The sequence below is a fragment of the Aegilops tauschii genome, chromosome 4 (assembly GCF_002575655.3).
Source record: "Aegilops tauschii subsp. strangulata cultivar AL8/78 chromosome 4, Aet v6.0, whole genome shotgun sequence".
Lineage (NCBI taxonomy): Eukaryota > Viridiplantae > Streptophyta > Magnoliopsida > Poales > Poaceae > Aegilops > Aegilops tauschii.
Window position 1 is genome coordinate 29,712,788 of NC_053038.3, and position 72,089 is coordinate 29,784,876.

The following is a 72,089-nucleotide window of genomic DNA, read 5'->3' on the forward strand; positions in this document are numbered from 1 at the left end:
AGACGGCCTAAAACGCAAGCTTGCGCAGCGCGCGCGGGGCGTTCTTGTTGCCAAACGGTGGCGCCAATGAATCGTCGGTGAGCTCATTCCCGCGCAACCTCGAAGGTTCCCGCGCAAGCTTCCCGCCTGACTCGGTGAAATCCCCCAAAATCCCAATGCTTACCGGCCTACTATAAAAACCCTCACGGCCGGCGAGTCCTGCGTCGCATTTCCCCTCCATCCCTGTAGCTTATCTCGTCTGCTTCTCCCACATTCGCCAATGGCACCGGTCCGTCGTCCTCGCTCAGCCACTCCGCCGTCATCAGAGGACAGCTCCAGCTGGGAGGCTACACCGCGGCGGCGGCGCAGTCCACGACGTAGTGTAGTGCACGTGGCGTCCCTGTTGGGTGTGCGCGGAACACCCACCACACGCTCCGCCGCCGGTGCCCGTCGGCCGCTGTTGCTGGCCGCCGTTGCCGCCACACCACCGTCGAAAGCCAGGGCCATCGCCCGCTCCGCCGCCGCGGCCCGAAGGCGGAAATGGCCGTCGTGGCCGCCACCCCACTGTCGGCCACTGTGACCATCACCCGCTCCGCCACCGCGGCCCGAAGGCGGGAGGTGGTGGTCATGGCCGCCACCCCGTCGTCGGCTGCCGTGGCGGCCAGCCTACCGTCGACCGCCAGGGACATCACCTGCTCTGCCACAGCCGCCCGAAGGCGGGAGGCGGAGGTGGATGCCCGCACGTGCGACAGCGACCTTGCGCGCTACACTGAGTTCCTGCGGGAGGAGGAGGAGCGCCTCGTCAAGCACGCAAAGAGCCTTACCGCCGCAGTGGCTGCGGCACACGACTCCTCAGTGGCGAGGAATCAGGCGATCTACGAGGAGAACCCCAGCTTCAAGAGGGGTCGTCTGGAGCAGCAGAGGGCGTTCGAGGCGAGCGTCCCTGAAGCTGCATTAGCGGCAGGCAACGCATTGCGGTTGCCCAGCCCGCCGGTAGGCTCCTCCTCCTCCGCCTCTTACTGAGCACGCTCGGCGGAGGAGAGGCAGCCGGAAGTAGTACAAAGCCCCTCCGCAGTAGTAGTAGTATTTAGGGGCTATTTTGTTCAGTTCATCTGACTATAGATGTGGTGGAACTGTACAACGTACTTAAAATTAGCTAGTATATATAGTTGAACTAGCTATTTCAGTACGTGGTTGGCAACAATTGGGGAAAAGTTTGGTCGGTTCAGCTGTCGAGTTGAACTGTTTGTATAAATTAAGAATGATTGCTTAATCTATGAATGTAATCTATGCTTACTTACTGAATTTTAGTTGCAAAAATTAGATACTGCTAGTGATTTTTAGCTTCATATTTTGACAAATCGCAGTGTTACAAGGATTGACAAATCTTACCAAATTGTTTGTACGTGGTTGCACATGGGTCATCCAAAACAACCGCTTGCATTGAAGGGATGCACAAATCCTGCGCTACTCTCACTTTGCATACGGGTGTTCTATCTAAAACGTTTGCGATCAAGAGCTGCAGAAATCCTGCTCGACACATTTTCTCTTGGCTTCCTGGTGAATCTGTCGGTTTGCATACGGGTGTTCTAACTAAAACGTTTGCGATGAGTGTTTTATATTTAAAAAGGAAACTAAACTGCGGCTTGGGCACCATTAATGGAGAGGATGTGAGCAAGGCGGGCGGCCATGGAAGTCAAAGGGCTCGCTTCCTAGTGAGCCTACGCAGCGTACAACTCGCATGCTTCTCGGTGAGCCTGCACACTTAAGGACAGCTTGCATGCCTCTCGGTCAGCCTGCGCACCGGACGACGCTCACACGCCTCCCGTTCAGTCAAGGTCAAGCAGCTGTCCGCACGGCACCTCCTACATCCATTAAAACAGAGACACATGGCATCACATGAATGGTTAACAGAATTTTGGATTTACTAGAATTTAAAAACCAGGCATCTCAATGTTTTGCCGGCAATCAACGGTGCCATGGTGTTTGAAATTCATTCCCATTTCTTGCATGGGACCTAAGCATGCACCCATGGGCACATATTTGATTTTTCAACCAATTTATATGCACTGGAGCATGTGCATGTAGTTCAAATTTGAATTATGCACATAAATGCATTGAAAACTCAGTTAATGCAAAAAAAAGTCCAAACGAACCCTGAAAAATCACAAAAATGCACACAACACTCCTGTTGTTCTATGTTGACACTAGAAAAAAAATTGAAAGCAATAAGAGGCAATGGATATCGTTTCGTCCCCAAAGGTGGGACATTTCCCTACCGAAAACCATCATGCTAGTTGTGAGAAGCTCCGGTTTGTGAGAAGCATATACCCAAACCTGCCCCAAATGGGACAAAATTTGTACCATGGCATGTTGATGTTGCTCCACGATAGCATGCCAAGTTTCATGAATTTCAGACGAGTTTTGGATTTAATAGAATTTAAAAACCAGGCATCTCAATGTTTTGCCGGCAATCAACGATGCCCCAGTGTTTGAAATTCATTCCCATTTCTTGCATGGGACCTAAGCATGCACCCAAGGACACAGATTCGATTTTTCAACCAATTTATATGCACTGGAGCATGTGCATGTAGTTCAAATTTGAATTATGCACATAAATGCATTGAAAACTAAGTTAATGCATAAAAATGTCCAAACGAACCCCGAAAAATCACAAAAATTCACACAACACTCCTGTTGTTCAATGTTGACACGAGAAGAAAAATTGAAAGCAATAAGAGGCAATGGATATCGTTTCGTCCCCAAAGGTGGGACGTTTCCGTACCGAAAACCATCATGCTTGTTGTGAGAAGCTCCGGTTTGTGAGAAGCATATACCCAAACCTGCCCCAAATGGGACAAAATTTGTACCACGGCATGTTGATGTCGCTCCATGATAGCATGCCAAGTTTCATGAATTTCAGACGAGTTTTGGATTTACTAGAATTTAAAAACCAGGCATCTCAATGTTTTGCCGGCAATCAACGGTGCCCCGATGTTTGAAATTCATTCCCATTTCTTGCATGGGACCTAAGCATGCACCCAAGGACACAGATTTGATTTTTCAACCAATTTATATGCATTGGAGCATGTGCATGTAGTTCAAATTTGACTTATGCACATAAAATGCATTGAAAACTCAGTTAATGCATAAAAATGTCCAAACGAACCCCGAAAAATCAAAAAAATTCACACAGCACTCCTGTTGTTCTATGTTGACACGATAAAAAAATATGAAAGCAATAAGAGGCAATGGATATCGTTTCGTCCCCAAAGGTGGGACGTTTCCTTACCGAAAACCATCATGCTTGTTGTGAGAAGCTCCGGTTTGTGAGAAGCATATACCCAAACCTGCCCCAAATGGGACAAATTTTTTACCACGTCATGTTGATGCCGCTCCATGATAGCATGCCAAGTTTCATGAATTTTAGACGAGTTTCGGATTTACTAGAATTTAAAAACCAGGCATATCAATGTTTTGCCGGCAATCAACGTGCCCCGGTGTTTGAAATTCATTCCCATTTGTTGCATGGGACCAAAGCATGCACCCAAGGACACACATTTGATTTTTCAACCAATTTATATGCACTGGAGCATGTGCATGTAGTTCAAATTTGAATTATGCACATAAATGCATTGAAAACTCAGTTAATGCATAAAAATGTCCAAAGGAACCCCGAAAAATCACAAAACTTAACACACCACTCCTGTTGTTCTATGATGACAAGAGAAAGAAATTTGAAAGCAATAAGAGGCAATGGATATCGTTTCGTCCCCAAAGGTGGGACGTTTCCATACCGAAAACCATCATGCTTGTTGTGAGAATCTCCGGTTTGTGAGAAGCATATACCAAAACCTGCCCCAGATGGGACAAAATTTGTACCACTGCATGTTGATGCCGCTCCATGATAGCATGCCAAGTTTCATGAATTTCAGACGAGTTTTGGATTTACTAGAATTTAAAAACATGGCATCTCAATGCTTTGCCGGCAATCAACGGTGCCCCGGTGTTTGAAATTCATTCCCATTTCTTGCATGGGACCTAAGCATGCACCCAACGACACATATTTGATTTTTCAACCAATTTATATGCACTGGAGCATGTGCATGTAGTTCAAATTTGAATTATGCACATAAAATGCATTGAAAACTCAGTTAATGCATAAAAATGTCCAAACGAACCCCGAAAAATCACAAAAATACACACACCACTCCTATTGTTCTATGTTGACACGAGAAAAAAAATTGAAAGCAATAAGAGGCAATGGATATCGTTTCGTCCCCAAAGGTAGGACGTTTCCGTACAGAAAACCATCATGCTTGTTGTGAGAAGCTCCGATTTGTGAGAAGCTCCGGTTTGTGAGAAGCATATACCCAAACCTGCCCCAGATGGGACAAAATTTGTACCACGACATGTTGATGCCGCTCCATGATAGCATGCCAAGTTGCATGAATTTCAGACGAGTTTTGGATTTACTAGAATTTAAAAACCAGGCATCTCAATGTTTTGCCGGCAATCAACGGTGCCCCGGTGTTTGAAATTCATTCCCATTTCTTGCATGGGACCTAAGCATGCACCCAAGGACACACATTTGATTTTTCAAACAATTTATATGCATTGGAGCATGTGCATGTAGTTCAAATTTGAATTATGCACATAAAATGCATTGAAAACTCAGTTAATGCATAAAAATGTCCAAACGAACCCCGAAAAATCACAAAAAATTCACACAACACTCCTGTTGTTCTATGTTGACACGAGAAATAAATATGAAAGCAATAAGCTGCAATGGATATCGTTTCATCCCCAAAGGTGGGAGTTTCCCTACCAAAAACCATCATGCTTGTTGTGAGAAGCTCCAGTTTGTGAGAAGCATATACCCAAACCTGCCCCAAATGGGCGAAAATTTGTACCACATCATGTCGATGCCGCTCCATGATAGCATGCCAAGTTTCATGAATTTCGGACGAGTTTTGGATTAACTAGAATTTAAAAACGAGGCATCTCAATGTTTTGCTGGCAATCAACGGTGCCCCGGTGTTTGAAATTCATTCCCATTTCTTGCATGGGATCTAAGCATGCACCCAAGCACACAGATTTGATTTTTCAACCAATTTATATGTACTGGAGCATGTGCATGCATTTCAAATTTGAATTATGCACATAAATGCATTGAAAACTCACTTAATGCAGAAAAATGTCCAAACGAACCCTGAAAAATCACAAAAATTCACACAACACTCCTGTTGTTCTATGTTGACACTAGAAAAAAAATTGAAAGCAATACGAGGCAATGGATACCGTTTTGTCCCCAAAGGTGGGACGTTTCCCTACCGAAAACCATCATGCTTGTTGTGAGAAGCTCCGGTTTATGAGAAGCATATACCCAAACCTACCCCAAATGGGACAAAATTTGTACCACGGCATGTTGATGCTGCTCCATGATAGCATGCCAAGTTTCATGAATTTCAGACGAGTTTTGGATTTACTAGAGTTTAAAAACCACACATCTCAATGTTCTGCTGGCAATCAACAGTGCCTCGGTGTTTGAAATTCATTCCCATTTCTTGCATGGGACCTAAGCATGCACCCAAGGACATAAATTTTATTTTTCAACCAATTTATATGCACTCGAGCATGTGCATGTAGTTCAAATTTGAATTATGCACATAAATGCATTGAAAACTCAGTTAATGCTTAAAAATGTCCAAACGGTCCCCGAAAAATCACACAACACTCCTGTTGTTCTATGTTGGAGCGAGAAAAAAACTTGAAAGCAATAAGAGGCAATGGATATCGTTTCGTCCCCAAAGGTGGGACGTTCCCTACCGAAAATCATCATGCTTGTTGTGAGAAGCTTCGGTTTGTGAGAAGCATATACCCAAACCTGCCCCAAATGGGACAAAATTCGTACCACGACATGTTGATGCCGCTCCATGATAGCATGCCAAGTTTCATGAATTTCGGACGACTTTGGATATACTAGAATTTAAAAACCAGGCATCTCAATGTTTTGCCGGCAATCAACGGTGCCCTGGTGTTTGAAATTCATTCCCATTTCTTGCATGGGATCTAAGCATGCACCCAAGCACACAGATTTGATTTTTCAACCAATTTATATGCACTCGAGCATGTGCATGCAGTTCAAATTTGAATTATGCACATAAATGCATTGAAAACTCACTTAATGCAGAAAAATGTCCAAACGAACCCTGAAAAATCAGAAAAATTCACACAACACTCTTGTTGTTCTATGTTGACACTAGAAAAAAATTGAAAGCAATACGAGGCAATGGATATCGTTTTGTCCCCAAAGGTGGGACGTTTCCCTACCGAAAACCATCATGCTTGTTGTGAGAAGCTCCGGTTTGTGAGAAGCATATACCCAAACCTACCCCAAATGGGACAAAATTTGTACCACGACATGTTGATGCTGCTCCATGATAGCATGCCAAGTTTCATGAATTTCAGACGAGTTTTGGATTTACTAGAATTTAAAAACCACACATCTCAATGTTTTGCTGGCAATCAACAGTGCCCCGGTGTTTGAAATTCATTACCATTCCTTGCATGGGACCTAAGCATGCGCCCAAGGACATAAATTTTATTTTTCAACCAATTTACATGCACTGGAGCATGTGCATGTAGTTCAAATTTGAATTATGCACATAAATGCATTGAAAACTCAGTTAATGCATAAAAATGTCCAAACGGTCCCCGAAAAATCACACAACACTCCTGTTGTTCTATGTTGGCACGAGAAAAAAACTTGAAAGCAATAAGAGGCAATGGATATCGTTTCGTCCCCAAAGGTGGGACGTTCCCTACCGAAAACCATCATGCTTGTTGTGAGAAGCTCCGGTTTGTGAGAAGCATATACCCAAACCTGCCCCAAATGGGACAAAAATTGTACCACGGCATGTTGATGCCGCTCCATGATAGCATGCCAAGTTTCATGAATTTCGGACGAGTTTTGGATTTACTAGAATTTAAAAACCAGGCATCTCAACGTTTTGCCGGCAATCAACGGTGCCCCAGTGTTTGACATTCATTCCCATTTCTTGCATGGGACCTAAGCATGCACCCAAGGACACATATATGATTTTTCAACCAATTTATATGCACGGGAGCATGTGCATGTAGTTCAAATTTGAATTATGCACATAAAATATATTGTAAACTCAGTTAATGCATAAAAATGTCCAAACGAACCCCGAAAAATCACAAAAATGCACACAACACTCCTGATGTTCTATGTTGACACGAGAAATAAATATGAAAGCAATAAGCTGCAATGGATATCGTTTCATCCCCAAAGGTGGGAGTTTCCCTACCAAAAACCATCATGCTTGTTGTGAGAAGCTCCAGTTTGTGAGAAGCATATACCCAAACCTGCCCCAAATGGGAGAAAATTTCTACCACATCATGTCGATGCCGCTCCATGATAGCATGCCAAGTTTCATGAATTTCGGACGAGTTTTGGATTTACTAGAATTTAAAAACTAGGCATCTCAATGTTTTGCCGGCAATCAACGGTGCCCCGGTGTTTGAAATTCATTCCCATTTCTTGCATGGGATCTAAGCATGCACCCAAGCACACCGATTTGATTTTTCAACCAATTTATATGCACTGGAGCATGTGCATGCATTTCAAATTTGAATTATGCACATAAATGCATTCAAAACTCACTTAATGCAGAAAAATGTCCAAACGAACCCTGAAAAATCACAAAAATTCACACAACACTCCTGTTGTTCTATGTTGACACTAGAAAAAAAATTGAAAGCAATACGAGGCAATGGATACTGTTTTGTCCCAGAAGGTGGGACGTTTCCCTACCGAAAACCATCGTGCTTGTAGTGAGAAGCTCCGGTTTGTGAGAAGCATATACCCAAACCTACCCCAAATGGGACAAAATTTGTACCACGGCATGTTGATGCTGCTCCATGATAGCATGCCAAGTTTCATGAATTTCAGACGAGTTTTGAATTTACTAGAATTTAAAAACCACACATCTCAATGTTTTGCTGGCAATCAACAGTGCCCCAGTGTTTGAAATTCATTCCCATTTCTTGCATGGGACCTAAGCATGCACCCAAGGACATAAATTTTATTTTTCAACCAATTTATATGCACTCGAGCATGTGCATGTAATTCAAATTTGAATTATGCACATAAATGCATTGAAAACTCAGTTAATGCATAAAAATGTCCAAACGGTCCCCGAAAAATCACACAACACTCCTGTTGTTCTATGTTGGAGCGAGAAAAAAACTTGAAAGCAATAAGAGGCAATGGATATCGTTTCGTCCCCAAAGGTGGGACGTTCCCTACCGAAAACCATCATGCTTGTTGTGAGAAGCTCCGGTTTGTGAGAAGCATATACCCAAACCTGCCCCAAATGGGACAAAATTTGTACCACGACATGTTGATGCCGCTCCATGATAGCATGCCAAATTTCATGAATTTCGGACGACTTTGGATATACTAGAATTTAAAAACCAGGCATCTCAATGTTTTGCCGGCAATCAACGGTGCCCCGGTGTTTGAAATTCATTCCCATTTCTTGCATGGGATCTAAGCATGCACCCAAGCACACAGATTTGATTTTTCAACCAATTTATATGCACTGGAGCATGTGCATGCAGTTCAAATTTGAATTATGCACATAAATGCATTGAAAACTCACTTAATGCAGAAAAATGTCCAAACGAACCCTGAAAAATCAGAAAAATTCACACAACACTCTTGTTGTTCTATGTTGACACTAGAAAAAAAATTGAAAGCAATACGAGGCAATGGATATCGTTTTGTCCCCAAAGGTGGGACGTTTCCCTACCGAAAACCATCATGCTTGTTGTGAGAAGCTCCGGTTTGTGAGAAGCATATACCCAAACCTACCCCAAATGGGACAAAATTTGTACCACGACATGTTGATGCTGCTCCATGATAGCATGCCAAGTTTCATGAATTTCAGACGAGTTTTGGATTTACTAGAATTTAAAAACCACACATCTCAATGTTTTGCTGGCAATCAACAGTGCCCCGGTGTTTGAAATTCATTCCCATTCCTTGCATGGGACCTAAGCATGCGCCCAAGGACATAAATTTTATTTTTCAACCAATTTACATGCACTGGAGCATGTGCATGTAGTTCAAATTTGAATTATGCACATAAATGCATTGAAAACTCAGTTAATGCATAAAAATGTCCAAACGGTCCCCGAAAAATCACACAACACTCCTGTTGTTCTATGTTGGAGCGAGAAAAAAACTTGAAAGCAATAAGAGGCAATGGATATCGTTTCGTCCCCAAAGGTGGGACGTTCCCTACCGAAAACCATCATGCTTGTTGTGAGAAGCTCCGGTTTGTGAGAAGCATATACCCAAACCTGCCCCAAATGGGACAAAATTTGTACCACGACATGTTGATGCCGCTCCATGATAGCATGCCAAATTTCATGAATTTCGGACGACTTTGGATATACTAGAATTTAAAAACCAGGCATCTCAATGTTTTGCCGGCAATCAACGGTGCCCCGGTGTTTGAAATTCATTCCCATTTCTTGCATGGGATCTAAGCATGCACCCAAGCACACAGATTTGATTTTTCAACCAATTTATATGCACTGGAGCATGTGCATGCATTTCAAATTTGAATTATGCACATAAATGCATTGAAAACTCACTTAATGCAGAAAAATGTCCAAACGAACCCTGAAAAATCACAAAAATTCACACAACACTCTTGTTGTTCTATGTTGACACTAGAAAAAAAATTGAAAGCAATACGAGGCAATGGATATCGTTTTGTCCCCAAAGGTGGGACGTTTCCCTACCGAAAACCATCATGCTTGTTGTGAGAAGCTCCGGTTTGTGAGAAGCATATACCCAAACCTACCCCAAATGGGACAAAATTTGTACCACGACATGTTGATGCTGCTCCATGATAGCATGCCAAGTTTCATGAATTTCAGACGAGTTTTGGATTTACTAGAATTTAAAAACCACACATCTCAATGTTTTGCTGGCAATCAACAGTGCCCCGGTGTTTGAAATTCATTCCCATTCCTTGCATGGGACCTAAGCATGCGCCCAAGGACATAAATTTTATTTTTCAACCAATTTACATGCACTGGAGCATGTGCATGTAGTTCAAATTTGAATTATGCACATAAATGCATTGAAAACTCAGTTAATGCATAAAAATGTCCAAACGGTCCCCGAAAAATCACACAACACTCCTGTTGTTCTATGTTGGCACGAGAAAAAAACTTGAAAGCAATAAGAGGCAATGGATATCGTTTCGTCCCCAAAGGTGGGACGTTCCCTACCGAAAACCATCATGCTTGTTGTGAGAAGCTCCGGTTTGTGAGAAGCATATACCCAAACCTGCCCCAAATGGGACAAAAATTGTACCACGGCATGTTGATGCCGCTCCATGATAGCATGCCAAGTTTCATGAATTTCGGACGAGTTTTGGATTTACTAGAATTTAAAAACCAGGCATCTCAATGTTTTGCCGGCAATCAACGTTGCCCCAGTGTTTGACATTCATTCCCATTTCTTGCATGGGACCTAAGCATGCACCCAAGGACACATATATGATTTTTCAACCAATTTATATGCACGGGAGCATGTGCATGTAGTTCAAATTTGAATTATGCACATAAAATGCATTGTAAACTCAGTTAATGCATAAAAATGTCCAAACGAACCCCGAAAAATCACAAAAATGCACACAACACTCCTGATGTTCTATGTTGACACGAGAAAAAAAATTGAAAGCAATAAGAGGCAGTGGATATCATTTCGTCCCCAAAGGTGGGACGTTCCCTACCGAAAACCATCATGCTTGTTGTGAGAAGCTCTGGTTTGTGAGAAGCATATACCCAAACCTGCCCCAAATGCGAAAAAATTATACCACGACATGTTGATGCCGCTCCATGGTAGCATGCCAAGTTTCATGAATTTCAGACGAGTTTTGGATTTACTAGAATTTAAAAACCAGGCATCTCAATGTTTTGCCGACAATCAATGGTGCCTCGGTGTTTGAAATTCATTCTCATTTCTTGCATGAGCGCGACCGCAATTTGTGACCGGGCGGCAAAGGCAGCCCAAACGGCCGCTGTTGCTTCTCAGGTGGCGGCAGCAACATCTGCCTCGGGGATAGCAACTGGCGAGTGCGGCACAGCAGCTGTCCGTTCCGCAGCAGCGGCCTTAGCCCTGATGGAGGCCGCCCACAACCATGTCGAGGCCACCCACGCCCAGCTCCTGGCTATCACCACACAAATCGAATGAAGCTTCTCCGACAATAGTCGGCAACCCACGGCCGAAGAGCTGGCAATCGCTGAGAGCGTTCGAGCAGCCGTCCGTTCCTCCGCCGCATACCTTGCGACGATGGAGCCCGTCCAAGCCCAGATCGCGTCCGCCCATGCCCAGCTCACGGCGGCCTTTTCCAAAGAGATGGCAGACGTGGATGGCGAGATGCTTGCTGAGTACGGTGCAATGCATGCCATGGAGCCCCTTCCCCAGGAGACCGTCGGGCGCGAGCTGGACATGGAGGCGGCGGCGAAGATCGACGAGCACCAGCCGTAGTAGTACTCTTTGTTTTGTTTAATTAGGAGCACCGGTCTTTAATTTGTTAGAGTAATGTTTAGGTCAGCTAGCTCTGTTTAATTGTTGAACTTACTTGATTAAGAAGTGTGGGTGTGCTGTAGCCTCCTTTGTGTACCCAAATTATGCAATGACGTAGATGACCACTGTAACCATGGAAATTCGAACCAAAACTTTTGACGTTCAAACTCATCACACACGGGTTAAGCTATCTGAATCGTTTGTGATGCCCACATATCGTACACAGTTCTGAATAAGGGACCGTGTCTGATGACACTTTGCGCGCTAGTTTTTTGGCTGAAGCGATTCCAATTTTTCGGCTTCCGTGGAAATATCTACCTCCCCGCCCCTCCCCCTTACCAAAAGCCACATTTCCCCTCTTTCCGCCTTCCTTTCCAAGTTGAAACCTTCACTCCTTGCTTGCAGCTCCGCCGCCTCCTCGTCGGCGACCCTCCTTCACGCTGCTCGGCCTCCTCTATCCAGGCAGGTAATCCACACCCGACCCCCATCCTCCTCCTCCTTCCACATCCCACATGCCCCGACCGCCGGCGCGATCGCGACACCTTCCACCCAAATCACCGACCCCTCCACCAAATAAGCGTCGGCCTAAGCCATGGTGCACGCAGTATAGCCAGGACCTCGAGGAGCATTTGGCAGCGGAGAAGCAAATCGCGGCCGCACGCTCGGATGAGGTCGCGATGGCTGCCATTCGTGGCGACCCCCAGATCTTGAAGGAGCACCTTGCCAATTGCTAGCTACGCCGGTTAAGCATGCTCGGTTTACCCGTTGCGTGTGCTGCTCCTGCATTTCCTTCACAAATTCTAGTGAATTGTGCTTTCTAATTTCACCATGCAATCTGTTGCTCTAGTGTATATGTTCTATATGTCGTGAAGTGTGGTGCTCACTTATTAATTGTTTTGTTAATTAGTTGTCGTCTGCAGTTAACTGTTTGGTTCAATTCTGCAAATGTGATGTTCAATTCTTCAGGCTGCAATTTTGTATTGTCTTCCATGTGAGAAATAAATCAAATTTATCTTTACAAGATTGTGGGTGCATTCTGTTATTGTACACCATGTGAGGAATAAATTGAATTTGGCTGTAGTAAATACATGAGAAAAAAATACAATTGCTACAATTGGTTGTAGTTAACTATTTGGTTAACTCTCTGATCTTCTATTAGGAGTATGTTATATTGTGCAATGTGGTGCTCAGTTAATGTTTGGTTCATTTGTTGTGGTGTTTAGTTAACTGCTTGGTTCAATTCTGCAATGCGATGTCCAATTGTCGTGGGTAGAATTTTGTATTGTTGCGCATGTGAGGAATAAATCGAATTTGGCTACACTTAATACATGAGAAACATATACAAGTGCTATATTTCCTAGTTCTTAATCATGCTTGGTTTGGGTAAATGGGTTTTCCGTGTGGCTTCAATTAATCTGATGAATCTACAATGTGCTTATTTTTCATCAACATATTTTACTAATAGCATGCGAACCCTTACTTAACCTGATGACTAACTACCTTATATGTGTTCCAGGGAAACAATGGGAAGCACTGAGGTTTACAATCGAGTTAGCACGTGTGATACGTCTCCAACGTATCTATAATTTATGAAGTATTCATGCTATTATATTATACATCTTGGATGTTTAATGGGCTTTAATATGCACTTCTATATATTTTTGGGACTAACCTATTAACCCAGAGCCCAGTGCCAGTTTCTGTTTTTTCCTTGTTTCAGTGTTTCGCAGAAAAGGAATATCAAATGGAGTCTAAACGGAATGAAAACTTCGGGAGCGTGATTTTTGGAACGAACGTGATCCAGGAGACTTGGAGTTGAAGTCAGCGAAGCTTCGAGGTGGCCACGAGGCAAGGAGGCGTGCCTGCCCCCCTGGGCGCGCCCCCACCCTCGTGGGCCCCTCGTGGCTCCCCTGACCGACTTCTTTCGCCTATATATATCCATATACCCTAAAACCTTCGGGGAGCAGAATAGATCGGGAGTTTCGCTGCCGCAAGCCTCTGTAGCCACCAAAAACCAATCGGGACCCTGTTCCGGCACCCTGCCGGAGGGGGGATCCCTCACCGGTGGCCATCTTCATCATCCCGGCGCTCTCCATGACGGGGAGGGAGTAGTTCACCCTCAGGGCTGAGGGTATGTACCAGTAGCTATGTGTTTGATCTCTCTCTCTCGTGTTCTTGAGGTGGTACGATCTTAATGTATCGCGAGCTTTGCTATTATAGTTGGATCTTATGATGTTTCTCCCCCTCTACTCTCTTGTAATGGATTGAGTTTTCCCTTTGAAGTTATCTTATCGGATTGAGTCTTTAAGGATTTGAGAACACTTGATGTATGTCTTGCATGTGGTTATCTGTGGTGACAATGGGATATTCACGTGATCCACTTGATGTATGTTTTGGTGATCAACTTGTGGGTTCCGTTTGTGAACTTATGCATAGGGGTTGGCACACGTTTTCGTCTTGACTGTCCGGTAGAAACTTTGGGGCACTCTTTGAAGTTCTTTGTGTTGGTTGAATAGATGAATCTGAGATTGTGTGATGCATATCGTATAATCATACCCACGGATACTTGAGATGACATTGGAGTATCTAGGTGACATTAGGGTTTTGGTTGATTTGTGTCTTAAGGTGTTATTCTAGTAGGAACCCTTGAATAGATTGATCCGAAAGAATAACTTTGAGGTGGTTTCGTACCCTACAATAATCTCTTCGTTTGTTCTCCGCTATTAGTGACTTTGGAGTGACTCTTTGTTGCATGTTGAGGGATAGTTATATGATCCAATTATGTTATTATTGTTGAGAGAACTTGCACTAGTGAAAGTATAAGCCCTAGGCCTTATTTCAACGCATTGCAATACCGTTTACGCTCACTTTTATTATTAGTTACCTTGCGGTTTTTATATTTTCGGATTGCAAAAACCTATATCTATCATCCATATTGCACTTGTATCACCATCTCTTCGCCGAACTATTGCACCTATACAATTTACGATTGTATTGGGTGTGTTGGGGACACACGAGACTCTTTGTTATTTGGTTGCAGGGTTGCTTGAGAGAGACCATTTTTCATCCTACGCCTCCCACGGATTGATAAACCTTAGGTCATCCACTTGAGGGAAATTTGCTACTGTCCTACAAACCTCTGCACTTGGAGGCCCAACAACGTCTACAAGAAGAAGGTTGCGCAGTAGACATCAACGTGCATGGTCCGTTGTCTAATAGCACATTATTGTGCAATTGCAAGAACCATTCTAATATTTTCGTTTCTAACAATTTGGTCTTGCACATGTAGGTCCTTCTGTCAGAGGTTTTGACCGACTGTTCGACCCTTTTTGCATATGGGGAAATGAGTTGTCCATGAATATCAATCAAATCAAGAAACTCAGAAAGATTGTTAGGATAAAGAAATTAGCGACAAAAAACAACAAGATCTTTGTCTGCACAATGAAGAAGACATCAGTTCACTACAAGATGGTACTAACTATTATACCTTGCCTTTTTTTATTCCTTTGCCCCATTTCCAATATAGAGAAGATATTTATGCACATCCTTGTTTTCAGGCCTTTCCAAAGTAGTTCACTGATGATTACCTCTCAAACCACCTCTATGGTCAGGAGGCGAGGAAGGTTTTCATACAACACCCACGGTTCAATATTGAAGTGTTCTTGAAGAGGACGAAGGACGGACGGTCAATCATCCATAGGCACTGGCCTAAAGTTGCAAAGACCTTCAACATGAATGAAGGCTCAATATTCGCCTTCCGCTTTAGCAGTTTTCCAGATGAGATCCATCTGTCTATATACCGTCTATGATGCTTATTTCGAAAGGTTCTACATGTTGCATGTGGAACTTGCTGTTGGTGCAGTTGTGTAATGGGGTAGCTGAGTGCTGAAGCTATATCATGTTGTACTCTGATGTATTTCAATTATAAAATTCTGCTTCCTTAATATGGAAATGAAATATATTGTGTGCTTAATATGAAATGTCAATTAGATTAATAAATGGATTATGAATAATCGGATAATTAGCCTGCTAATGGCGAATTAGCCTGCTAATTGTGTTTTGCTATTGCAAACGGTTGTTGAAAAAATACCGTGGGCGATGACCTGAGGCAACGCACACAGTTTCTAGGAATAAACCGTGTTGGATCAATGAACAATCACACACAACTTTCTCTTGAAAACTGTTTGCATTAGGCCACCTTGCGCAAACGTTTACCACATAAAAACTGTGTGTGATGGACAGCCTTTGCCACACAGTTTCTTCTACGGACCGTGTGTGAAACATTCAATAACGCAAATGATTTAACGAGAAAAATTGTGTGTGATGTACCTGTGAATAGAAACGTTTTCCTTGGAGCGACTGTGTCAGATGTGCATACGAACGGAAACGTTTAGCGGGGACTGACTGTGTGGGATGTACTTGCGACCGGAAATAATTTCGCGGTATAATTGAATTTTTTAGCTGTACTGTACATATTTCTGTATTTGAGTGCTCGCCGGTCGCACACGACCTCATTTTGCCGAACGTGTGTGCCAGGAGTGCATATCCCCGATGGTTTCTGGGTCGTGTGGGAAGGACCCCCCTATCGCCCACACTCACTTGGCGACGGTTCCAAATGTTGTCGCGGAAAGGGGTTAAAACCGTTTGTTTAGGACCGACGCACACCAGTGTACTTTGCTACTAAATACTTTGTTGTAGATATTAAGTCTTTCGGGTGTGGTTGAATTGACAACTCAGTTGCTAATACTTGAGAATATTCTTTGGCTCCCCTTGCGTCGAATCAATAAATTTGGGTTGAATAGTCTACCCTCGAAAACTGTTGCGTTCCCCTATACTTGTGGGTTATCAAGCCTCAACAGCTTCCTACTCCGAGTGGTTTGATTGCTTTGCCTCGTCCGTCTTCTGAAATGCCGGCCAGCAGGAGTCGGACGAGACCAGGCAGACCGCCTAGTGGTTTCGAAACGTCGTGGCGGGAGCCAGGTGGCCAGCTAGCCGGGCGCAAGGCTTGCCGCCCGCTGCATGCACGCCACGTGACGCACGCCAGCCGAACCGGCCTCCCAGCCCACACGCGCAACAGGTAATCACCGCAGGCTGGGGCCCTCCACTACTGGGCCTCGGCGCGCGCGTGGATCCGCTGCGGCCGAGGCGGACAGTTGGGATTTCGTGGCGCAGTAAATGCACGCTGTTACTACGCGGTAAACGCGGGGTCGTGGGGTCGTGGGCGCAGTTAATCCCATGATCCCCACGTCCCGGCCCCTCAGCTCCGCCGCCGGGGGCTATAAGTAGGGGGAGGAGGGGAGCGGCAGACGCACGCGCGCCCTCCACTCCCTTCGCCATTTCCCTTCTCACAGCTGCCGCCGCACTCCCGTATCTTGCCGAAGCGCTGCAGCACCACACCATCGCCGAGCCCGTCCTCCCCGCAGCGTTGCCGCTCTGTCGCGAGCTCGCGCGTTCGTCACTGCGCCGCGCCACCGTAGAGCTCAAGCTCACATGGCGCGCGAACGGGCCGGCGACTGGGACGGCTCCAACATCCATGAGGATCACCTCACCTTCCTCCGCCAAACGTGGCGGCTGCCCGGCGAGGGCTACGTATAGGTACGTGCCCCGCCCGCGAGGGAGATCTCTCCGGCGCCGGAGGACGATGAACGCATCGTCTTTCAGTCACATTTCCTTTGCGGCTTCGGCCTGCCAGCAAGCGGCTTCCTCCGCTCCTTCCTTCAATTCTATCAACTCCAGCCGCACAACCTCACACCGAACACGGTGGTGCTGCTATCCGCCTTCGTTACGCTTTGCGAGGGCTATCTCGGCGTTCTCCCCACCCTTGAGCTCTGGGGGGAGTTCTTCTACACCAAGCTCGGCACCGCCGTCAAGGGGAAGGCGGCCCAGTGCGGAGCTTTCGTCGCGGTGCGGCGCCTAGGTGTCGGGAACTGCTTCCCGTCCATCAGCTTGACACAGTCGGTCAAGCTGTGGCAAAAATCTTACTTCTACGTCAAGAACGTCCACCCAACGTTGGACTTCGTCAACCTGCCGGCTTATACAGCCGGCCCGCCAGCTGAGCCCCGCTCCAACTAGTACTTCAAGCCGAAGACGCTATCGGCCGCCTCCTCCGCCGCTATTGCCCGACTCAAGGTGATGACGGAGTCGGAAGACCTCAAGGGGTCGGACCTACTGACCGCCTTCGTGGTGCGCCGGGTGCTCCCTCTTCTAGGAAGGCCTCACCTGATCAGCCAGATGAGCGGGCATCGAGACCCGTGCTGGATGAGAACCAAAGAGATGCCGGGAACGGAGGTGCCCCAGCTGGTGAACTATATCTCGAACTACAAACTCTCGAAGGAGGAGTGGCAGTTCGGCAAGCTGTCGTATTCCCGCACACGCCCGCCGCCCGCGGTAAGTCTGTAACTCTCTTTTCTTTTGATTTGCCAGGTTCTGCTTTGCCGCCTGAACAGTCAGCTCGATGCAGATCCTCACACCCCAGTCGGCAGCCAACGCCCTGGAGCAGGGCCGTGAGTACCTGCCCGACCGGTCAGTGAGCGATGCGGCGAACCCGACTTGGGGGCGGCCGCCCTGGAAGAAGACGATGCCATAGGTGGCGGTGGCGGAGCAGGCGGCTCCGGAGGAGGAGGCGGCCTCGATGAATGGCCAGATGACGACGAGGAGGTGAACGAGCCGCGCCGCCCTCCGGCCGTCAACAAGGCGGGCACGAGCTCCTCAGCTGCGCCGAAACGCCGGGCCGGCCCGCCACTATTTGGCAGCCGGCCGAAGAAGCCCAAGAGCACGGCTGCTGCGACCAGGCGGGAAGAGGCCGCCGCGAAGGCGGCCCTGTTCCAGAAGGCCCCGAAGCATCCGCCGATGGTGTCTGTATAAGTGTTTGCTATTCCTTGTGTTTTCTTCTTTTTCTTTCTTGGAACTCTTTCCGACTTTCTTCTTATCTTGCTTTGAACAGGGCCCCGCTCTCTCTTGAGCGGTGCGACTCCGCTTCTGTGATCAGGACGGCGGAGGGCTCCGCCAACACCCGCTGCATGGACCCGCGCGCCGAGCCCCAAGCGGCGATGGAGCGGAACACGCAGGAGGTGCGCGAGGAGCGGGAGAAGGCGGAGCAGGAGAGGGCGGACGCGGCCAAGGCGGCGCAGGAGGAGGCCGATGCGGCGCCCAAGGCTCAGGCCGATGCCGCGACCAAGGCGCAGGAGGACGCGACCTCCAAATCACGAGGGGATAAGTCCGCGCGTGGCCGGTCCCCGCAACTCATCATCCCCCTGCGCTCCGCGCCACTAGCGCCAGAAACCCAGGCGCCAACTGGAAGAGCCGGCGACGACCAGTTGGTCATGAAGAGGGGAGGGACGGTCCCGTTATCATGGAGTCGGAAGTGACCCCGCCCATGCCGACTGCCGACGCCCAGACCTGTCGGCCTGAGGCGCCGCAAGCGTCGCCAGTTGGTGGCGAACTGGTGGTGGGAACGACCCCGGTGGCCCGTACTCCGGTGCGCCGGCGAGTGGCGAAGGCGACCTCAGCGCCACGGCCGCAGGAGGTCGAGCCACGGGCTCGTCGGCCTCAGATGCCGAGGCCACCAGTGCCCTTCCGCCAGAATGGACGCCTGGGGGCGGGACGAGCATGCTGAACAAGGCTGCGCAGGACGTTCAGCTCCAGCTTCAGGCCCAAGGCACCACCCTCCAGGAGTACACGAAGGTGTTCCTGTCGATGCGAGCTGCCATCCGGGTACGTTCCTTTGCTTTGTTTCCAATTCTTGCAATCTTCCATGGGGGCGCGCTGCGCACCCACTGGGTGTAACCCCCGAGTTCCGGGACAGCTGCTGAGCAGGCGGCTCGGAACTTAAAGGTAAGTTCCGAGTGCTGATTTTTTCTTTTCTTATGTTGTCTTCGTCGCAGGACTACCACAACATCCGCATGGCCACATTCAACTCCCAGGCCCGGGATCTGGCCAAGCGGACCGCCGACCTGACCGAGAGCCGGAGTAAGCCTCTCTTTTTCTCTCTTGCGGGGGCGCGTCAGCGCACCCGCTGGGTGTAGCCCCCGAGATTCGGGCCGACTGCTGAGCAGTGGGGCCGGATCTCCTGGCAACCACCTTTCTTCTTTGTTTGATTTGCAGATATTCCTTTCTTTCTTGTTTTTGTAGGAGCCAACGCCACCCTACAGCAACAATTGGGCAAAGCCCAGTCCGCGCTGCGCGCCAAGGAAGAGGAGTGTAGCAAGGCGGCCCAGGAGCGCGACCGCCTGGTCAAGGAGCTGGAGGACCAGGCGGACCGTCACAAGGCGGCCCTCCAAAAGGCGAAGGATAGCGAGGCCAGCCTCCTGGCCGAGTTCGAGACCAAGCGCTCGGCCTGGGCCGAGACGGAGAAGGCGCTGAATGATGGCTACGGCCAGATCGAGGACATGCTTGATGGTGAGTTGCCCTCTTCTTTCTTTCATCTGCCAATTGTTATGTGACCCGGTTTCCAGCTTCATGCTTCTTTTCCCTTCTTGCACAGAGTACATTACCGGTTATGCCATCGCCGCCAGCCAAGCCATCGAAGCTCACCGCGACGAGCGAAGGCAGGCTGGTACGGAGATCGCGCCCAACGCCCCTCGGATGCTCTGCGAGCAGCTTCTTGCCATCCAGGCCCATCTCCAGCCGGCTCATCGGATGCTCTGCCGGCTCCAGAGTGTCGGAGCCCAGGTGATCTCCGCCCTCTGGCCAGACGTCCAAGCTCTGCGCACCCCCAGTCGGACTGCCAACTGGCTAAAGGCGGCAATCGGCCGCTCCGAGGCTTGGAAGGGCTCCTTTGCTCGGGCAGGCGCATGGCGGGCCTTGGAATTCGTCGAGGCGTGCTATCCTGGGCTAAATCTAGCCCAGTTGGCCACGTTCCGACAGGTAGCCACCGAGGAGTTGGTGGCGGTGAGGCGTGATCTTATTCATCGTGTCGCGGCGATCGCCTTGTACACTATGACCGGCTTCTTCATCCCCGAGCTGGACGAGCAAGGTGCCGAGGCGCCGCTGAACTGGTTCGGGCTGAACCCGAACGACGGCGAAGATTTGATGGAGGAGATCGCCTCCAACATCGAGGGTGAGGACGAGGATGGTGAAGACGGCGCGCCGGAGGACGGAGCAGACAACCAGCCTCAGCTCGACCGTGCCTCGAGCAATGAGCCGCGCGCGAGTGCATCGAATGCTGCTGGAGGTGACCAAGCCGAGACTCGCCAGCCGGCCACTCCACCTACCGGCACCGCCAACTCCACCTGCCTGCCGGATCCGCCTGCTGCTCCTTTGTCTAGGCGGCCAATTTATCTTAACTTTTTCTGCTTTGTAGTTTCTCGAACAAAACTTGTTAAGTTTGTGCAGTTCCACCCGCTGGGGGTGTATTCAAACTTCGTTGAATGCTGGCCAAGGGCCTTTTGCTATGTAAATTAATTCTCACACGAGTTGTGCTTTTGCCGAGTTCCAACTTGTCTTGCTTTCTATTCTTTTTGGCTTTTTCCTTTGTCGCATTCTCTTGGCCGCCGCCTTGCCAGCCAGACAGCTACTCTGTGGTTTGTGGCTGGGTCAAGTGCTTAGCCATTTGGGAAGGCAAGTACTTTGGCCGTTTAGAACATAGCAAGTTAAGTAGGAAACCGGTCGGTTGGCTGCTCAACAGCCGATCGGCGAGGCGAGGAGCCGGCTTGGCCTATGTGAATGCTTTGGTCCATAGCCATTTTTCATGTGCGCACCTTTTCCTGCCTTCGACTCTTGCCGGCCGGACAGTCGCTCTGCGAGCTGCGGCTTGTGGCAAAAGAGGGCTTAGATGCCGGCACATTACTTGTCCGACAACAGGTAGCACTGACATAGCACAAGGCGGCAAGCCCCGGGGCCGACTAGTCGAACCCGGTGCCAGGCATAAAAATGTATAACACATTCATAGGCATAAAACTTATCATATAGATAAAGGGGGTAGCCCCCGAGTGCTCCTCGAAGGACCCGATGTCTTAGCTTCTTAATACAAAAGGTAGCGTGGTACATACTGCATTAACTATAAAATCTTCGGAGGAGATTTGCATTCCATGGGCGCTCCGATTCCTTGCCGGAGTCGTCTCTCTTGCACGCTCTGGGCTTCTGCGCGTCGATGAGGTAGTAGGAGTCGTTTCCCAAAGCTTTCCTGATGACAAAGGGGCCTTCCCAAGGGGCCGAGAGCTTGTGCTGGTCGGCTGTTCGCTGGATCAGCCGGAGCACAAGGTCTCCCTCTTGGAAGGATTTTGGCTTGACCTTCCGATTGTGGTAGCGGCGCAGGCTCTGCTGGTAGATGGCGGACCGGCTCAGTGCCAACAGCCGGCCCTCTTCCAGCAGATCGACGCCGTCTTCTCGCGCCTCCTTCGCTTCTGCCTCCGTGTACATGGTGACGCGAGGTGAGTCAAACTCAATGTCAGTTGGGATGACAACCTCGGCCCCGTACACGAGGAAGAAGGGAGTGAAGCCGGTTGACTTGTTCGGAGTGGTGCGGAGGCTCCAGAGGACGGCTGGTAGTTCATCGATCCAACAGCCGGCCGAGCGCTTCGGTGGCTCAACCAGTCGGGGCTTGATGCCAGATAAGATGAGGCCATTTGCTCGCTCGACTTGGCCGTTTGACTACGGGTGGGCAACGGACGCTAAGTCCAGACGGATGCCCTGCGTCACGCAGAAACGAGCCAAGGCACTTTTGGCAAAGTTTGTACCATTGTCGGTGATGATGCTGTGTGGTATGCTGTACCGGACGGTCATCTGCGATGAAGGTCACAACAGTCGGACCGTTGAGCTTCTTGATTGGCGTCGCTTCAATCCACTTGGTGAATTTGTCCACAGCGACAAGCAAATGAGTCATGCCGCCGCGTGCTGTCTTGAATGGACCCACCATGTCCAGCCCCCACACGGCAAAAGGCCAAGTGAGGGGGATGGTCTTGAGTGCAGAAGCCGGCAGATGTTGCTTGGAGCTGAATTTCTGGCATCCCTTGCAATGCTTGACCAAGTCCTTGGCGTCTTCCAAAGCAGTGGGCCAGAAGAAACCATGGCGGAAAGCTTTGGCGACAAGGGATCTGGAGGCCGCGTGGTGGCCGCACTCACCTTGCTGTATATCCTTGAGGATTGCCTTGCCCTTTTCTGGTTCTACGCAGCGCTGGAAGACTCCGGTCACGCTGCGTCTGACAAGCTCTCTGTTTACTATTGTGTAGGCTCCTGCTCGGCGCTGCACCTGCCGGGCCGAGATCTCATCAGTCGGCAGCTCTTTGTTTACCAAGAAGTTGAGGATGGGTTGCGCCCATGATGGAGATTGGACTTCATCTACTGTCATTACGGCCACTGCAACTAGGGTGGTTGGGTTGGGAGGCGGTGGGTTGGAGCCGGCCGCCGCTTGCTGCGTTGTTGAAGTCCCCGGGCCGGGTTCTGAACTCCCCGGGCCGGGTGCGACTGCTGCAGCCCCCGAGCCGCCTGCCGAAGTCCCCAGGCCGACAGCCGCAGCCCCCGGGCCGTGCTCTGAAGTCCCTGGGTCGGGTGCGACTGCTGCAGGCCCCGAGCCTCCTGTCGAAGTCCCCGGGCCGACTGCTGCAGCCCCGAGTCGGGTCCGACTGCTTCGGGAGTGGCCAGCACGAAGATAGACTCTGATTCTGGAGAAGGCTAGATGGATGGCTTGAGGAGGCGCTGAAGGGAGACGCCGGCTGGTATGGCTTGCCGGGTGAAGCCGATCCGTGCCAAGGCATCTGCTTGCTCGTTGTTGTTTCTTGGCACGTGAAGGAACTCGCACCCTTCAAAATATCCGCTGAGTTGCTGGACGAGGAAGCGGTAGCTTGCCATGTTTGCATCCTTGGTGTCCCAGTCGCCAGATGACTGTTGGACCACCAAGTCCGAGTCGTTGTAGCACAGGATCCGGCGGATGCCGATCTCTTTGGCTAGCCGGAGTCTGTGTACTAGTGCCTCGTACTTGGCCACGTTGTTGGAGGCGGCAAAGTGGATTTGCAGTGTGTATCTGAGCTTGTCGCCTTTGGGAGAGGTGAGGACAACGCCGGCTCCCAAACCGGTTCTCATCTTCGAACCATCGAAGTGCATCCGCCAATGAGTGGAGTCCAGAGCTGGCGGCAGGTACTAGGTCTCGGCCCAGCCGACGAGGAAGTCGGCCAGCGCTTGGGACTTGATGGCGGTGGGGGGCTGGTAGAAGATGGTATAAGGGGCCAGCTCGATGGCCCACTTGGCCACTCGGCCTGATGCATCTCTGTTGCCTATGATCTCAGCTAGCGGTGCGGTGCAGACAACCATGATGGGGCGCTCTTGAAAATATGGCTTGAGCTTCTTGGCGGCAAAGTGCACGCCGTAGCACATCTTCTGATAATGTGGGTAGTTCTGCTTTGACGTTGATAGCACCTCGCTCAAATAGTACACAGGCCTCTGGACCGGTTGTGCCTTGCCGTCTTCTGGGTGCTCGAACACAATAAAAGTGCTGACCACCCGGCTGGTGGCGGTGATGTAGAGGAACATGGGCTCCTTAGCGGTTGAAGCCGCCAGGACAGGCGGCGTGGTCAACATCTTCTTCAGCTGGAGAAAACCTTCTTCCGCCTTGTCATTCCACTCAAAGTGAGTGGTTTTCTTCATGAGCTGGTATAGGGGAAGAGCCTTTTCGCCCAGCCGACTGATGAAGCGGCTGATGGATGCCAAGCAGCCGGTAAACTTCTGGACATCTCATAGTCTAGTGGGTCTTTCCATCCTCTTGATGGCTTTGATCTTCATAGGGTTGCACTCAATGCCGCTTACTGAAAGCAGGAAGCCAAGAAGCTGGCCGGCTGGTACTCCAAAGACACACTTCTCTGGGTTGAGCTTGATTTGAAATCGGCGCAGGTTATCAAAAGTCTGCTTGAGATCTTCCAAGAGGGTACCGCGCTTCTCCGTCTTCACCATGATATCGTCTACATAGACGTGGGCATTTCTGCCGAGCTGCTTGAGGAGGCACTTCTGCATGCAACGCTGAAATGTCATGGCAGGTAGCAGAAGGCTCCGAATGGTGTGATGAAGGTGGTCTTCAGGCGGTCGGCCGGGTCTAACTTGATCTGGTGATATCCTGAGTAGGCATCCAAAAAACTCAACAGCTCGCATCCGGCTATGGAGTCTATCACTTGATCAAACGGATTTTTGGGGCAAGCTTTGTTGAGGCTGGTATAGTCAATACACATGCGCCATTTGTTGTTCTTCTTCAGTACAGGACTGGGTTGGCAAGCCACTCTGGAAAGAACAGTTCCATAATGAAGCCGGCTGCCAGAGGCTGGGCTATCTCTTCACCAACAATTCTTCTCTTCTCTTCCGACAGGCGGCGTAAGGGTTACTTGATCGGCTTTGCATCCGACCTGACGTGTAGCATGTGCTCGGCGAAATCCATCGGAACACCCGGCATGTCCTTGGGAGACCATGCGAAAATGTCCTGATTCTCAAATCGACGAGCTCGCTTTCCTATTTGCTGTCAAGATTGGCCCCTATGACAGCAAACCTCTCCGGGTGCTCTGGGTCCAAGGGGATCTTCTTTGTTTCTTTGGCCGGCTGGAAGGAGCCATGGGTCTATGATTCTATGGGATCTGGTGACAGGTCCGGCTGCCTGCTGGCCATGGCCACCACCTGGTCTAGGAGCTTCTTCTTGGCAGCGATCACCAGGGACTCAGCTAGCCGGCTGCTGGCAGCAGCATAGGCAGCCGACTTCTTGTAGTCTCCGGCTACAGTGATGATGCCCTTGGTTCCTGACATCTTCATCTTGAGGTAGGCATAGTGTGGTACTGCCATGAACTTTGCCAGAGCAGGCCAGCCCAGCAGTGCGTGGTAAGGGCTCTCCAAATCCACCACCTCGAACCAAATTGCTCCTCGGCGGAACTGGTCTTTGTCTCCAAATAGGACATCTATCTTGATCTTGCCGATTGGTGAGCAGGAAAGGACGGGTACAATGCCATGAAAGACAGTCCGACTGGGCTGGAGCTGCTTCACTTTGATGCGCAACTTCTCCATGGTATCGCGGTAAAGGATGTTGATGCTGCTACCGCCATCTATCTGGACTCGGGAGAAGTGTGCGGCTCGCCTCTCTGTTACAAGGGTGGCATCCAACACTAGGGCATAAGAACCCGGAGAAGGCATCAGCTCTGGGTGGTCAGCCCGGCTCCAGCTGATGGGCTTCTCGGACCAGTGCATGAACTCTGGGGCTTCTGATACGACAGCATTCACCTCCCGGTGCTACTGACGTCTGCTACGCTTGTCGTCGGCCATGCTGGTGAAGACGACATAAGCTCCATGCTCCACGGGGAACTCGTCCTGGATAACATCGACTGTTGGGCGGGCCGCCGGCTGCTGGGGAGGCGGCGGCGGTGGACGAACAGGCGGAGGGGGCAGCAGTCCTTCGCCCTTGGAGATTCGGGTGAGCCCGTGGCACTTTCGGGTGATGTGGTTGGACGGCTTCGCGCCGCTGTGGAACTTGCAGGGTGCATCAAGAGTTTGCTCATAGGAGAAGGCGGGCAACCAAGTCTGCTTGCCGCCTCTCTAACGCTTGGGGCCTGGTTGCCCCTCTGGCTGCTGATCTTCGACTGTTGCCACCTGCCGGCTGTAGGGAGCCGGCTGCGGGGCCTTGCGCTTGTTGTCGTTCGGCTGCTATCGTCGGCCGGAATCACCAGCCGGCGTGTGCGGAGCAGGCGGAGACACCTTCCCGGATGCGTCAACTCGAATTTCCGACTTCATGGAAGAGTCGGCCGTGGCATATTTGTCCGCCACGCTCAGGAGTTCATCCAGCGTGGCCGGCTCATCGCAGAGGAGCTTGTGCTTGAGTAAGGTGCCTTCTCGGCACCCGGCGGTGAAGTATTCAATGGCTTGCACCTCGTGCACTCCTTCGCAAGAGTTGCGCAACTCGGCCCACAGCGTCAGGTAGTCGCGAGTGGATTCAGTAGGGCCTTGGATGCACAGAGAAAGCTGGCGAGGCTTGGGCGGCCGCTTGTAGGTGTTGGTGAAGTTGCGGATGAAGGCCTCGGTGAACTCTACCCAGCTGTTGACGCTGTAGGGCTTGAGGCTGTTTAGCCAGGTCCGAGCCTGCCCTGGAGCATGAGCAGGACGTATTTCACGGCAACACACTTGTTGTCGTTCGCTATGTTGACAGCTGTGGAGTAGTCCACTAGCCAGTCCTCCGGCTTCACGGATCCATTGTACTTGGGGTGTCTCTGGGGAGCGAGAACCCTTTGGGGAAAGGCTCGTCGCGAATGCTGGGGCCGAAGTAGGCCGGGCCGATCACATCTTCTTCTTCTAGCGCCAGGGATCGAGCCAGTCGGTCGATCCAGTGGCGGGCATCATTTTCCCCGATCTCCTCACGGGGGCCCAGACTGCCTCCGAGAGTTGGGTGCTCAACAGGCGGCGGGGAGGCACGTCTCTCCCTGCGCGGGGAGGCGGACGCTCGCCTTGTCATTCCACTGCTCGCGGGCGGCCGTCTTGGTCGCACTCGATGGTGATGCGTGTGCGGCTGTAGCTTGCAGCCAGCTCTTGTTCTCGTTTGTCGCGGGCGCCGCCTGTCGGCATCCGGGATGTCGCGCCTTGCTCTCAGCGGGGGAAATGATCTCTAGTTTGGGAGACGGGCTCCAGCACTCGGCAGCGAGTTTCCTGCTGTGTGCACACCACGTCGAGGAGCTGCTAGATGCGCGCCGTTATGCAGCGCCGCTCGTCGCCCTCCAGGTGCTCTAGCTCGTCTGTCGCCTGCTGGGCAGCACGTAAGTTCTCCATAGGCACGGCGTAGACTGGGCGGTCAGCCCCTAGCATGCTGGCGATAACAGCGCCGCGTTGTCTGACGGCGCCCACACGGCTGGGTTCGCCAGCAGCCGGCGTGCCACCTACAGCGCGATCGATCTTGCACTGGTAGGCTTCGGTGAGGCGTCACATAGTGGGCAGCTTGCTAGCGCTGTCGAGGAGGGCGATGCGGCAGGCCTCTAGTGTCTCACCATTGGTGTCTGCCGCGATGGGCATGGACAAGTTCCGCACGGCCGCCTACAGCGGGTCCTGGTCGGGCCCGTCGAAAGCGACGTTGTCGCTGATGACCAGCACCTCTGTGACGGTGCTGGCGCTACTGTCTGCTCGAGGGAGCGGGTCGTCGATGACCACCATGTTGGTGGGGAGGGCGTCGAGGGATGCCGTGTCGGAGTCGACAAGCATCGGGTCGGTGGAGCCGATCGACTCAAGGTCGGAGGAGGGCTCGTTGGCGTTGTGGAGCTTGCCAAGGAGGTCGACAAGGCAGCTCTCTGAGCTGGCCGCTCCCGCGTCGGGTGCGGGTTCATCGTAGAGGCGGATCTCGCCGACAAGGTCGGCAAGGCAGCCTGCTGCGCAGGCGAGCTCTGCGCCATGCAGCGCGTTGGCGCAAACGCCATCGGGCGTGCCGGGCTGGCTGCGCTCGCCAGGAAGGAACGAGGTTCCGTCTAGAATAGATCTCCAGACGACGGTGCACCAAGCCCCACGGTGGGCGCCAAATATCGGGGGTTTGGGGCGACATATGCCAAAGGATGGCTTATCACGGTGGGAGCTAGTAAGATGTCGCCGGTGCCTGGAAGCGGGATAAGGCATAGATATGTACGCCAGCGCATCTTACCCAGGTTCGGGGATCTCCTACGAGATAACACCCTAGTCCTGCTCTGCGAGGTCTCCGCATGATCACTATCTTAACAAGGACCTACAAGCTTGCTCCTTGAGCTATTTGCTAGAGGAGGAAGAAGGGCAAGGCTAGCTCTACTCCTCACTCTATGTGGGTGTGGTGTCTAAGAGGCTGAACCCTTTGCATGGGTGCCCTGGGGGTTATATAAGCCTACCCCCAGGGGTACAACGGTGATCTGGCCGGGTGTAGGGCTCGGCTGTCAGTGTCTCTGGTGGCCGACTTCTCCGCCGGTTGTTGGGGCCCGCCGACTGGTGGGTCCCGCCGGCTGCTTAGCATTGTAGCCGTGCCGCTGATGATGTGTGCTTTGTCGGGGAAGGCGTGGCTACAGTCCCGCCACCTAGTGGGCGTTCACTGTAGCAATTCCCCGTCTCTTCTGGTTAATGGCGCACAAACTCCGAGGAAGGGGGAGTGCCGCCTGGTCAGTGGCCGGCCTCCCCCTAAGCCGACTGGTCAGGGATCGCCGTCTTTTGGCTCCTCACGGACAGGTAGGGCCCGCCGCCTGTGGGCCGTACCAACAACCCGTCGTGGGTGCATGGCCTTCTCTGCCATGGGTGATGTCATGGGCCGCGTGGCAACAGTGCCGCGCCGGGCGAGGGATGTCCGCCCAGTACGTTGCACTGTGGCCACGCCCCGCCCTAGATTCGAGGGTGGCAGGCTGCACTGTAGCCTCACCCCGTCCCGTCGTGTTTGTGTGGGTGCTAACTTTGAGGGCACGAAGGGCCGTCTGCTAGGAGCCGGCCTCTCTGGGGCCGCCTGCTAAGAGCCGGCCCGCTCCATGGCCATCTTCTGGATTCCGCCGCCTCCTGGAAGCCGGCCGTATGGACCAGCCGGCCCCAAGAAGGTGGCCTTCTGTCTTTGATGCTTGAGGGGCGCAACCGGTCCCGATGTCTTGAAATGCCAGGGGAGGCTGATGAGGCTACCCGTGGTCATTTACTCCGACAAGTAGGGTATTACCTCCATCAAGAGGGCCCGAACCTGGGTAAACATCGTGTCCCCCATCTCCTGTTACCATCGATCTCTAGATGCACAGTTTGGGACCCCCTACCCGAGATCTGCCAGTTTTGACACCGACAGCAGGCGTGGCCCAAGTAGCCCTTATACATATAGCCGCAAACATTTGAGAATTTGGGACATAGAGATGATTAGCCCCAGGCTTTCATGTAGATGTGCAAGGCTTCAGCCCATTAGCCCAACTCAAGTGGGTCGATCAGAATAGAAAATTAATCTCGCAGCCAGAAAAATCTATCGATCAGAACACGTTGACTCTTCGACTTGTCGCTCGTTCGCCAAGAAAAAAAATCCCTCTTCCGATTGGCAACACAGAAACCCTCACCTCTCTCAAACGGAGCGCCACTGCGCGGCTGTGCCGCCGCCATCGTCAGTCGACAAGCCACGATTCCCCGCCGTGCCGGCTACCGGATCAGGAGTCCTGACCACCTGTCTCTCCTAGTCTCCTTCTTCTGATCTTCTCGAACTATTGCTAAACTACAGTGCACACACATGTAATAAGTAATCTGTAACTCTGTATCATCTAATTCTTTTCTTTTCCCTAGTTTCTGCATATCAGGCAAACTCAGTGAATAGGTGGTGTTAAATTATATTGCTTAGTCAGTTTTTTTATTGTCATAAGGAGATTAGAAATCCAAGATGAAAGAGGACCCGTACAATTGAAGCATTGATGATATTAAGATTATACAGTGCTATCAAAAAATGAGGAAACACAAGGGGCTACTACCTCATGCTCTTCGTGTTAATGGTATAATATTAATTTTTTTGCAAAACTTCATATGAACAATTGATTTATTCTATGTCTACTGTCTTGATTTTAAATACTTCATTTTATGTTTGCAGATCCAGATCCTTCTACTATTGTGGGTGAAGAAACGATGACCTTGAATTAAGCAAGTCTTCACTAATTTGGTACCAAACCCTTTTTGCAATGATGCACTTTGTTAAACTATTTGTTTAACGGAATTTCCTCTCGTGATAATGATGAATTTATATTTTGTATTGAATGTGATTTTGTGGCATACATATAACGCACATTGATGTGAGTCCTATTTGACATTATATTTAGTCAGTTAGTTTTAGCCGTAGGCTTTTACAAATCCTGGTTCCGCCTCTATGTGTGTGTGTGTGTTTAACAACATGTGTGTGTTAGAGAGAGCGACACATCGACCTACTCCTACAGAGAGATGGTGTGTAGTGTACGATTTAGCCGCGAGAGTCGATGCATCCTCTTGTTTCCAGGCGTCCGGTCGGGGCAGGCGGACAGCTGCCACGCCCGCTCCTAACTAGCCTAGCCCACCCAAAGCCCCTCCATCGCCCGCGCATGCTTCTCGCCTGAAACGGTCAGCGCCGCTCCAAAGAATCGGTGCCGCATTCATGCCCGGGCAGAGCGGACGCGACCTCTCACTGGCGCCTGCGTTGAAGGGAGAAGCGGATCCAGACTAGCCACAGTGGGAGTAACTCCAGCAGTAACATCGAGTCCAACTCAGCAAATTTGCTTATGTGGCAATGAGTTAATGAGGAGAGAGGTAGTTTGAGTAACTTAGCTAGTTACTGTAACATCACATGTCCCAATGCAATATGAGTCTACAACAAAATAAATAAGGCTTTGCATGTTAGCATACTTATGTTACTATCCACTATGAAGGTAGTAACATAGTCTAGGGATATGTGTATGTTACTAGTGTATGTTACTCTCCGTTGTGGCTAGTCTCAAGAGTGATGGTTGCTTCATCCGTCCAACTTACTGCTGGGTCTATGTGATTTGACGGCTCATTGGTCATTATTACTGAGGTGGTACGACTGCTGGATGTCCCATGCTTTCGGCGAAAGGAGGTACTACTAGATTACAATTTTCTCCATTCTTACAGCGGAGGAGTGCGAAAGCAGTGAAAACATGTAGGCTCAGTGATTACATGGCCCACCTCATACTATCACCATATTTTCTGGACACCGTGCGACACCTAACTCCTTACATAGTACTAGTATAGTACGTACTGTAATTACTCAGCGAGATAAATTTGTACAATGCTATGAAGCTTCCAGCTTTTGTTTCATGTATCTTGTGTCCAAGGTTGCCCGTTGCAACATTTCATCAAATACAAAGGAGACTAACATGCATGCTATTGCATCTCAATGATTGACAGATCATAGTAAATATGTACTCCCTCCGTTCCAAAATAAGTGTCTCAACTTTATGCAAACTTTAGTACAAAGTTGTACTACAACTAAAGTCGACACTTATTTTGGAACAGAGACAGCTAAAGAAAAAAACAATCCATGCAGTCCCTAGCCCTTGAACCGTAAACCCTAACCAGGCTTTAATTTGCTGGCAACGTTGGAGCTTCCCAAGAAATGAAGTTTGCAACCCTTTGACCATCGGATCATTTTTGCAGTTTCACCAAAATCGAGATGAGCATCCCTGTGGCAAAGAAATTGAAGAAGCGTGATTAGAATAAGATTACTGCGACTAGTTGATGAGACATAAACTCATCACAAATACAGTACGTAGAAGCCAGTAGAGGTATGCGCGGGGCAAAGAAGTAGAGAAATATCCACATGGAGTTATGTGGGTAGCTGGAGCAGTGGTGCAAGTCGGCTGTAAAGGAAGTTGTACCTAAGGGATGTCGGGACGTAGCTCAACCTAGAGGAGGGCGGCGAGAGGCGGCAATTGCCCACGTTGCGGCAGTGAGCAAGGGACGAAGGCAACCTCACCGGCTTTGTGAGAGAGAATGACGGGGACCCCTGATCGGGACATGCCGACAGTGGGTTTTCACCGTCGGCGATGGCGACTGCATCTACACTAAGCATCCACCCCTTCCCCCGGCGGACTGATCCGCCCGGATGTTAGAGATGTGGCCATAGTCGTTTTGTGCGAGAGAGTGTGAAGAGAGCAACCCTAGCAAGCAACTGTGTAGGCTCGTCCTGGCTATGTATATAGTGGGGCGGTTTCCTTTTCTCTCCATATGAACCTATTTATATTGCGTACGTGCCACTGAAGAAAAAAAACTTTATTTATAAATGACGCGGCACCGTTCATGCGTGGTTCCCGACCCTCCATTATTTATAAGTGAGTAACTACTACTAGACGCGTCAAATTATCACGTCGGCTGCATCATCTTACAGAAATGAGCTCCACCATGTCACGTGTGTGGTTGGGGAAGACGCAAAAGACGCAAAGAGTGCTACTAGTACACTACGTGCATGGGTGCGTGCACTTCTTCTCTTTGAGCATGGTTATTAAAAGTATAGCACACTACTGTACTACCACGCGGTTATTATATATGGGCAAAGAGTATAGGCAGTAATAATGGCTAATAAGCCGTGAAATCATGAGGCCCACCTTTCTCTATGTTTGACCAAGGAAGGAGCCATCATTTCACTCCTCGTTGAATATCCATCTTCTGCTACCTCCGCGAATAAATAAAAATCCGCTTCTACCTCCGTAGCATGGTTACAATATAGCCATGTCAATCACAACATAGAAATATCATTCACTCATACAATAGGGCTGGATCTAATGCTGGTGATTTTTTTACTTTGTCTCTTTCTCCTTTTGTCTCATTTACTCATTTTACATAGGAGCACATGTAGAGGATGGCTATTCCTTTTGATGGAACTTCTTCGTGGGGTTTAAGACTAAGCGGCTCCGAATTATGCCCGGCGCCCACCACTCTGAATCGTGCCATCTATGATAGGGAGTAGTCCCATTACAACAATGAGGTCCACTGGGTCTAGCACGTCTTGTAAGAAGAGACTATCACGTAAAACATACATCTTGTTGCCTTCTTCCTCGTACAGTACGTACCACTTGTACGTACTACAAGTACTACTACTACTCGTTCTCCTATAAACCTTGCGCTTGAGATCTCCAAAATATTAACCTTGCGATTGGCTCTTCGCCTCTTCGGGAAGTCGAGCAAAAATGGTACTGCAGTATATATCATTCTGGCTATATGAGACGGAATGAATTGCTGCACGTCCACCACGTGGGCGAGGGTCGAGGGGCGAGGGAGAGTGCGTACTATTACGTCCGTTTCAATATGGACTACATACGAAGCAAAATGAGTGAATCTACACTCTAAAACACGTCTATATACATCAGTGTTTGGAGTATGTACTAGTAGTTCATATTGAAATCTACTAAAGGACATATATTCCAAACAATATGCTAATCTCTCTAACCAAGGTAGGGACGAGGAGTAAACGAAGGGAGTAGTAAAATTTTCTCCTCGTCCTGCGAGCCACCGCGCGCGTGGGTGAGGGAGCGGGCGTAAGGCGTAGTAAGCAAGCTTCACGTCCTGCGAGCCACCGCACCCGTGGGCGGGGGAGACGGCGTACTAAGCAAGCTTCTCCTCGTTCTGCGAGTTGACGGGACACATCAAACGTACGTAATACTTATAGAGCATCTTGAGTGTATAGAGCCTTGCCTCTAAGGTAGGCCCCACATGGTTTGCCTCTTTTTTAACATAACGCGTCAAGTCGCAATTTGTGTGTTCACTCGTGGTAGACGATCCTCCATCAAGTGGACAACCCGTACACGTGTCAAATTACCACGTGCACTGCCTTTTCGTACAGAAATGAGCTCCACCATGTACCCGCGCGGGTGTGGTTGGGAAAGAAACGGGAGTACGTGCAACGTGCGTGCACCTCTTCTCTTCGTGCACGTCCCCACCTACGTGGGTGTGTGTGAGAGAGATACAAACCTAGACAGATGGCGTGTGCGTTCGTGAGTGTTTTTTGTTTGGGGGGTGATTTCGTGAATTTATTCACTACAAAAAAAGACACATCCGTGACATTTGGGCCGAACGAATTTTTTTGTCATACTTATGACACTTCTATGATGATAATTGTGACAAAACCCGGTATCATCATAGATGTGGTGGGCTCCTACTACTATGACAAAAAATCATGACAGAAAATGGGCTTTTCTTCCTGGGCGGGCCGGAGACGCAGCTGCATGACATTCTTTGGGCCGTCCATGACGGAAAAAACTGTGGTAGAAGCGAGGGCGAGGAATATATCGGGGAGTTACCGGTTACGGTGGGTGGTCGGGGCCGAGCGATGCACGTTTCTCTCGTACGTACGCGCGCGTGTGTGAGGCGTTGCGCTCTAACTGAACCCGAGCGAGGCGTTGGGCTCTAACTGTACCCGAGCGATTGCACTGCAGGCTACACATTACTGAACCCGAGCAATCGGGCGATGGCTGTTAACTGAACCCGATCGAGCGATTCCTTCGCTACTGCAGCTAACTGAAGCCAATCGATGCTGTCTCTGGATGAACAGTGAGCGTTGTTGGGGGGTTTGGATGAATAGTTCCCGATGGGGGTTGGATGAACAGGAACCCGTGGTAGTAGAGGCCGTTGCCGCTGGATGAACAGTACCTCGATCGATCGAGCCGGTGGATGAACAGGACCCCGTGGAGGGCTGGATGAATAGGACCCCATGGAGGGCTGGTTGAACAGTAGCCGATGGAGGGCTGGATGAACAATAGCCCGTGGAGAGGGCTGGTTGAACAGTAGCCAGTGGAGGAGCGCGCAGTGGAGGCTGGATGAACAGGAGCCCGTGGATGAACAGTCTCAGGTGGAGGCTGGAGGAGGTCGACGGTGGATGAACAGTAGCCCGTGGAGGCCGGAGGAGGTCGACGGTGGAGATGAACTATATCCCGTGGAGTCCCGTTTTGCATTACGCCACCCCCCCCCCCCGATGAACAGGACCCCCGTTCCAACACAAGTCCATTTCCTCCGTTTTGCGGTACGCCAAACCCCTCCCGGTCAACAGGACCCTGTTTCGACCGTAGGAGGTCCAACAGAAGTCCGTTTCCTCCGTTTTGCGGTACGCCAAACCCCTCCCGATGAACAGGATCCCATTTCGACCGTGGCCGGTCAAACACAAGGCCGTTTCCTCCGTTCTGTGGTACGCTAGGCCTCGTTTCCATCGGTTGTTCCGTCCAAGCTGGTTGGCTCCCGATGAACACGACGACGCCTTTCGTTCTGACCCAGCCGGTTGGCTCCCCATGAACACGACGACGATGCAGTTTCTCCGTTCTGACCCAGCCATGTACACAAGCCCTGGCCGTACGTATGCACGAGTAGGCGTTCGAGACCCCGCCCGTATGTACGTACGTGGCTGTATTTACTTTCTTGCACCCTGGCCGTTGTACGTACGTGTACATGGTACGTGCACGCCTCTACTACGACACGTGCCCTTCCTTGCACGACCATAGTTCATCGCTGCAGCCTGTAGACAGACCGATCGACCAGTATGTACATACACGTTCGCGACCAGAATGACAACGCTACGTATGCTTCGACCAGGTGGGTCCCGACTGTTAGGCACTTCCTTGCATGCGAAGATGTAGCTGGTGGGTCCCAGCAGTCAGGGGGCGAATCAATTTTTTTGCCCGTAATATGGACGCACTTCCTTGCGTGCGAAGATGTAGCTGGTGGGTCCCAGCAGTCAGGCGGAGAAAACATTATTTTTCAGGGTAAAAAGGATGCAATTGCATGCATGCGTCCATGGGCGTGGTGCGTCCCCACTATCAGGCTCTCACGTACAGTCATCTTTCGATGACTCTCGGTTGTTGACCACGTTGACCACACCGTGCCAAGCGCACCAAGGCCGGTGGACGACGGCGAGGCCCCATACTGGAATGACCTAGAGATGGGGAAGACGCGGTAGTGGAGTCGCAGATGGAGAGGAGTGGGAAACTTGACTGGTTCGGGTGCGCGGCAGCACTACCGCGGTGCCGCCCACGGGAGATAGGAGCAAGAACAGAGGTTGAAGAAGGAGCACGGCTGTTGGATTAACATCCAACGGTCCAGCTGCTAGAATCATTTGTTGATTAAGTTGACAAAGCCCTGCGTACACGTCTGCTTAGTAGGCCCACAAGTAAGCCACCAAATCTGACGGGTCCCAGCTGTCAACGGGAGGAATAATTTTTTTTCGCATAACAAGGAGGCACTTCATTCCGTGCGAAGATACAGCTGGTGGTCCCAGCTGTCAGGGGGAGGAAACATTTATTTTTAGCTTAATAAGGAGGAACTTTCCTTGCGTGCGACCATGGACCTCGTGGGTTCCAGTCGTCAGGCTCTCCACGTACAGTCCTCTTCCGATGACTCTCATTTGTTGAGCACACCGCACTGAGCGCAGCGAGGCGGTGGACGACGGCGAGGCTCCGGACGGGAACAACCCGGAGATGGGAAGACGCGGCAGTGGAGTCGCAGATTGAGACGAGGAGAAGGGTTATAACTGGCTCTGGTGCGGTGTGGGGCTGCAGTCGGTGGAGAATAACAGGAGGTGTGGAGGGGTGGAGTGATAGCCTGGCCGGCGGTGGGGTAGCGCTTCACAGCCATGCGTGCTAAGCAGAGCCGCTAGCCGCCGGAGGCCGGACCAGGCGGTCCCGACGACGCTGGAGGAAGAAGACGAGAGATTGAAGGTGCATGTCGGCCGTTGGATATAAATCCAATGGCTGTGGATGTCATAATCATTTGTTGACCAAGTTGACAACGCCCTGCGTAGGCTTCGACCTATTTGCCCCCATGTCAGCCTGCAAAAATGTGGCATATATTTAACCCATGTTTTGTCCATTTGTTGGGCTGGGTGAACAAATAATTTCGCGTCAATGCGGCCCATTTATATTTTCTAAGAAATCCACGAATTAGCTGGGCTCGTTTTATATATAATGTTAGGTTAGAAGGAGCAATTAATATCAAAAAATAAACCGGAGCAGCACATTTTTTATATATAAAATTAACAAATTAGCGAGTTATTGCTCAAAATAAAAATGAGCGCGTTATTATTATATTGGTCCTTAAAATCTTCGCAAGCTTTTGTACGCAATCACCAGGATTTTCCTTGCCTGTGAGTAAAAAACAACCCAGGATTTTCCTTCCCAACTTCTATTAAACATTTACTTTTATAAGTTAATAACACGTGGGATGTTTTTATAATGTATATATAAGTCTCAATAAAATATACGATAATAGTAATAATATAAATATATATAATGTGGTTAGAAGGGAAAATATAAATTGGAGATGGCATTATTATTCTTATATATAGATAAATAGAACAGAGATCTGCGTTTTATTAAGAAAAATACATTGGGCTGCCGATCTTTAAGAAAAAGACCATAGGCCGGTATGGACCTCAAAAAATAAGTTGAAACCACTGTCTCCATATGTCGTGGGCTACGCATGTTAAAAACAAAACCTAGGCCTAGCCGATACTTGTTCGCCCTCTGGAAAAAAATGATACCAGCTAGATCCCCGAGCGAACTGGATTAAAGAGGGGGCCGGCAGCGCGAGTGAAGAAGCACATCAGGAACGGTTTTTTTCTTGAGTGGATGGCTCTCGATGGCGTTTTTTACTTGCCTTTGCACCATACAACTTGTAATTTTAGCCTCCCAGCCCATGGTGGACCAGTAGCCCATGGTGGACCAGCAGCCCATTTGCTGGGCGGGCCAACCTACAGAAACCAGCACTCGATTTTTCGTCAAGCCCCAAAAACAACGCAGTACTATGTTTGTTTTGAGGCCGAAAACATTACGGCAGTGGTTGAGCAGGGGAGGGGGGAAGATAGAGCAAAAGATTAAAAAGAGCTGATGCGCCGTTGCTACCCTAACAAAGCAGGTGCAATTCTTCTCGGGAAGAAGGTGTGTCGTTGACACCCACACATCACAAATCCCATAGTAGGCATACTAACAAGTTCACACACAAGTACAACAGAAAAGGTAAACATTCGTATCAAACTCAGGTTCACAGGACACGTTCACATTCATAGCCAACATTCACAATCAACAACTCAAAAGATTCATATATACACAAGTTCAGCATGTCTATGCATCCAAATGATTGATAGATCACACGACAATATTCATAGATAATTCACAAAAAGATTCAGATATACACATGTCCAGTATGTTTATGCATCCAAATGATTGAGATCACAGCCAATATCATCCACGGACGAACTTCAATTACCTAGGGTACAGACTGGTAAATGGTGTTCAGTCGGAGGTACTTCTTGCTAAAATTAATGCTTGTACGAGTAAACTTTCGAGTACATAAGAGGCAGCACAGACAATCTGAACTTAGCTTGTAGGTTTATCCTCAAATAGTGACCTCGTGCCGAGGGAGGTTTGAGCAACTTGGCCACTACTTTCATCCAACTAGTTTACTGGCTCATCTTGGTCCTGTAGCTCGCCAAAATTCTACATTGTAGACAAGAAAGGAGTTGGTTGAGAAAACGAACCACCCAAATTTTTTGTGCAGTTCAACTGAAATGGAGGATCCCTGGCGTGCAGACTGATTAAGTGCCAGATGAATATACGCGTCAACCAACTTGTCTGGAATCTTTAGACTCCATGCCATATAGTTCGCTACCATATGTGCCGATAACCAAAAGGCACAAGTTGGGACCAAAGACTGGACTGCGTTTTTCTGGGCTATGCGCCAAGCACTATTTTTGGCGTTCACTCTCCTAATACTTGGAGTTTGACAACTGGTTGACGCCGGTTGATACTCGAATGAATATATGCACTTCTTCTTGTCAATATCGATGCTTGTCTGAGTGAACTTTGGAGTACATAGCAGCAGCATAAGTCCCTGTCCATCTGATCTTTTTGTGCAGTTCTACTGAAATCACCCAATGTAATGATTTGCCTGCGAGTTCAGGCTCCAAGTTACTCCTTTATGAAATCGGTAAACAGTAGCACAATACCAAATTACCAATACATATGACAAGCACAATAATCAGGATAAAGACCAGTACCAACCTGTTTGAGGTAGCATATCAATTACTATTTCCTTTGACTGGAAGCCGAGATAAGCCAAGCGACTAACAGCAAAGGAAGAATGCGAGCCCAGATTAGTGACTGACAGGGAAGGAAGGAAGTTGTCGAGGCAATGAAGCACCCAAAGTTTTTGTGCAGTTCCACCAAAATCGAGCATCCCTGTTGGCACATATATTGAGAGAGTGAGATTACTATAATAGTGGGACTAGTTGATGAAACATACACTAACAAATAGAAGCACCCTCATTATCTTAATGGGTAAAGTTAGCAACATAGTAGTCTTGCTTAAAGAGAGGTATTTGTTTATTTAATCAGTGCCAATTAGCTCAACACTCAAAGCATTGCCATGTATCATAGGTTGCAAAACTTTAACGTGCAAAGATAAAGGAGTTTCTCATGACAGTAGCACGATACAAATAGAGATGACAACAAACTAATATGGATGAAGGCCTTAGGCCGGTACCAACCTGAGCAAAAAAGCTTATTCATGTAGTCCCAGAAGAGATGATAAAGCACTCATTGGAATCACTCAATAGTATATATTTTTGTGCACTTCAAATGTATGCTTGAAATCACTCTTGTTTACCAGTGCTGAGATTATATCGAAAGATTATCAAGAACTTCCAGCAGAGTTAAAGCACTGGATGGGATACAATTCATTGTATTGTCTTGTGTAGTTCCACTAAAATGTATAATTGGCACAACATGATCCCTATTTGCACAAGTAGGAACAAGGTGAAACCTTCATTAGCTTAGTGAGAAAGCATAGAAAGACATTAGCATATTACTCTAACAGTAGCATCAAATTCATCATGGACAATTCGCAGAAGTGGAAGGGCTCCCTGGAGGATCGTCTCACATGTAAGGTAGACGTTGCCGGAGCCCTTGAATGGCCTCGACTGAGGCCTCGGCTTCAGCAATATCACCGTGGCACTGTTTATTCTTCTTCCTATTCATGCTCTGTTTCTCTTTCTCCTCACCAGTTGGTGAACCCAAGTACATGATTGGCCTTCTATTTCAGAATTGGTTTTGTCAGTGAGGGAGTACAAGTGTACTAGTAGACAATAGCATTATTTTCTCATGGCAGTCACAAAATAGAGATGAACACATGCATTAAATATCATTCTTACCTAAAGGAAGGTTATGGTGCCAATATGGATGATGAGGATTGGAACACATATCTCCCTTTGTGCGGTTCCACCGAAATGAACCAACTATTCCATTCTGACATTCCAGTTAAACATCACAAAAGTCACTTCTTTCAAGAAGTGTTTTGTGCAGTGCACCAAAAGGTCACAATAGCAACCAGGTGAAATGGATATCCCTGTTTGCACAAATAGCTACAGAGGAAACAGTCGGAGACTCAAACAATTACAGGCAAAAACATTTGGCTAAACTTGTCATGGCTTATAACAGTGGCATGGCTTCATTTTACAAGGGGCATTAGATTAAGAACAACTAAATATTTGGTATAAGGGCATGGGATAGTGGGTGCACCAGCAGTCCAGCACCGTGTACCTTTACCGGGGCATAAAGTGGTGATTCAAAGTTTATTGCCCCGAGAAACAAACATCCGAGAAACATATCTGGGTTGGTCCCATTTTTGTTCACTCTAGCCACCTACTCCTATGTTTTTTTAGAAATGGAGGCATGCCCCCGGCCTCTGCATCATACTGATGCATGCAGCCATCTTATGTGTGGATAGCAAATCTAGTCCTGGTCATACCACTGTGTACAGCATTTCCCCTATATTTCCCTTTTCGGCCAAGAGACCGGTTGGATGAACAGTCTGTACTACTTTCACCCGCTATCCTTCCTATTTGTACCAAGTCCGATGCACATACTAAATTCCCCCACCCCCACTTTATTTCTTGTTTGAACCAAGTACAAGATTCGACTCCATGAAGTAGCTTTACCTCTAACAATAGAAGAAGAAAAATAGGTGACGTTGGACCATCTGATCGAGAGGGCTGAGAGGCATAAAATGATGCACATGCAGCGACGTAGTGAGCTGGGGAAGTAGAGCTACGGCGGTTTCGAAGGAAGATATACCTGAAGGTCATCGGGATGTGGATAGGTGGGCGGCGGGAGACCGGATCCGCCCACACTAGGGAAACGATGAAGGGATCGGACGACCTCCCGCGTCGGCGCTCGGCCAGAGATAACGGTGCGGCCGGCAGTGGGTCTCCTCCCTCGCTGTCGACAATGGCCTAAACGCTGCCCCTCCTCCCCTTCACCGGCGGAGGGGGATACGTCTGGATCTGTAACCAGCGGTGAGGATAGAAAGACAGTGTTTTTTGAAGGGAGAAAGACGGTGTTACCATCGCTATCTTGTTTAGATCTGAAGAGGATGAGAGTGTGTGAATAGAGCAACCCTAGCAAACAAGCGCGGAGGCTCCGGCCTATATATATGTAGTGCGGTAGTTTTCCTTTTTCACTCCATCAAAACAATCGTCTAAATTGTGTACGTGCCAGGTCGCCGTTTTTTAGTTGTTGATTGTTTTTTGAGATAGCTACCCGCTTATTCCAAGTGGTGTTACGGTGTGCCAGGTCGCACTTTGTATCGTTCTAGTCTGGTACAAGACCCTCCATTAAATGAATAACCACCCCCTCGTAAAAATTGTGAACAAGCCCACAGCTAAAATTATCGGAAACGTGGGCTGCCCCGACATGCATTATTATTTATATTATCTACTCCCTCCGTTCCTAAATATAAGTCTTTTTAGACATTTCAAATGGACTACAACATACGGATGTATGTAGACATATTTTAAAGTATGGATTCGTTCATTTTGCTCTGTATGTAGTCACTTGTTAGAATCTCTAAAAAGACTTATATTTGGGAACGGATGGAGTAGGTGGGAGTATCCTCAAAACAAAATGTGAGAGTACAATATTTATTGGGCCCCTTTGTAATTGCTGCTAAATTTTGACCAAAGATTTAACTGACAAAATGTTAGTGCATGTTAACAAAAATTACATTGTTTGATTCGTATTTGAACATAGTTTTCAATGATGTAGGGGCTGTTTGGTTTCCAGCCACACTTTGCCACACCTCACCTTAGGAAAATTTGACCAAGCTAGGGGGGTGTTTGGTTCTAGCCACACCTAAGACAAGAATTTTTTATTAGCAGTGAACCCCACATGTCATAGACACAAAAAGTGTGGCAAGATTCCCTTAGGCAAGCCAAAGTGGGTCTAACAATTTGAGCAACTCAAGTTAGGCAGTGTGGAAAAAATAATGTGGCAACATAAGACAAACATAGTCACAATCCAAACAGCCCCGTAATTTTTTGTGACATGCATGAACATTTGGTTAGTTAAATTTATAGTCAAAATTTGGCAAGGTGCATCAAATCAACACATGCAAGTATCAAAAGGAAAGTCACGGCATGCATGCATGCGTTGTACTCCCTCCGTTTCCAAATATAAGTCTTTTTAGAGATTGCAACAAGTGACTACATATGAAGCAAAATGCGTGAATCTACACTCTAAAATATGTCTACATACATCTGTATGTTGTAGTCCATTTGAAATGTCTAAAAAGACTTATATTTAGGAACGGAGGGAGTAACTAATGCATCGGTAAACGCAAATTATTGAAATATATCGAGTGCAGTGCTTTGATGTGTCGCGTCAACTCGTACAAGACCGAGAAGTTTGATTACTACAACGCCCTCTCGCCTTAACTGCACCTGCCTTTGGCTGCATGAAAGGTGGGCCACCCACCTGTTGGGCCCACCTGTCATGGATGCAAAGGCAGGAGCAGTAAGTCAATGAAGCTGCGTCCCTCCCTCGCCCATGAGCGTGGTGGCTGGACGGACTAGGGGAAGCTTTCGTTCGCTACACGCTCTCCCTCCCGCACGCAGTGGACATGCAGCAGTTCAATCAGTGTCAGATGGCCAGAAGCATACTGTAGTACTCCTCCACTGCAGTAGTACTCCATCATTGTTCGACTTCCCGAAGAGGCGAAGAGCCAAGCGCAGCCCGGACGCTCGTGTGGCAATTTCATGTGTAGAGTAGTCTAAGATAGCATGTACCGTGCCTGTAAGCTTAAAATCGTTGGGGTCGGCTCCATGCTTTTTTTATTAAAATAATCTTGTGGCCCTACCTGTCATCCTGGTGATTCTAGTTTGCATGCTCATCTGTTCAAGACAGGAATATATATTTTAATTTGTGGTGGGGTAAATGTTAGAGGTTGCAATAAATGGAGTATTGTACACTTCGGGTCTTTCAGCCAAGTTTAGAGGCAACCATGTGGGGCCAGTGCTATGATGTGTCGCCTCAACTCGTACAACGAGGAGAAGCTTGATTTTACTACTACACGCCTTCTCCCTCGCCCATGCGCGCGGTGGCTATCCCTCCCGCACGGGGTGGACGAACATGCAGCAAAGGATTCGATACTGTAGAAGTAGCAGTAACATCATTGTTCGTCTTCTCGAAGAGGCGAAGAGCCAAGCGCAACCCGAACGTGGCAGTTGCGAACGCTCGCGTGACAGTCTTTGTGGAGGGGTGGGGCGTGGTGCGGAGCCTTGGAGCACGCATATAGCCAGGCTCTTGCATGAGACAAAATTGCTATTTGAGCCCACCATTGTAGTACTAGTACTTGCTAGTATAGCCCTGTAAACCGGAAAGGAGTATTTGCCTTTCTAGAGATTTCAACAAGTGACTAGACTACACCGCGTGCAGTACTGGCTCAAATCTCAAATCTCATCAACCAAGGCATTTTGTGATTGGAGGAATGTATCTCGTACTTTACAAAACTACCCTAATTAAACTCATGCATTAATTACATAGTTCTTCGTTTTCCTCTCCGCCTTGGTCGCAGTTCACAATATTGAGCACTCCTATATGACTAGCCGCTCTATCTACATGCGGGACATCAAAGCATCCGGGCCCGCGTGCCATCCACCAAATCACAGCGAGGTGCTACAGTCGAGACTCACCGGTCACCCCGGTGTGGCCGTCATGACCCGTCATATCACAAAACCCACCTTTACCAGCAGTGTTAAAGTGGCCTCGAAGTTGGACTGGATGAAGCAACCATCATTTAACTGGAACGCTCATTGAAGCCCTTTCTCCCCTTTCTTGGAGAAAACCTCACTCCAGGCTACTCACTTCTGCCATTTTTCTTCTGTACCGACGAAGGAAAGGTGGGCGAATCAGTGATGCTGCTATATTTTCAATCTAAGAATCTTCTTTTTGCGAAGCATCGACCGATTCTCATAGCCTATTATTTTCCCGTTTTCATTGCGATTGTGGTTTCCTTTCGATTGCTTTTTGTTTGTCAGTTCATTGATGGATCCTGGAGCACTAACCAAAGAGTTTCCGGTGGACAACCCACTGGAGACAGCGATCTCCAGGAAGCGAGCACCGACTAACGAGTTGACCATGTTGGCGGGCCAACACATGGAGACAAAGAACTCCAAGAAACAAGCACTGGCCAAAGAGTTGACGATGTTGGTGGACGAACTCCTCAAAGAAAGTTGGAAGAACAACAAGGGCCCCACCGGGCCTACCCCAGAAACTCTAATGGTCACCTATGCGAGGCTCAAGGCCGAGTTTGAGGAGATAGTCGCCGTTGAGAAGCAGTATTCCCCTGGCAAGGTGATGGCCCCCATCGAGGACGAGGAGATGGCCCCCGGAGGGATGGGATCCCCCGATGAGCATGCACAAGGTAAAAATAATGGCTTGCCATAGTTGTGGTTTTTGATTATTTGTAATGTGCTTGCTAATATGTTAGGGTTGTGCAGGTGCCGGTGGACGTCCTTGATGATTCCAATGTTGCGGCCCGTCCTATGGACAACACCCCAGAGATCATTTTCGATGTCGCGGTCTGTCCTGTTGACATCGCCCCGGAGATCGATTCTGATGCCGTTGTCCATCCTGTAGACATTGCCCCAGAGATCGATTCTGATGTCGCGGTCAGTCATGTGGACATCGCCCCAGAGATCGATTCCCATGCTGTTGTCCGTGCTGTGGTCATTGTTCGAGAGATCGATGACAAGAAATAGTTGGTCGCGCTAATCCTTCAGGGTAGTTTGCATTGCCCTGTGTTTAATTACCAGAATGATGCGTGTTATTAAACCATCTTAGGGCTAGTGCACTGTCTTGTGTGGGCGGTACTTGCTACTTTTGTTTGATAGTGAATCATGCGAACCCTCTCCGAGTTATGGAAACAGATGTATCCTCACCAGCTTTTGATGTAATATATCGCATGCTTAGATGTAAGTTCGAACTGTTTATCATATCAGCAGGGCTTGTTTGATGATTCTTGGTGTTAGTAGGCTAGCTACTGCGCCAGCTATAGTACTTGCAAAACACTCACCAAAGAGAAACGTTGGGGCTGATGAGCTCGTGGTACGCTTATACTTATCCGTCGTTGATCGGCCAATATCCCAAGCTCCTAAAATTTTAGGCTTAGCGATCGATCAGACAATAGTCGACACGGATACATTCAGGCCTCATTTGGTTCATAGGGTCGGAAAATCGTAGCAAAAGTACAGAGACGTACAACACAAAATCGTAGCAGTACAGAGACGTACTCCCTCCGTTCCAAAATAGATGACTCAACTTTGTACTACTAACTTTGAAACGGAGGGAGTACAAATCCTAGGCGGGCTAGTTTGGCCTAGTGGGTTTCAGTGATATGACGTGGTACAGTGCCATCCAGTCTTCGTGTGTGGTAGCAGTATTGCGGGTACAGTAAGTTTTCTTGAAGAAGCGGAATTCAACGAAGTCATGATGGTTCCTGCACTACGACCGGAGTGGACCAGGATAATTTTGTGCATGGCAGGTGGACCAGGATGGTCGACGTCCCACATGTCAGCGAATGGAAAGTATTCTTTTTCGATATAGAGGACGAGCAACGAACATTCATTGTTTATTTTTTATGAAAGCTATTGTCTCCACTGTTACGACGAAGGAGTGTGAAACACGGCAGCCCAGTGAACTTGGCATGTGCACCACTCCCTCCTTCCTCATGTAATACTACCATAGTGTTGACTATAAGGTTAGCTATAAAGCTTACAACTTTTTCTCACTTTCTCTCTATCTATTTCCTCTCAAATGTTTTTACCTTTCTTTTTTTAGACACAATTGTTTTTTATGCCTCTTTTGTTTAGAATTAGTTTTTTATACCTAGGAGCACGTGTAGAGACGGGCTCTTGCAGAGTCCACTCCTTGACTTTGTCAATGCCTCTCTCTCCTCCACATAAGCGGGCTTATAGGCCAGTATTTTAGTGGTACTGCTTGCTATGAATGCGGGCAGCTGGCGTCTGAGGGGGGGGCTTGCAAGCGGTCCGGACTCCTGCATGGCCCACCTCACATTATCACCATATATTTCTTGGAGTCCGTGCGCGGCGGGCGGGCGATCTCTTCTCCCTCCCCCGTCTCTCTCTTCTCAGCCGACGCCCGCCGAGCGATTAGTTTTCGACTATCGGCGGTTTATTCAATTGCAGTCCCACATGTCGGTGAAATTGCAAGACAACGCGTGCCCCTTCTGGTGAGCGGCGTGCGAGCCGGACTGTCGGGGGTGCAACGCGTACGAGTCGTAAGTGTGTCGCCTTTTCTTTTGAACTTGCAAAGCGGGACATTTTCCTACGATCGATCGATAGAAATCCAGAACAAAATGATGAGGGCGGTGCTCTCCCGCGCGTTAGGCGGGCTAGTTTGAGTGATAGGACGTGCTACAGTGCCGTCCACTTGCTCCATTTTTATGTAAGCAAGAGTTTACACTCTTACGTGGGAGGAGTGCAAAACACGACGGATCTGATTTTGATCGAGGGATAACTGTTCCCTGCCAAATAATGGAGCACTGTTAATCTCCAGCGCTGGCCACTAATTTACACCGACATCTGTCCGAGGACACTGCTGGATGCCATCCAATGCTGCCCGCATACCTTTCGACAACTATATGAACTAACCGGACAAATTCGTGCAAACAAAGCAAATTTCAAATTAACTGGATGAAATTCATTACATTTCGAAAACTTTTCCTACAAACTGGATGAAATTCATTACATATTTTGCACAAACCGTACTAAAACCTACTGTAAACCTAATCTAAACGATCGCCGGCGCCCGACCACCATGTCCGGCCATGAACCCGAGAAAGCCGGCCATTGCCTTTGCCTCCTCCTCATCCGCCTCGATAACCTCCTCCTCCAGAGCACAAGGTTCTAAAGATTTCCGCCTCCACGTTGTCGTCAAGCGGCTAATCGGCCGCCGAAGTTTATCCCACCAAGCTTGGCATCGACTGAGTGGAGGAGCGGTGGCCTTCCTGGGACCAGAGCGGCGGTGACCTGCCGTGTACTACTCTTCCTCGCCGCCGGCTACGCCCACGCACGCGCGTCGGTTCATGGTAGTGGCGGCGGAGGGTGGCCGGGGGGGAGCCGGCGATCTCCTTCGTCTGCTCCTGCGACAGTACGTCCAAGAGAGCTTTGGAGCGCGCCCGGAGTGGAGCCGCCGAAGTCCTTCGTCTGCTCCTGCGACAGTACGTCCAAAAGAGCTTTGGAGCGCCAGTAGGCCATGGTTGGAGTGGTGCCGACAGAAGGAAGGGACCGGAGGAGAATGAGTGTGGGTCTTTGGCTATGGCTGGGAGCTGGGGCTCAAGTTAATATAGCGGGCGAATGGCAATGAGCCGCGGCAGACGGATGGACGGCTGGCGCCAGAGTAGGTTCGTCGGGCGTGAATGCGAATGCTGCTTCAGTGACTTAACTGCATGTGCGTTGGGTCACTGACATGTGGGCCCAACGGGCATCTGGCCTGTATGTCAGTGACACACCAACTGCACCTGCAGTTAAGTCCGATGAATGCGGCATTGACGTTCTGGAGAGACGGTGACCGTTTCAGGCGGGAAGCGTGCGCTAGCGATGGAAGGGGTTTCGGTAGGCTAGGGCGGTCAGACGCTGGCATGGTGGTAAAATGTGAACTCATGGATGACGAGCCTTTGAAGTGTATGCGGCACGTATTGACAACCAGGCGTCCATGGAACCGGTGTTGTCGCCAGCTAGCCTTCAATGACCACCACACAACCATGCTAACTTACGAATAATGGACGAGTCGATCAGACACACACTCGTGTGGAGTGACACTATGATCGGTCGCTCACGATCGTACATACTCCGTACCATAGTACCCTCTCTAGCTAGGCTATTTTATATATTGTCGTTGTGATGGACGATGTACATGAGCAAGGCGCCGAGTCCCGAGTATGCCTGTTGGTGTTGAGCCATGTGAATACATGCTCGGCGTTCGCGGAGGCCTCCGTCAAACGTCTAAACAGTAAAGTCAGGCACCGCCGGGGCGCACAGGTGACGGGCGAGGGAGTCCTGGATTAAGGGGTCCTCGGGCGTCCGGACTATGTAACGTGGTCCGGACTGATAGGCTGTGAAGATACAAGACCGAAGACTCTCTCCCATGTCCGGATGGGACTCTCCTTGGCGTGGAAGGCAAGCTTGGTGCCCGGATATGAAGATTCCTTTCTCTGTAACCGACTTTGTAGAACCCTAGTCCCCTCCGGTGTCTATATAAACCGGAGGGCTTAGTCCGTAGAGGATATAGCAATCGCAATCATAATCATACAGGCTAGACTTCTAGGGTTTTAGGCATTACGATCTCGTGGTAGATCAACTCTTGTAATACTCATATTCATCAAGATGAATCAAGCAAGAAGTAGGGTATTACCTCCATAGAGAGGGCCCGGACCTGGGTAAACATCGTGTCCCCTGTCTCCTGTTACCATTGACCTTAGACGCACAGTTCGGGACCCCCTACCCGAGATCCGTCGGTTTTGACACCCACATTGGTGCTTTCATTGGAAGTTCCGCTGCATTGTCTCCAAAAGGTTCGATGGCCCTGTCAATCATCTACAACAATGCGGTCCAGGGGGAATTTTTCCTCCCCGGACAGATCTTCGTGTTCGGCGGCTTCGCACTGCGGACCAACTCGCTTGGCCATCTAGAGCAGATCGACAGCTATGCCCCTGGCCATCAGGTCAGATTTGGAAGCTTGAACTACGTCGTTGATATCCATGGAGACTTGATCTTCGATGGATTCGTGCCCATGGCAGCCGCTCCCTGCCACCGCGATGAACATGACCTAAATCTATCATCGTACCATACCCAGGAGATAACACCTGTAAGTGCTCCGGCCCTAGATCCGGAGCAGATTGCGCCCTCCGAGGACGAGAAGCTCAACCCCGCCACGGAGGCTGCAGACTCAACAGCGTTGGAGCCGCACGCAGACCCAACCTCGAGCGGGATCTGCGTCACCGGAACCTCGGATTCGTCTCCGGCCATAGGTTCCGAACCATGTGCATCCGCGGCCATCGAGCCTGATCAGGCGCCGATCGTTGAATTCAGCGCCGCGGACATCTTCCGGCACTCACCTTTAGGTGATGTGCTAAACTCATTAAAAACCCTCTCCTTAGCAGGGGACTCATAGCCGAATTATGTCCGGTTCGAACCGCAGGCTGATGATGGAGAATTTTGCTTCCCACCCACCGCCCACTTCATAGCCACTGTCGAAGACTTAACCGACATGCTCGATTACGGCTCCGAAGACATTGACGGTATGGACGACGATGCCGAAGAGGAGCAGGGCCAAGACCCGCCGTTTACTGGGCGCTGGACGGCCACTTCTTCGTACAACGTGTACATGGTGGATACAACTAAAGAGAACAATGACGATAACGAGAAGGATCCAGTCAAGGATAAACCTCCTGAGACAGAGCCAAAACGCCGATGGCGGTGCCGCTCTAAATCACACCGTGAAAAGATAGCGATACCGGCACGAGAGAAGATAACACTCCGGACGATGCCGAAGACAGAGAAGACCCCGACGAGCAAACTGCCGAACAGGACGATCGGGAAGATGGGCTAGTTAGCCCTGATGAACAGGCCATAAACGAAGACTCGGAAGATAGTAATTATCTTCCACTCTCCGAGGATGAGGTGAGCCTCGGCAACGAGGATTTCATCATGCCTGAGGAACCTCTCGAGCAGGAGTGCTTTAAGCGCCAGCTAATAGCCACTGCGAGGAGCCTGAAAAAGAAGCAGCAGCAGCTTCAAGCTGATCAAGATCTGCTCAACGACAGATGCACTAATGTCCTGGCAGCCGAGGAATACAGCCTCGAACGCCCAACCAAAAGTTAACCGAAGCACAAATTGTTACCCCAATTCAATGACGAGGCGTTGGAGCCCGTACCATCAGCGTGCAACGCGGCTGATCGACCACGACGCGGCCGGGATAAAGCGGCACCTGAAGCCGAACTCCAGCCCGTCTTACCTCACCGTAAAGGCAGAGATAAAACAGCTCGGTGTTATACATATGACCTGCGGCAGGACCTAAAGAACAGAGCAGGTCAGACCAGATCGATCTACGGATCACGGGGGCGTGCCCCGACACGCGACGATGGCCATCTGGCCAGACATGACAAACATACCATGCCTGGGCCGAAAACCGCAGACAGGTTACATCCGAACTACGTCGCGACTTGGCCCAATTCAGAGGCGCCGCACACCCCCTTTGCTCCACTGACGAAGTAATGGAGCATGAATTCCCAGAAGGGTTTAAACCCGTAAATATCGAATCATATGATGGAACAACAGATCCCGCGGTATGGATTGAGGATTTTCTTCTCCATATTCATATGGCCCGCGGTGATGACCTTCACGCCATCAAATACCTCCCGCTAAAACTCAAAGGGGCAGCTCGGCACTGGTTAAATAGTCTGCCTGAAAATTCTATTGGCAGCTAGGAGGACTTGGAAGACGCCTTCCGCGACAACTTCCAAGGTACATACGTACGACCTCCAGATGCTGATCACTTAAGTCACATAGTTCAACAGCCCAGAGAGTTAGCCAGGAAATTCTGGACCAGGTTCCTAACTAAAAAGAACCAGATCGTCGACTACCCGGATGCCAAAGCCCTAGCGGCCTTTAAGCATAGCATCCGCGATGAATGGCTCGCCCGTCACCTCGGCCAAGAAAAGCCGAAGTCCATGGCAGCCCTCACGGCACTCATGACCCGTTTTTGTGCGGGCGAGGACAGTTGGCTAGCCCGTAGCAATAACACCGCAAGCGAAGCTAGCACCTCTGAGACCAAAAACTGCAACGACAAGCCCCGACGCAACAGGCACAAGCGTCGAAGCAACGGTGACAATACCAACGACACGGCGGTCAATGTCGGATTCAGTGGTTCCAAGTCCAGCCAGCGGAAGAAGCCATATAAAAGAAACAATCCGGGCCCATCCAGCTTGGACCGCATACTCGATCGTCCATGCCAGATCCATGGCACCCTAGACAAACCAGCCAATCATACCAACAGAGATTGTTGGGTTTTTAAACAGGACGGCAAATTAAGTGCCGAGAACAAGGAGAAGGGGTCGCAAAGCGAGGACGATGACGAGGAGTCCCGTCCACCGAACACAGGAGGACAGAAGACGTTCCCTCCCCAAGTTAAAACAGTGAACATGATATACGCTACCCATATCCCCAAGAGGGAGCGCAAACGCGCGCTCAGGGACGTCTACACGATGGAGCCAGTCGCCCCAAAGTTCAACCCATGGTCTTCCTGTCCGATCACTTTCGACCGCTGAGACCATCTGACCAGTATCCGTCATGGCGGTTCAGCCGCACTGGTCCTCAACCCAATCATTGATGGATTTCATCTCACGCGAGTCCTCATGGACGGCGGCAGCAGCCTGAACCTGCTCTATCAGGATACAATGTGCAAAATGGGCATTGATCCCTCAAGGATCAAACCCACAAAAACTACCTTTAAAGGAGTCATACCAGGTGTAGAGGCCCGCTGTATGGTCTCAATCACATTGGAAGTTGTCTTCGGATCCCCGGACAACTTCCGAAGCGAAGAGTTGATCTTCGATATCGTCCCCTTCCATAGTGGTTACCACGCACTGCTCGGACGAACCGCATTTGCTCGATTCAATGTGGTGCCACACTATGCTTATCTCAAGCTCAAGATGCCCGGACCACGCGGTGTCATAACAGTCAATGGAAACACGGAGCGCTCCCTCCGTACCGAGGAGCACACCGCGGCCCTAGCAGCGGAAGTACAGCGCGGCCTTTTAATGTAGAACTTTAATTCAGCGGCCAAGCTCCCAGACACTGTCAAACGAGTCCGGACTACTCCGCAGCATAACAGTCCGGCTCATCAGGAGTTAGACTAGCAATTCGACCTCCGTCTCAGCCCCAACCAAGTGGCGGCATATGTACCGCACGTACATAACTACGCACTCAAAATACCATGGGTAGATACGGAGGCACAACCAGACTGTGGTCCACAATACGGCTTCGACCTTCCCCGGACACACATACTTTCACTTTTTCTTTTTTCTCCTTTTCAGGTTTCTTTTCCACAGGCCTTCCCTGACGACCTGATCACCGGTCCTTTCGAAGGATAGATACACCAAGACGGCAAGAAGCACGGACGTACATGGGAATTTCTAGGTGGTCTCTTTAAACGATCACTCTACCTGTTTTCAGGACCCGCACGCAGCTCTCCTTGGTCGTGGCATATTAAATAGCCCTGCTGCTTATTGCACTACTTGTATAAAATGCACTTTGATGTATTAATCAAACTATAATGAAAACTGTTTGCGGCCTAACTTATGTGGCACTAGCTTACAACTTCATTTTATTTCGTTATTTTTATCGATCGCACACGTACACTCTGGTATGCTTTAATTTGCCAGGGGCCTCACTATGCTCCACACTATGGCAACAAAGTCTGAACACTTTTACAGTACAGTTTGGCACCCTGAATTTTAGCATTATATGCATTGGCTCCGAATCATGTCTTTGGTCAATAGTTGGGTTGCCCGGCTCCTGTACTTACTACCTTACGTTCCGCTCTATCGGCTAGGGTAGTAAAGGGAGAACTACTGCGATTTTTGTCCTGGTTTATCCGGATGAGCACCTCAGTAGAGAAAGCTGAAACTGACTGTCATGATGCGGCGAGAGCCGTTCAGCTATTCGGAGGTTAAAAATCTTTTGCGATTTTTTCCCGCATTATGCGATGAATCGACCTTCATCCGATCAGGTGTTTACAACACCCTAGTCTGGATTCAAGGCTAACTAGGGGCTGCGCCTACATTTTTATTGTCAAACTCCTATGGCTAAGTGAGGGTGATAAAGCCACATAGTCTGATTGCTTGGTTCGTTGCGCTAAACACCTCCTTCAAGGACCAAAATCTTGGATCAAGAGTGTTTAGATTCATCCCTAACACCCCCGTACTACCTACGTGGGGGCTGAAGCCGACGACTGGCCAACCCTCAGATTTAATAAAAACGGCCGCACAGGAGGTAATTTTTTAATAATAAACAAGCATTATATTACATAATCGACTTTGTTTCATAATACAGGGCGAGATAACATGAATGTATTCATTCAAAGATTACATCTTTCGCGCATTGATCCGCTACAATGCGGGATCCCTCTAGGACATCGCTAAAATACCGCTCGGGCGAGCGGTGCTCCTTACCCTCGGGCGGTCCCTCGGTCGCGAGCTTGACGGCATTCATCTTCGCCAAATGCACCTTGACACGGGCGAAGGCCATCTTCGCACCTTCGATACAGACTGACCGCTTGATGGTGTCAAGCCGGGGGCAGGCATTGACCAGCCGCTTCACGAGCCCAAAGTAGCTGCTGGGTATGGCTTCGGCAGGCCACAGCCGGATTATTAAGTCCTTCATGGCCTGTTCGGCCACCCTATGCATTTCGACCAGCTGTTTTAGCTGATCGCTAAAGAGCACCAGTTGTTCTGGTGCAAGGTATTGCGACCAGAACAGCTTCTCCGTTGAGCTCCCCTCTTCGGCTCGGAAGAATTCCACAGCGTCAGACACACTGCGCGGCAGATCCGCAAACGCCCCTGGAGAACTCCAAATCCGGGTTAGTAAGAGATACCTCTTCTTCACATACTTGTTTTGCATAATAAAAGCCTTACCCGCCGCGTTTTTCTTGGCCTCCTGGATTTCCTGGAGGGCGCCTTGGGCTTCAAACCGTGCCTCGTGTGCGCTTTGGCGAGCCTTGGCGATTTCAATCTCTTGATCCGCAATATTGCGCTTCAAGGACTCGCATTTCTTAACAGCATCCTGGAGCTCCTGCTGGACCTCCTCAACCCTGGCCTCGTGTTTTTCACGGGCGGCTTGCTCCTTTGCCGCTTTCTTTTTGTCCTCAGCCAGCACTTTCCTGAGGGTTTCCACCTCAGTCGCCGCTCCTACATATATCATGGCACTATGGTCAGCACAAGTCATTCATCCTTTCCGGATATACATAAGGTCATCGCATACCTTGCTTGTCCTCAAGTTGCTTTTTTACATGGCCGAGTGTCGGAGTAAATGGCCACGGTTAGCCTAACCGACTCCCCTTGTCTCTTCGAAAAATTATCAGGCCATTCGAGCCTTCAAGCATACAGAGCACAGGGCCGCCTTCCCCCAGCCGGCTATCCCCAGGGCCAACTACCAGAAGGCGACCCGGCCTCAGAAACCCTCCCCAAGAAAGCTACGAGATGGCCGACTCCAGGAAGCCGGCCCCAAGAGGACCGACTCCCAGAAGCCGGCCATGAAGAAAGCCGACTCCCAGAAGCCGGCCAAGACTGCACCCACCAAGACTGCATCCACATAACGGTGATAAGACGGGGCGTGGCCGCAGTACAACCCACTACCCCCGAATCCCGGAGCAGGCATGGCCACAGGGCGCCTTACGGGCCAGCCATCTCCCGTCCGGCGCGGCACTGTAGCCATGTTGACCTCGATGTCACCCACGACAGGCGCCAGTACGGCCCGCGGGCGACGGGCCCCCTTAGCCAGAGAGACACTGGAAGGCGGCCCGGCCTCCCCTAGTCGGCCAGGGCGTAGCCGGCTCCCAATAGCCGGCTCCCAATAGCCGGCTACCTCCCTCCCTCGAAACATGTGCCTCATTAAGGAGACAAGACGAGGTGAGGCTACAGTGAGAGCCCGCAAGGCGGCGGCACTGTGGCCATGCTTACCTCGACAAAGCCCTCGTCATCACAGGCGAGGCAACAGTAACCAGCCGCCGACAAGGCCCCCAAGCGATGGGGCCGGCCTGTCGGCCATGAGGCCGGTAGCCGGCGGGACCCACCAGTCGGCGGGCCCCAATGGCCGGCGGAGAAGCCGGCGAGCATAGACACTGATGGCTGGGACCCGCGCCCAGCCGGATTACCATTGTACCCCTGGGGGGTAGGCCTATATAAGCCCCCCGGGAGACCCATGCAAAGGGTTGATCTTATAGAATTTCACACACCACATAGAGAGAAAAGGAGAGCTAGCCTTGCCCTTCTTCTTCCTCTAGCCAAACAGCTCAAGGAGCACTTGTAGCTACTTGTATTGATCTAGTGATCATGCGGAGACCCCGCAGAGCAGGACTAGGGGTGTTATCTCCACGGAGAGCCCCGAACCTGGGTAAGATCCGCCGGCGTGCATGTCTTCGCCTTATCCCGTTTCCAGGCACCGGCGATGTCTTACTGGCTCCCACAATGATAAGCCACCCGTTGGCATATGTCGCACCTACCACCCGACATTTGGCGCCCACCGTGGGCCAGGTGCACCGTCGTCCGGAGACATGTTCTGGACGGGAACCCTTTTCCTCCCCCACGAGCGTAGCCAGCCTGCTACCCCCGATGGTGCTTGCCTTGACGCGCTGCAAGGCGTCGACGACGCCTGCGCAGCGAGCTGCCTTGCCGACGTTCTTGGCGAGACTCGCATCTCTGACGAGCCCGCGTCCGACGCGGGCACAGACTACCCCAAGAGCCACCTCGTCAGCCTCCTCAACCAGCTTCACGTCTCCAGCGAGCTTGCTGTAGACTTGGAGTCGGTCGGCTCCACCGACCCGATGCCTGTTGACTCTGACACGGCATCGCTCGACGCCTACCCGTCCGACGTGGTTATCTTCGACGACCCTCTCCCTCGAGCCGACAGTGGCAGCAGCGCTGTCACTGAGGTGCTGGTCATCAGCCACGTCGCCGACTCGGCCGAGAACGCCCACGACGCCCTACAAGCGGCGATGCATGACTTGTCCGTCCCCATCCCGGCCGACACCGGCGCCAAGACCCTGGAGGCACGCCGCCCCGCCCTCATCGCGGAGGGCCAGAAGATAGCCTCCATGAGATGCCTCACTGAGGCTCACCAGCGCGAAGTCGACCGCACCGCCTTTGGCACGCCGCCTCATGGCGGGCCGAGCCGAGCCGGCCTCATCAAGAAGCGCGGCGCGGCCATCGCCAGCATGCTGGGGGCAGACCGCCCAGTCTACGCCACACCGCTCGAGAATCTGCGAGCCGCTCAGGCGGCCGCAGAAGAGCTGAACGGACTGGGGGCTGATGAGCTCCCCTACATGACGAGGCACATCCAGCAGCTGATCGACGCGGCCGCAGAGCGGCATGAAGCCGGCGCCCATGCTGATAGTCCTCCCCCACGCCGAGAACACGCCGCGACATCCCGGTCGCCGACTGCGAGCGGCGCCCACGAAAGGAAAGACAAGGAGCCGGCTGCTAGCCGCAGCCGGACTCGAATCACCATCGAGCGCGACGCAGAAGGCCGCCCTCGAGCGGTGGAGCGCCAAGGCAATCCGCCTCCTCCCCCGCCTCGTGGGGAGAGATATCCCACCCCGCCGCCTGTCACCTCCGACTCTTGGTGGCCGACTCGGCCACCGCGAAGGAGTCGGTGAGAACGACGCCCGCCACCGGATCGACCGCCTAGCATGATCCCTGGCGCTAGAAGAAGAAGACGATGTCCGCCCGCCTTGCTTTGGCCCCCGCATCCGCGAGAAGCCCTTCCCCAAAGGGTTCTCGCTCCCCAGAGACACGCCCAAGTACAACGGCTCTGTGAAGCCGGAAGATTGGCTCATCGACTACTCTACCGCTGTCAGCATAGCGAACGGCAACACGCGCATAGCCGTGAAGTACGTCCCTCTTATGCTTCAAGGCACGGCTCACACCTGGCTGAACAGCCTCAAGCCCTACAGCGTCAACAGCTGGCTGGACTTCATGGAAGTCTTCGTCCGCAACTTCACCAGCACGTACAAGCGGCCTCCAAAGCCCCGCCAGCTCTCCTTGTGCGTCCAAGGGCCCAGCGAATCGACTCGCGACTACCTCACACGGTGGGCCGAGCTCCGCAACTCCTGCGAGGGGGTGCACGAGGTTCAAGCCATTGAATACTTCATCGCCGGGTGCCGAGAGGGCACCCTCCTCAAGCACCGACTCCTCTGCGACGAGCCGGCTACCCTCGACGAGCTGCTGGTCATAGCAGACAAGTACGCCACAGCCGACTCCTCGATGAAGACCGAGCTCCGAGTGGACGCCTCTGGGAAGGTGCTCGCTCCGGCTCCCAAGACGCCGGCTGGTGACTCCAACCGACGCCCCTACCAGAACGACCACAAGCGCAAGGCCCCTATGCCGCCTTCCACCAGTCGGCAGGTGGCCACTTTCGAAGACGAGCAGCCCGAAGAGCAGCCAGCTCCCAAGAAGAAGGGCGGCAGGCCCGCTTGGCAGCCGGCCTTCTCCTACGAGCAGACTCTCGATGCCCCCTGCAAGTTTCACAGCGGCGCGAAGCCGTCCAACCACACGACCCGGAAGTGCCACTGGCTCACACGGATATCCAAGGGCGAGGGGCTGGTGCCGCCTCCGCCTCCCGGCCCGCCGCCTCCAGCCCCCAGCAGCCGGCTGCTTGACCAGCAGTCGGAGCCATTCTGGATGAGTTCCCAGATGAGCACACTGCCTACATCGTCTTCACGAGCCAGGTTGAAGACAAGCGCAGCCGGCGCCGACAGCACCAAGAGGTTAACGCGGTCGCCTCCAGCAACCCCGAGTTCATGCATTGGTCTAAAAGGCCTATCAGCTGGAGCCGGGCCGATCACCCAGAGGTGATGACGTCTCCTGGCTCCTACGCATTGGTGTTGGACGTCACCCTCGCGACGGAGAGGCGAGCTGCCCGATTCTCCCGCGTGCTGATTGATGGCGGAAGCAGTATCAACATAATGTACCGCGACACCATGGAGAAGTTGAACCTCAAGGCAAAGCAGCTCATGCCAAGCCGGACCGTGTTCCATGGCATCGTACCCGGCCTGTCCTGTTCCCCAATCGGCAAGATCAAGATGGATGTTCTCTTCGGAGACAAGGATCACTTTCGACGAGAAGCGATATGGTTTGAGGTAGTGGACCTAGAGAGCCCTTACCACGCCTTGCTTCGTCGACCTGCCCTGGCCAAGTTCATGGCTGTGCCCCACTACGCCTACCTCAAGATGAAGATGCCGAGCTCGAAGGGGATCATCACTGTAGCCGGCGACTACAAGAAGTCCATCGAGTGCGCTGCAGCCAGCAGCCGACTGGACGAGTCCCTCGTGGTTGCAGAAGAGAAGAAGATGCTGGAGCGAGTCGTGGCCATGGCCAGCAAGCAGCCGGCCCTGTCCCCCAACCCCAAGGAATATGATGCGCAGGGCTCCTTCCAGCCGGCCAAGGAGACGAAGAAGATACCTCTGGACCCGGAGAACCCGGAGAGGTTTGCTGTCATTGGTGCAAACCTGGACAGTAAATAGGAAGGCGAGCTCGTCGACTTCCTCCGTGAGAATCGAGACATCTTTGCATGGTCCCCAAAGGACATGCCGGGTGTTCTGAAGGATTTCGCCGAGCACAAGTTACACGTCCGAGCGGACGCGAAGCCAGTCAAGCAGCCTCTCCGCCGACTGTCGAAGGAGAAGAGAAGAATCGTAGGAGAAGAGATAGCCCGGCTCCTGGCCGCCGACTTCATTATGGAAGTGTTTTTCTCAGAGTGGCTTGCCAACCCGGTCTTGGTGTTGAAGAAGAACGACAAATGGCGTATGTGTATAGACTACACTAGCCTCAACAAAGCCTGCCCCAAAGATCCGTTTGCCCTACCACGGATTGATCAAGTGATAGACTCCACAGCCGGATGCGAGCTGTTGAGTTTCTTGGATGCCTACTCAAGATACCACCAGATCAAGTTGGACCCAGCTGACCGCCTGAAGACCGCCTTCCTCACACCATTCGGAGCTTTCTGTTACCTGACTATGACATTCGGCCTGAGGAATGCCGGTGCCACTTTTCAGCGTTGCATGCAGAAATGCCTCCTCAAGCAACTCGGTAGAAATGCCCACGTCTACGTAGACGATATTCTGGTGAAGACGAAGAAGCGCGGCACTCTGCTGGAAGACCTCAAAGAAACATTTGCCAACTTGCGCCGATTCCAGATCAAGCTCAACCCCGAGAAACGTGTGTTCGGAGTACCAGCCGGCCAACTTCTAGGCTTTCTGGTCTCCGAACGCGGCATTGAGTTCAACCCTGTGAAGATCAAGGCCATTGAGAGAATGGAGATTCCCACCAAGTTGCGAGACGTTCAGAAGTTCACCGGGTGCCTAGCCTCCCTAAACCGCTTCATCAGCCGGCTAGGAGAGAAGGCTCTCCCCCTGTACCGACTCATGAAGAAATCCACTCACTTCGAGTGGAACGACCAAGCAGACCAAGCCTTCCATGAGTTGAAGAAGATGCTGACCACTCCACCTGTCCTGGCGGCGCCGACTGAGAAGGAGCCCATGCTCCTGTACATAGCCGCGACTAGCCGAGTGGTCAGTACAGTCATCGTGGTCCAGCGGCCGGTATATTATTTAAGCGAAGTACTGTCCACCTCAAAGCAAAACTACCCGCACTACCAGAAGATGTGCTATGGAGTGTACTTCGCCGCCAAGAAGCTGAAGCCCTACTTTCAAGAGCATCCCATCATGGTCGTATGCACCGCCCCGCTCGCCGAGATCATAGGCAGCCGGGATGCATCCGGCCGGGTGGCTTAGTGGGCCATTGCGCTGGCTCCTTACACAATCTTCTACCAGCCCCGCACCGCCATCAAGTCCCAAGCATTGGCCGACTTCCTTGTCGACTGGGCCGAGACCCAGTACTTACCGCCGGCTCCCGACTCCACTCATTGGAGGATGCGCTTCGACGGGTCCAAGATGCGCACCGGCTTGGGAGCCGGCATCGTCCTCACATCTCCCAAAGGCGACAAGCTCAGATACACGCTGCAAATCCATTTTGCCGCCTCCAACAATGTGGCTGAGTACGAGGCGCTCATACATGGGCCCCGGCTAGCCAAAGAGTTCGGCATACGCCGGATCCTGTGTTATGGCGACTCGGACTTGGTGGTCCAGCAGTCATCTGGCGACAGGGACGCCAAGGATGCAAACAGGGCGAGCTATCGATTCCTCGTCCAGCAGATCAGTGGATACTTTGAAGGGTGCGAATTCCTTCACGTGCCACGGGCCGACAACGACCAAGCAGATGCCCTGGCACGGATCGGCTCCACCCGATAGGCTATACCAACCGGTGTCTCTCTCCAGCGCCTCCTCAAACCGTCTATCAAGCCGTCTCCAGAATCGGACTCTATCTTCGTACCGCCCGCCCCTGATGCAGCCGGATCCGACTCGAGGAAGCTAGCAGGCGGCTCGGGGACTTCGACAAGCGGCCCGGGGACTGCCGTAGTCGCACCCGGCTCGGGGACTTCAGAACCCGGCCCGGGGACTGCAGCAGTCGGCCCGGGGACTACAGCGGCACAAGAAGCGGTGGCCGACTCCAACTCTCCACCACCCAACCCACCCACCCGGGTCACAGTGGCCGTACTGACAGTAGAAGAAGTCACAGCTCCATCATGGGCCCAGTCCATCCTCAACTTCCTAGTCAATAGAGAGCTGCCGACTGATGAAATCTCGGCAAGACTAGTGCAACATTGAGCCGGAGCATACGCAGTAATAAACAGAGAACTTGTCAAGCGTAGCATCACTAGAGTCTTCCAGCGCTGCGTCGAGCCAGAGAAGGGCATAACAATCCTCAAGGATATCCACCAAGGCGAATGCGGCCACCACGCAGCCTCAAGATCACTTGTCGCCAAAACTTTCCGCCATGGTTTCTTCTGGCCGACTGCTTTGGAAGATGCCAAGGAGTTAGTCAAATGCTGCAAAGGATGCCAAGTCTTCAATTCCAAGCAACACCTGCCGGTTTCTGCACTCAAGACCATCCCCCTCACCTGGCCCTTTGCCGTTTGGGGGCTGGACATGGTGGGCCCATTCAAGACAGCCCGCAGCGGCATGACACATCTGCTTGTCGCCGTGGACAAATTTACCAAGTGGATTGAAGCGAAGCCGATCAAGAAGCTGAACGGGCCGACTGCCGTGACATTCATCGCAGACATCACTACTCGGTATGGTGTGCCACACAGCATCATCACCGACAACGGCACAAATTTTGCAAAGGGAGCACTGGCACGTTTCTGCGCGACACAGGGCATCCGACTGGACTTAGCGTCCACTGCCCACCCGCAGTCAAACGGCCAGGTCGAGCGAGCAAACGGCCTCATCCTCTCCGGCATCAAGCCCCGACTGGTCATACCACTGGAGCATTCGGCCGGCTGCTGGCTCGATGAGCTGCCGGCTGTCCTCTGGAGTCCGCGTACTACCCCAAACAAGTCAGCCGGCTTCACTCCGTTCTTCCTTGTATATGGTGCCGAGGCTGTCATCCCAACTGACATCGAGTTCGACTCACCTCGGATCACCATGTACACGGAAGCGGAGGCCAAGGAAGCACGAGAAGACGGCGTCGACCTGCTGGAAGAAGGCCCGCTGTTAGCACTCAGCCGGTCCGCCATCTACCAGCAGGGTTTGCGCCGTTACCACAACCGGAAGGTCAAGCCAAGGTCCTTCCAAAAGGGCGATCTTGTGCTCCGGCTGATCCAGCGAACAGCCGGTCAGCACAATCTCTCGGCCCCTTGGGAAGGCCCTTTCGTCGTCAGCAAGGCACTAGGCAACGACTCCTACTACCTGATCGACGCACAGAAGCCAAGAGCACGCAAGAGAGATGATTCCGGCAAGGAGTCGGAACGACCATGGAACGCCAACCTCCTAAGAAGATTTTACAGTTAAAAGTAGTATGTATCATGCTACCTTTTTGTATTAAGTACGAGACAACGGGCCCCCCGAGGCGCACTCGGGGACTACCCTCCTTTATCTATGAATGACAAGTGTCATACCCATGAATCTATTATTACATTTGATTTTCTATCTGGCACCGGGTTCGACTAGTCGGCCCGGGAACTGGCCGCCTTAAGTTATATTAAAAGTTCTACCTGAAGTCAGACAAGTAGTGTGCCAGCACCCGAGCCCTCTCTTGTTGAAAGTCGCAGCTCGAAGAACCGACTGTCCGACTGGCAAGAGCCAAAGGTAGAAAAGATGCCCACACGAAAAACGGCTAAGGACTAACGAACTTATATAACGCAAGCCGGCCTCCAGCCACGCCTACCGGCTGACAAAATAGCCAGCTGGCCGGCTTCCCAGTCACTTCGCTACAATCCAACAAAGCTAGAGTACTTGCCATCCCAACCGGCCAAGCACTTCTCCAGCCACAGACTGCAGAGCAGCTGTCCGGCTGGGAAGGCGGCAACCAAGGGAGGGCGGCAAAGGAAACAGCCGAAGGATGAAAAGCAAAGAACAAGGGAAAGCCAAACGCATGCATAATTATATTTACACATAAAGCCTTTAACAGGCCGGCAGTCAATATAGTTCGAATACACCCCCAGTGGGTGGAACTGTGCAAACTTAACAAAATACTGTCCCAAGAGTAATAAAACAGGAAAGTAGAGGCAGCAAATTAGACTAAGGGCGCAGCAGGGAGCCAGGCTGGTCGGTGGAGACGGTGGCACCGGCTGGAGGAGGGGCTGGCTGGCGAGTCTCGGCTTGATCTCGCCGGCTGCAGGTGGTGCGCTCGCACGTGCCTTGTTGCTGGAGGCACGGTCAAGCTGAGGCTGACCGGCCGCTCCACCATCTGGCGCGGCGTCTTCACCCTCCTCCTCCTCCTCCTCGCCCTCGTCGCTGGAGTCGATCTCCTCCGCCGAGTCCTCGCCATCTGCCGGGTTCAGCCCGAACCACTCCTCCGGCTAGGCAACGCCGTTGTCGTCCACCTCAGGAGCAAAGGCGCTGGTGTCGGTGTAGTCGGCGATCGCCGAGGCTCGCTGGATGATAGCCGGCCGCACCGGCTCCAGCTCCGTGTCGGCCTCCTGCCGCCAGGTGGCCAGCTAGGCCAAACTCAGCTCGGGATACCAGGCCTTGATGAACTCCAGCGCCCGCCTGGCGCCGGACCGAGCCGCAGAAGCCTTCCAGGCCTCGAAGCGGCCGGCCGCCACCACCAGCCAGTCGGCAGTCCGACTGGGGGTGCGGGGAATCACCTCACCAGGCCAGAGAGCGGCCAGCACCTGCGCCCCAACACGCTGAAGCCGGCGGAGCATGCGGTGAGCCGGCTGGAGGCGGGCTTGAATCGCCAAGAGCTGTTCCTCCAGCGACCGGCGAGCGTTCGGCGCGATCTCGGCGCCAGCCTGCCTTTGTGCCTCGCGGTGGGCCTCGACGGCCTGGTTGGCGGCAGTAGAGTAGCCAGGGAAGTACTCTGCGCAAGAAAGAAAGAGAAAAAAGAGAAAAATACCAAGTCAGAAAATGAACCAAATGGCAAGCGGCAAGCAAGGGACGAAGAAGAGGGCGGCCTACCGTCAACCAAGTCTTCGATCTGGCCGTAGCCGTTGATCAACGAATGCCTAGCCTCGGCCCAGCTCGCCGCCTCCATCTCATACTCGGCTTGAAGGGCGGCCTCGCTGTCCTGCACCGCCTTCAAGGCCGCCTTGTGGCTCTCCTCCTGGTCGGCTAGCCTCTTGGCCAGGCGGTCACGCTCCTGGGCCAAGGCGTCAAACTCGGCTTCCTTAGCGCGAAGGGCGGCCTGAGTCCCACCCAGCTGCTCCCTCAGTTTGGCGTTGGCCGTTGCAGGCATGGCAGAGAAGAAAGAAGCAATAAGGAAGAAGTCGTCAAGAAAGATCCGACCCGACTACTCAGCAGTCGGCCCGAATCTTGGGGACTACACCCAGTGGGTGCGCTGACGCGCCCCCACATGAGATAAAAGATGAAGCACTCACCCCGGCTCTCAGATAGATCAGCATTCTTCTGGGTCAGCTCCCGAGCCTGGGAGTTGAAGGCAGCCGCGCGAAGGTTGTGGTAGTCCTACAAGTCAGGCAGAGAAGCGAATGAGAACAAGATAGCAAACAAAGCCCGCTAAGAAGTTCCAAGCCGCCTGCTCAGCAGCCAACTCGGAACTCGGGGACTACACCCAGTGGGTGCGCTGACGCGCCCCCACAGAAGAAACCAAGATCAAAAAAAGGAAAAACGGGAAGACTTACCCGAATGGCCGCTCGCGTCGCGAGGAACTCGTCATTGTATTTCCTCAGCACCGCGGCCTGGTACTAAAGCCGGTTCCGGACTTCTTGCGCCGCCACATTCACCATGGCCGTCCCTCCACCCGGCGTCCACCCCGAGCTGGCGCTGGCCGCCTCCACGTCCTGGGCCGATGAGCCGGAGCCCGCGGCCTTCTGCGGGTCCGAAGTGGCCTTCCCCGCGCGCTGGCGCGATGGAGACTGGACCACCAGGTCCGTCCTCGCGGCCGGCTCGCCCCCAGCCGGTTGTGCAGGCGGCGCGTTAAGCCGGCTGCCTTGGGCTGCCCCAGTCGGCGAGGCCGGTGCCGCCTCCCTCTCCGAGACGACAACGTCGTCCTCCCTCTCCAGCCCCGGCAGGTCGCCTCCGGCTTCCACCGGTGGGGGCTCCGGGACCTCGGGCGCCGCGACACACAGAGGGGTGACAAGCAAGGCCCCCTCCGCTGTTGCCGCGGCCGCAGCCTCCGCTTGGGCCCTGGCCGCCGCGTCGGCACGCGCCTTCGTCGGCTCCTCCTCCTCCTGTGCCGCCTTGGTGGCAGCCGCCCTGGCGGCGGCCGCCCTCAACTCCTCCGCCTCCCGCGCCTCCCGCGCATTTCGCTCCGTCGCCGCCTGAAGCTCGGAGCGGGGATCCACACGGCGGGTGCTCCCGGATCCTCCCGGCGATCCAACCATGGAGGCAGCAGCAACCCGCTCAAGAGAAAGCGAAGCCCTGATTTTTTAGAAAGAACAAGGATTCAGAAATCAACAAGAAAAGAAGAAAGAGTATGCAAAAGAATATACACTTACGCTGACACCATCTCCGGTTGCTTCACCACCTTGCGGAAGCGGGCCGCCTTCGCGGCCGCCTCATCCCGCCTGGTTGCCGCCACCCCGCCCTTGGGCTTCTTCGGCCGACTGCCGAACAAGCCCGACGCGGCCCGGCGCTTCTGCCCGCCGCCCCAAGCAGGCGGCGCGGCGGAGGAACCCGCGCCATGGCCGGACGCCGGTTGGCGGCGTGGGACAATTTCCGCCTCGTCGTCATCCGGCCAGTCGTCGAAGCTGACTCCAAGCCCGGAGCCACCTGCTTCACCGCCTCCCGCCTTGGTGTTGTCGTCCATGGCGGCCGCACCCAAGTCGTGGTCCTCCAAGTCATGCTCCGCCCGGTCAGGAAGAAATCGGCGATCCGCTCCGACTCGGCCGCAGGTCAAACGAGAGGGCTCTCCCAAGACGTGCCGACTGGTTAGAGTCGGCCAAGAGAAACTCGGCGAGAAAACTAAGAGAAGAAAGAATAAAGAGAGCATACCCTAGGCGGAGGATGTGCGCGGGAGTATGGCTCCTTGCCAAACCGCCACTCTGCGGAGAGCTTGCAGTTCGCAAGATAATTCACCATATGAGCCACCTCGTCGTGCGGCATATCCTTGGTGCACATCCGACTCGGATCGAGTTGGCCGCTCATCTGACAGATCAGGTGAGGGCGGCTTTGAAGCGGAAGTACCCGGCGCGCGACGAAGGCGGCCAGCAAGTCAGACCCAGTCAGACCCTCCGACTGGATCATCACCCGGAGTCGGGTGACGGCCGCGGCTCCAGCCTGCGACAGCGTCACAGCACGATAGGACCACTGGGGCCGCCTCCCAACCGGCGGGCCGGCTACGTAAGCCGGCAAGTTGACGTAGTCGCCTTGCGGGGTGACGTTCCTCACGTAGAAATACGACTTCTGCCAGTGCTTCACCGACTGGATCAGCGTGATGACGGGGAAGGGGTTGTCGGCCGCCGGCCTCCGCATCGCGATGAAGGCGCCGCTCTGAGCCGGCACGCTCTGCATGCAGGTGCCGAGCTTGGTTTGGAAGAACTCCCCCTAGAGCTCGAGGGTTGGGAGAACGCCAAGAAATCCTTCGCACAGGGTGACGAAGGCGGACAGCAGCACCACCGTGTTTGTAGTGAGGTGGTGTGGCTGGAGTTGATAGAAGTCGAGGAAGGAACGGAAGAAAGCGCTCGCCGGCAGGCCGAGGCCGCGCAGGAAGTGCGAGCGGAAGATTACCCGCTCGCCTTCCTCTGGCGCCGGCGTGATCTCCTTCTCCGGCGCGAGACGTACCCGCACCTGGTCCTTGCCGGGCAACCGCCGCGTCTTGTGGAGGAAGTCGATATGGTCCATATGGACGTTGGAGCCGTCCCAGTCCCCGCCGTACTGCATGGTGGCGAGAAGCTAACGAGGAAGGGTGCAGCGGCGGAGAAAGCATGGCCCTGCGGCGGCGAAGCTACGGGGCGGAGTGAAGATTAGTGGGACGGCGCGGCGGCGAGGCGCTGCTGTGAGGGAAAGCAGGAGGAAAAAGATGGCGGAGAGGAGAGGAGCGTGCGAGCGTCTGCCGCTTCCCCTCCTCCCCCTACTTATAGCCTCGTGCGGCGAAGCCGAGGAGGCGAGGCATGAGGAGGAACGTGGGATTAACTACGCCCACTCCCCCACGTCCTGCGATTATTGCGCCCTTATGGCGTGCGGAAACCGCCGCCAGAAGACGTGCGGACAGCTTTGGGCCACAAAGAATCCGCGCCTGGGCCTAGGCGTAGGAGTGGTGGGCCCTCGGCCTGCAGCGACGTCCTGTCGCACGCGTGGGTTGGCAGGCTTTTTTCAGCCGGAGGATGCCACGTGGTTCGCGGGCGGCAAGCGGCCGGCCCGCAGCCCGGCGCACGCACCAACAGACTCCCGCCTTCCGACTTCAGAAATTTCGCCAAGACGGCGCGCTCAACCGAAGCCGGCTCCTAGCTGCTGGCTCGTCAAGATGAGAAGCTGACCGAGCTTCTCGACCTCCTCTCAGCCTCGAAGCCCAACCAGCTTCGGGGACTACTGTCGGAGTAAATGGCCACGGGTAGCCTAACCGACTCCCCCTGGCTCTTCGAAAAATTATCAGGCCATTCGAGCCTTCAAGCATACAAAGCACAGGGCCGCCTTCCCCCAGCCGGCTATCCCCAGGGCCGACTACCAGAAGGCGACCCGGCCTCAGAAACCCTCCCCAAGAAAGCTACGAGACGGCCGACTTCAGGAAGCCGGCCCCAAGAGGACCGACTCCCAGAAGCCGGCTATGAAGAAAGCCGACTCCCAGAAGCCGGCCAAGACTGCACCCACCAAGACTGCATCCACATAACGGTGATAAGACGGGGCGTGGCCGCAGTACAGCCCACTACCCCCGAATCCCGGAGCAGGCATGGCCACAGGGCGCCTTACGGGCCAGCCATCTCCCGTCCGGCGCGGCACTGTAGCCATGTTGACCTCGATGTCACCCACAACAGGCGCCAGTACGGCCCGCGGGCGGTGGGCCCCCTTAGCCAGAGAGACACTGGAAGGTGGCCCGGCCTCCCCTAGTCGGCCAGGGGCGTAGCCGGCTACCTCCCTCCCTCGAAACATGTGCCTCATTAAGGAGACAAGACGAGGTGAGGCTACAGTGAGAGCCCGCAAGGCGGCGGCACTGTGGCCACGCTTACCTCGACAAAGCCCTCATCATCAGAGGCGAGGCAATAGTAACCAGCCGCCGACAAGGCCCCCAAGCGGTGGGGCCGGCCTGTCGGCCAAGAGGCCGGCAGCCGGCGGGACCCACCAGTTGGCGGGCCCCAATGGCCGGCGGAGAAGCCGGCGAGCATAGACACTGACGGCTGGGACCCGCGCCCAGCCGGATTACCATTGTACCCCTGGGGGGTAGGCCTATATAAGCCCCCCGGGAGACCCATGCAAAGGGTTTATCTCATAGAATTTCACACACCACATAGAGAGAAAAGGAGAGCTAGCCTTGCCCTTCTTCTTCCTCTAGCCAAATAGCTCAAGGAGCACTTGTAGCTACTTGTATTGATCTAGTGATCATGCGGAGACCCCGCAGAGCAGGACTAGGGGTGCTATCTCCACGGAGAGCCCCAAACCTGGGTAAGATCCGCCGGCGTGCATGTCTTCGCCTTATCCCGTTTCCAGGCACCGGCGATGTCTTACTGGCTCCCACAATGATAAGCCACCCGTTGGCATATGTCGCACCTACCACCCGACACCGAGCTCTTCCTCGGCCCGCTCCAGACTCTGCTTTAGTACGGAGACCTCAGTAGCATGAGAGGTTGCGGCCAGCAACGATGCCTGCTTATTCACGTAAGATATATTTAGTTAGTTTCCTGCGAAAATTACTTGATCCTCTGTCCGGCTTTTCTTTCCGAACACCGGACAGTGTCTCAGGGGCTACTGTCTATACTGTGACATTCTTTTCACATAATTGCGCTGCTTACCTCAAAACCTGTCAGAAGGCTTGTGCAGGCTTCGGTCAGTCCGCTCTTAACGGACTGAACCTTCTCAACCACCGTACCCATAAGGATACGGTGTTCCTCAACAATGGAAGCACCTCGCAGTGCTTCCAGTAGAATATTTGGTGCCTCTGGTTAGACAGAGGTCACCGGCGGAACAGGCGCACCTCCTTCTTTCGAAGGAGGCTGCTCGCCTGAATCCGGAGCCGCACTAGCTTCCGGAATGGTATTCGGCTGAGGGCCGCACTAGATACGGTCCCCATCGCCAGTCTCCATGGGGATTTGCTCCCCCATGTGTCCAACGACCGAGGTTTCACCCTCTGTCACCGCCTTGGTGGCCTCCTGCGTCTCTCCCTCGCCTGGGATCCTGTGGGACAATGCCTCGGTGTCATCCATGGCCCTGGGAGAGGAGGCCGCTGGAAGGGACCCACAGTCCATTACTTTCGGGTCCAGCGAATTCCCCGAAGATGAGGATCGCTCGAGGTCGGAACGAGCCAGACTGCAAGTGTATGATTCAACACGTTAAAACTATGAAGTAGAGAGGCCGGATATATGGACGCATCCAGGTTTTTAGTACTCACGATTCGGCCGGGGGCTTGTTTCGGGGGCGCGGTTCTGGGCTGCTGTCGACGTCCCATGCGGAGTTATCCGCGAGGGAGCCCTTCCCCCTCTTGGACGCCTCTGCCTCCGGATTTGTGGAGGCCGCCCTCTTCTTCCTTCCCCCCTCAGGGGGGAGTTGCTTTCTTCCTCCTCCTCGTAGTCGTCTTCGGCGGCGGAGGAGTGAGTCTCGTTGTCTTTGGATGACCTGTCCGAAGCGCCCTTGCGACGGAGGCCACTTCTGGCCCCCTTGGCCTTCTTCTTGGCCTACCAGGCGCCGGGACCAGCATCTTCGTCGGAAGCGGGATGGCTGGTTCCTCAGGCAGCGGAGCCGGACATCGAATCTGCTCTGCCTTCTTTGTCCAGCCCTCGAAAGAATAAATGGTGAGGCTTAGGTATCTTCCCTGAACAAGCAAGCAAAGGATACACCTTGAAATGCGAAAGACTTACCGCACTGGCGGGATGGGCCACGGCGTGCCCACGGTCCTCGGTTGTCTCCGGCGGCGTCTCGTTGCCTTTGAAGAGCACCTTCCAGATATCTTCGTGCGTAGTTCCGAAGAACTGTTGCAAGGTCTGGTGCTCGGCCGGATTGAACTCCCATAAATGGCAAGTCCGGCTCTGGCATGGAAGGATCCGGCGAACTAGCATTGTAACACCCCGGATGTAACTTTCCATATTTGTAACTCCAACTCTTGCCATTTTTGGCCATGTGTTATGATATTCCCTTCGTGGTCGGGTTTTGTTTGTCGTTTTGCATTTTGTTCATGTCATGCATCTCATATCATGTCATCATGTGCATTGCATTTGCATACGTGTTCGTCTCATGCATCCGAGCATTTTCCCCGTTGTCCGTTTTGCAATCTGGCACTCCCACCTCCTCCGGTCCACCCTTCTTGTTTCTCTTCGTGAGCGGATGTTGAACGTTCTCGGTATGGACCGAGGCTTGTCAAGTGGCCTTGGTATACCACCGGTAGACCACCGGTCAAGTTTCGTGCCATTTGGAGGTCGTTTGGTACTCCAACGGTTAACCGGGCAACCGCAAAGTCCTTTTGTGTGTTGCAGCAAAAACCCTCCTTCAAACAGCCCAAAAACCCAGCAAACTCACTTCCATGCTCTAGGTCGTTCGATCATGATTGTGTGGGCGAAAACCGTGCTCCATTTGGAGTCTCCTAGCTCCCTCTACCTATAAATTAGTGTCTCTCCCGAAATCCTCCCGCAGTCCAAAACCCTAGCCATCTCCCGCTCCGCGGCTGCACGCGTTCGCCGCCGCCGGACTAACAAGCGCCGCCGCGCCCGGCCAATCAGGGGCTGCCACGTGGCCCCCGGCCACCGCGCGCCGCGGCCCGCCGAAGCCCGTGGCCGGCCCTCCCCGAGCCCGCGTCGCCTCCACCCCGCCGCCCGTCGCCCACTCTCGCGGGAGCCCCGCGCCGCCCGTCCTCCGCCGCGCGGACCCCGCCTCGCCGCCGACTCCTCCTCCCCGGCGTTCCCCGGCGCCTCCTCCTCCTCCCTCGCCCGTGCTCGCTCCGGTGAGCAGTTGCTGCTCCGGCGAACTCCGGCCGTCCTCGAGCTCGGGCCCGATCCAGATCCACGAAGGGTTGACTTTCTCCTCTCCCCGAAATTCCCTAAGTCCTAATATTTTTATAATACATGCCTATGTTCATCGCATCATAACTCTCTGCATATAGCTCCGTTCCGCGCGTGTAATCTATCGGAATGTTCGCTCGTGATGCTCTTCATTTTGTTCCATTGCACCATATTCATTTGAGTCCATCTTGATGCCCAAATCTCTGGTGCAAGAGTGCTAGTTGCTGTTATCTGCTGTTACTTATCAGAACTTGAGGACTTGTTATTTTTGTTGCTTTTAATCTGTGCATCTTATGGGCATGAGCTCTACATGTGTTTTGATGTATGCCATTCCATATTTACAGAGGTGTATGCCATGTAATTTTGTGGTCTCTGTGGTGACTAGCACAAGCATGCAAACTAGGCTCCGTAATGTTTCTGATTTCACGGACTTGATTTCTCCAAGTCTTTGTCTGCTGTTCTTTTGTTGCCATGTAAACTTGATGCTACAGAGAGATTCATGCATATTTTGGAGATGTTCAGTCAGGATGTTTTGTAGATATTGTTGTAATTGATCCATTCATGTCTTTGTTTGTAATTATAGAGTGACATAGCATGACTCAATCTTGCTCTACTTTTCCTATAAAATATTTCTGGCAGATTGTTAACATGATATTCAATTTTGCCAAGCTTGTTGTAGTTTTTTCATACATGCTATTATTTGCTCTTGCCATGGATAGCTTCATAAACATGTCATCTTGCTGTAGGTATGATTGTTTTGTCATGAATTGCTTTTTGATGAGTGCATAAAGCTCACAAAGATGCCCTCATAATGTCTGTTTCTGCCATGCTCTGTTTTCCTGCCAAGTCTGAAACCTGTTAACGAAACTTGCTATGTTTACATGGTTTCCATCATATCTGCTGGTCCTTTTTGGCTTATGGTCAGTAAGGGACCTTTGTCATGTGCATTTAGTAGAATACTGCCATGCCTTGTTTTGCTATGTTAAGTTCCTGTAGCATGTTGATTTCGTGCTCTGAACATTGCTACCTGATGCTGTTTCAGACATGTCCAGTAATTTCACGTCTGTGAACCTGTTATCTTTTGCACTTTTGACATGCTTGTTTGGACCTGTTATGTTGTGATCTAGCCGTAGCTCAGTGTTCATCTTTTGTCAAGCATCACCTGTAGATTACTGCCATATGCTTTGTTGCTACGTTGGAGTGCTGTAGCATTGTTACTTGTTGCATTCTAAGTGATATCATGCTGTTAATCGCAGATTCGTGTCATTCTTGTTTTGCTTGCCATTTGCAAACTGTGCATCCGTTTCCGGTGATCTTTATATC